Below are 72,089 nucleotides of genomic sequence, written 5' to 3'. Positions count from 1 at the left end.
GCAGACCAATGACGTGCTGCCCACTCTTTCATATGCTAAGTGTGGTGTTGACCATCTAATCAAGGACTGCCCACATCACGCCAATGTCAATGCCTCTACATTTAACCATGCCACCATCAGGACTATAAGTGTGCAGCACGAAAATATTGCATACCAATAAATGTCGTGATATGCGCACAAGTGAAACAGGTTAGACAAAGCAAAAAACCTAGGAGGTATTATAACCTCTAATACTGGGAGAAGAAGAAAGTGAAAAAGGTGGGCAAGGATAACACCTTGGTCGTAATTTAGGATGGATCCGAGGAAGATACCATTGACATCGGTTCCATCCGATCAAAGGAAGGAGATAATCAAGTGCCAAGGCCAAATGAGTAGGAAAAAGAGAGACCAGCAACCCCCAAGGGTGTTGGAGAATATCCAAATGACGAGAAGGACATAAAAAAGCTTGAGGAAGCTAAGGCCCTTGTAGAGGAGTGTTAGCACAACCATGAAGACAAATTGAGAGCTAACAAGGCTAGGGATACAGTGTATCCACGAAATAAGCTATTAAAAGGAAATAAAATTGGATGTGCCTACTCCAATTCCAGAAGAGTTAGAGGAAGGGACTCATAGAGTGATTTGATTGCAAGAATGTTTGTAGAGGCAGATCATGAATTGTCAGGCAGTCTCTTAGTAATACTGTCTACAACTATCAAAATGTTGCTTTCTACCATTGCTATGCAACACACTAGCAGTGTGGGCAGATGTCAAGGATTGGGTAGAAGGGAGAATAAACCCAATGGCCATGACGGAGGAGAGCCAGACACCTCTGGCAGGGAAAAACCAAGAACCTAAGGAAAGGAGAGCACCCAGATTCAACCAAATACATGTCAACCAATTGGGGAGGTATTATGAGAGTGATGATACAAACCCCACAATTACAATCCACCATAATGGGTACCAAGCACTTGCTATCCTAGACGGTGGTGCAAGTGTGAGCATTATCACCAAGCGATGTTGGGAAAACTAGGGAAAACCAGAGTTAGAAAGAGTGGACCTAATCGTTAAAATGGTAGATGGAACATCCTCAAGACCAATGGGGTCCGTCACCATCATACATTTGTTGAAATGGACTTTCTATGTCAGCCAGATTCATATGATATTATCTTCGGCAGACCTTGATGAGGGAAGCCAAGGTGGTGCATGATTGGGCATTAGACCATGTGTACATTATCCGAAAGGATTCACAAATTTTGAAGATCGATCTCCATACATGGAAGGCACACCCCATGGAAGGGCAGTTGCTTGGGAATGATTTGGTCATAACTAAACGAACCACATCCTCACAAGTATGCCAACCAATTGAAGAACTTTCATGGGAAGAGGAAGAGAACGAGATGTACACATCACTTCCACCTCCGGACTTTAGTGAAAATTAGATGCATGTACTTGCCCCCACCATAGATGTGTTGCCCTTAGAGGAACAAAGTATGTTGAATTGAGAACAATTACCACCACCTTAGTTCATGTAGTAGTAGAAGGTAATTCATCCATGTCATCGTCTTCTAACTCTAGCATGAGAGCTAGTGGCACCACCCCCAATGAACTACTCACACATAGTGCCACCATCGCGACCTTCTCCAGTGCCCATCTTTCCATTCCAACCGTTGCCTCTCCAGGCAAAACCCATTGCTCATGGAAAGATTCAAAATAGTTCCATTGCTAAACCTCGAGAGCCCCTATGCTCCGCCATCCATGAGGCACCCATACCACATCATCTCCCTTTTCTAGTGCTTGCCATGGACCCTCACCCAATTGTGCACACTATAGATGCACCCGCAGGGAAACCACCTCTTGTGTGTTTCCTCTACCAACAAGGACCTATAGACACTCCTCATCAATGCAACTTGGTTGGCCTCTCAGCCTTCCTTTCCTCCCAAATCCAAATGCTCATTGGAACCTTGTTAAAAGGAAATCTAAATTTATGGAATGACCTTCGAGATTGGATGGAACAAAAACTACATGCTTCTGCGGAGAAGGGAGCTAACTCAGATTCCTTTGATGAATCGGAGCCCCATCATCATGAACTACTCCATCACCACAACCCACAACCCAAAGGCGCACCAACAATTCGAGTAAATGCGTTGGGCCACTACTTTGAAGGTGATGACACAAACGTAGCCCTGCCCATTTCCTATAATGGACATGTGATCAAAGGCATCCTGGCAGTGCTGGCATAAGCATCCTCATAAGAACATGCTAGGAAAACTGGTGCCAACCACGCCTTGTCATACCACATTGGTGATAAAGCTCGTAGACGAGAAATCTACATGACCTCAAGGTCAAAGTCTACGACATGACCTTCAACCTCACATTTTTGGTGGTCACGGACTTTCATAACACCGCATATGACAACATCCTGGGAAGACCTTCATGTGACAACCACAACTGATCCATGACTAGGACACACATCATGTCTACCTCCGCAAAGGGTCTTAAACACTCAAAGTCAAAGATTTTAAGGAGCAGTTGGTCAATGTTGATGAAATATATCCTAACAGTTCATTGGTGCCTACTATCTTAAGTACATTGCAAGACTCATATCAAGGTTTTGCTTCTACCATCAGACTCATGAGATGAAAGGCAATCCAAATACCTTGAAGTTTGAGGAGTTGGTTTATGTGCTCTTACAGAAGAGCAATCCAAGTAAAACAGATCTATCATGTGTATAGGAGATCGGGCTTTTGCTCTAGTCAACAAAGAGACAAAGGTAAACCCTTTCCTCAGGGTAGTTACAAGCCAAAATCAGAGTCATCAGGCAAGCTTGCAGATAAGGAAGGCGGCAAGCCAAAGAAAAAGGACAAATGCAACTATTGTAGGAAACCTAGCCATCACATTCATAAGTAGAAAATGATGATTGAAGGAGAAAAAGAAAGACTCAGGTATGTCTATAGCTAATGCATCAACATCCAATGCAAAAAACAAAGAATTTGCACATAATGATTGGGCTTTCATTGTGCAATGCAGTTATGACCCTTTGCATAAGGATGTATGCATGGTTGATGTACATGTCTGGTATTTTGATAGTGGTGCTAGTAAGCACATTACTTCTCATCGCAATTTGATCTCATCACTTGAATCTACTCCAAAGGGAAACACTGTAACATATGTAAACACCTCCTCATATCTTGTAAAAGGAGTTGTTAAAATTGTTCTCACTGTTAGCAAATGGTGTAACGATCATGCTTTCAAATGTATTATATGTACCAGGGATCAAGAAGAACTTATTACCTATCTATGTCCATTACTAAGGTTGGCTTGGTGATTTAGTTTGAGGATGACATATGTACTGTTCATGATCTCAGTGATGACAAGACCATTATTGCTTCTAGTACTTTGTCTTGTGGCCTTTCTAGGCTAGATGCATATAATTTCGACAAAGGCACGTGTACAGTTTCTGCCCCACAAAGGCAATGGGTGATGTTAAGTTGTAGCATGCATACTTTGGTCACTTGAACTTTGGCAATTTGCTGCATTTGCATAAACATGACATGGTGTCTAAGCTGCCACATCTTGAAGCCCCTATCAAACATGTTTGCGATTGTTGTATTCTTAAAAAAATGCAGCAGACATTATTTCCCAAAGATAGTTCAATTAGAGCTGTCCAAAAACTATAGCTTATACACAGTGATGTATGTGGTCCCATGAGGACACCATCTATTGCAGCGCCTACCTCTATTTTGTCACATTCATTGATGATTATTCCTCGCATACCTGGGTATATCCATTGAAATAAAATCAAAGGTTTTTTTGTGCTTTAGACACTTTGCTGCTATGGTTCATAATTCTTCTACATGTAAGATTGGTACCCTACATACTGATTGAGGGGGGGAGTGTATGTCTAAGGAGTTTCATGCAGACATGGCTGATAATGGGATAAAACACCAATGTATTGTGCCCTATACACCTCAGCAAAAATCGTTTAGCTGTCTGTTGAATGTAAAAATAGGTCTTTCATGAAGAGGCACGTTGTATGGTCAAAAGTCAAGAGTCCCCTCATGGTTTCTAAGCAGTCATGTGTGCAACATATGTTTTGAACAAGTGTCCTACAAAGAATTTGCATACAATTGTGCATTTTAAAGCTTGGAATGGCTGAAAGCCCTCTATGGCTCACTTATGCATTTTTGGTTGTCTTGCTTATGCACTTATGCTTGAGCAACTTCGCAGAGCAAGTTTGATAATAAGGCTGTTAAATGTATTTTTGTGGGATACGACTCAGAAAGTAAGGGTTACCATCTTTATCATCCTGCAATAGCGAGCGCTTTTTTCTCTCTCTACTCTCACTCCCTCACTCTCACACTTTCTCCCTAGGACCCTCTCTCGATCTCACTCTTACATCCATGATATCCCTCTCTCTTTAAACCCCCTTGTCTTATTTTCTCTCTCTTTACACCCCTATGCTAACTCCTTATCTCTTGATGCAACTCAAAATTACTATACAAGGTACAAGACACACCCCTCCTCTCTCTCTCTCTCTCTCTCTCTCTCTCTCTCTCCATGCATGAAACAATTACAATAGATTATGTCATGCAAATTACAATTGATGATTCAAAATATCAATTTAATCCCTCGATATAAAACAATTACAATAGACAATGTCATGCAAACTACAATTGATGATTCAAAATATCAATTTAATCCCTCGATATAAAACAATTACAATAGACAATGTCATGCAAACTACAATTGATGATTCAAAATATCAATATAAACCCTCCATTACAAGAGTCTCATTCATACAATGTCAAAAGAATATGCCATGAGAATCGTAGTTCAAAATTAGATGCCATGAGAATATAGTTCAAAATAACAAAATAAAACCTCCATTCCTAGAGTCATTCATAAATAACAAAAGAAGATGTCATGAGAATTGTTGTGCAAAATAAATCCTCCATTCCTAGAGTCATTCAAGTATGTGGAGGCATACTGGAGCTCTTGATTCTGTTACGTGGCCCTTGAGAAGGAAGGGGCTGTGATGGTGCTATCCAATTTGGAGGATATGTCGGGATTGGCATAAAAGGTGGAGGAACATGGTAAGGAAATGGTGCATTAGATGGCAGTGGATAAAATGGATGTGGCATAGATGGGGAGGGATGTGCATATGGCCTAAGACCTTGATTCCATGGTGGCAAAGGTCGCGGAGTTGCCATCATAGATTCCACTTGTGCCCTTTGCAATGCCCGTGTCTCCTTGCCAATGACTTTATTATCATTGAGGTCTTCAGGCATGTCTTCAAGCCCTCCCAACTCAATTTCATAGCATATCAAATCATCCTCAATGCTCATACAATGTCAGAGCATCTACTTGTATGCCTTTGCCATGCTACATGTCCCTGCAAAGAAATCAAGAACTAGGTCCCCCTCCATGGTGAATTTATTGTCACCGAGGTCTTCAGGCATGTCTTCAAGCCCTCCCAACTCAATTTCATGGCATAGCAAATCATCCTCGAAGCATCTGCTTGCATGCCTTTGGCATGCTACCTATCCCTACAAAAGCAATCAAGAACTAGGTCCCCCTCCATGGTGAAAGTTCCAAGCAACCACCTACAAAGTTCCAAGCAACCACCTACAAAGTGTAAAAAATTAGATACATTCCCTACCATCTTGAACATGATTTCACAAATTTAAATTATAAAAAAGCTCTTTCTTGTTTCATACCTTGTAGCAGAGTAACCACTGGTCTCTCAGCTAGACCTTGTAGAGGCTTACGGTCCCTACCCGTTATCAGATTGGGTTCTTTCCTGTGCAGTATTTACACTCTGAAATAGCATTGGAATGTGTCCCAAAACCTTTCCCAACCACATCATTTTCATTTTCTCGGATAAATGTTGGGCTATATCTACTTGGTGGATTGCGTACAAACACTCCAGTAAGTATAATCAGCACCACCTACCCCACAATTACAAGTTAGACATTTTTGTTCAAACCATTGATAAAACTATTATATACTTATATGTAAACATAGTTTGTGTAGGTCACCTCCTCAATTCCATCATCATCAATTTGATGGTAAGCTCCTTGCATCTCTAGATATAGTGTCCATCGAAGAGAGAGATTGTGAGATTTCGTGAACCTCCACAATGGTTGGAAGATGATTAGAATTGCTTGCTGTGATAAATAACCCGTTATCTTTTAAAAACTCATTGGCTAACACATGTTGCAACCACAAGCTCCTTCGTCCAAGCATTCCATTTAGGCACAACAGGATAATCTGGATCCACAATCAATTATGTTGGGAAATCTGCCCACACTAAAGAGCATCCCTAAACTGCCAAGGCTGAATGAACAATACTCCCATACTTGTTGTTGTTGAGACCCCCAATAAACCTTGCCATGTGTGTGGCCCTCCTACAAACAATCATGAAATGTCAAGGTCAAATGTTATCAGTTTTAGAAGACACAAAGCAATGATCTATTTGTTTGAATAATTGATACACTCACAATAAACTAGATTCTCCAAGAATTGTGTCGGCCACATAAACTATGCTTTCTTCCATCACCATATGTCGTGGATGAATATCTTGAGATGCTATTTTAAATCAAAATAGAATATTAAAAACCCGAGAAAAGAGTGTTGCATGAAACTTACAATGATTAAAATATTCTTAGAAAGAGAATGACTTACTAGGTGGAGGACCAGCAAAACTAGTTGTATCCCTACTAGAGTGCGATCTCGAGAACTCGACTATCTTGTTGTCAAATGCCTAGATTCGGAGTGCACTTCATCTCCCTTCTCTAATAGGCCAAATTCTGATGGAGACTCATCTCTCTTCTTCACTACTTCACTCCCCTTATTGGCCTTTCCCCTTCTTCTTTTGAGTTTTTGCCTTTTTTGTTGGAGGTCTCTTACCCTTTTGGATCTTTTCTGGTGCTTGCTCTTTGCCTTTTCCTTGTGGTACACGTGCTTTTGCTTTATCTTTGGAGCTTTTACTTCCATGAAGCCCTACGCCACTTCATAATAGAATGCCATGATCCAAACGCATATGCAAAATGCTTATTTTTGCACTCCTTGAGGTAAGTCAATAATGGTTTAGCTCTAAGATCCACTGCATCCTCATGAGCCTTTTGAACCTCTGTAGACTCATACTCAATACCAAGCAATATCTCCAATGTTTTTTGTTTCAAACAATACCAATAAACAAATTTACACAAGAAATATCGGAATGTATGGTCACTATGACCATAACCTGCATCTATCATTGCTTGTTTTCCACCTGCAATTACTTGTATAATCTTTGCCTTCCTGATGAAATTAAAATAAAGTTATAAGGGTTGTGTGCAAGAGAGATATATGCATGTTCTGTCAACCTTATGTATTGGACACTGACTTTCTCTCAAGCAAGATTGAGTGCCCCAAAAGTTGTAACTTGTCCCCATGGTCATTTGTTGGCCTTTCACGTTCCAATCTTGGTATTGAAAATTACATCGAAGAATCCCTTTCCATTGGCAGGATTGGAAATGGCCACCAAGAGATACCCCCTTTTGGTGAAGACCTTTTCTATATCCTTCAAATGCGTTTGGTATGCCTTCTCCTCTTCTTTTATGCGATCACCTACACTAGGCAATTGATGTGTCCTCACATTTAATGTTGTTTTGAACTCCTCCTATTTCACTCAAGCATGAAAGCTTCATATATTAAAATGTGAAGTTTCAAAAGTAAAGCAATTGCTATAAATAGGCAAGAAATAATAGCATACATGGAGTACAAATTAGCACAACAAGGTCATGGGCACCTTGCACCATCTTGACCTTGGATTGTGCTTATCATGTGCCATAATGAGTTCAGCCCATTTTCACTCCTCATCTGTGAGCTTATCGAGTAAGGTGGTTAGGTTGGCAAGCCCAAACCTTTGTATTAAAAATACATCATGGGCCATTGTTTGAGACACATGCACACGTGTCACTCTACTTAAAGTACCTCATACAAGGTCAAAGACATGCTACACTATAAAATATATGCAATAAATTTAGGTCAATTCACGAAGCCACCTGTTTAGGTTCGCCAACTACATTAATAGCTCAGCCTCCTCTTCCTTGGTGAAGGCGATGACACGACAACGAACTAACGGATATCTTTCGGGGAATTTAACCCACTCTACAATCAAAGGCAAGATCAAACCAGCATAGGCAATGGAAATAAAAAAGTATAGCATTGAGATAAGTTGTACTTACTTTTAAATATTGCACTCTACAATCAAAGGCAAGATCAAACCAGCATATGCAATGGAAATAAAAGAGTATAGCATTGAGATAAGTTGTACTTACTTTCGGGAAATTTATCCCACTCTACAATCAAAGGCAAGATCAAACCAGCATAGGCAATGGAAATAAAAGAGTATAGCATTGAGATAAGTTGTACTTACTTTTAAATATTGCATTAGTCCATGCAACCACCCTATGGTTTCCATCCCATACAATAAGTATCTTGTTTATGAAGGTGTTTCCACCTCTATGAATCCATTGTCTGCAAATTACAGAAACACATAACACAATCGTCATGTGTAAAAACCACAAAATAAAATAGCATTAATAAAATAAAGATAAGGAGATATGCATACCGCCACATTGAAATGATGGGACCCATTAGCCCATTTTGCTTCTTGAGGGTTAAATTCCACTGGTTGTTCTCCTGGAAAACTCTCTAACACAATAAATTCTCCCTATGTAGGCACATACCCATGTTGATCAAAACTCTCTCTGATCATCCGTGGTCCTTATGGTGGCTGGGTTCACCAAAAGCCTGCACAATGGTACCCCTAGAAGCCTTTCTTCCTTGTCCACAAAATGCTTGGACAACCAATCTTGCAATAGTTGTGTAGTCACCAATCGGCCAAACTCATCTAGCAAAGAAGGCATATCTTCTATCGAACTAGCCTTTTCCTAGAGCTTTGCGGGGTCATTGAGCCACCAACATGACTATCCACTGTGGGTGTGACTAGTGCAGAGGCTTCCTCACTCACACGAGGCACTTCGGTGCTTTTGGATCCTTCGAGTTGAGAGACATCCACCACATCATGTTGTGTATGAGCCTTCTTAGAACGAGTTTTAGGAGCCATCTTCTACCCTCATGTAAAGGCCAATCTGAAGGCACGACACACACAACAAGACTCGTTAGGCTCTTAAAAGACAAAACACCATGATGATCAAAAAAATAAATACGAAGGAATCCCCAGAGAATCTTAATCCTTCTTCCATAGATTCTTCACTACTAGTTTCTACAGTGGTTAGATTTGTCTAAGCTACAACACTCAATTGAGTGCTCGCTAAGCAACCTGAACCAACACTTCTCTAGTAGGAGGAACCTGGGTGATTAGATGCATTTTCGTCAGGGGGTAAGGTCGTCTCTTATAAGTTTCCTTGACCTCAAGTACATGAGAATATGATTCAATAGGCTAACTCACTACTCTAGGTGTTAAGCTCAGATTTCTATTGGACCGATGTTTCACATCGTGAAATAGCAAACTACATTTCACGTCGTGAAATGTCAAACTGTGTTTCACGTCGTGAAATGTATTTTATATTTCACTTCGTGAACAACTTGTGTTTCAAGCTTTGAATTTTTTGTTTAGAATTGCATTTATCCGAGTCAAGGAGACTCCTATAGGAAATCACAACCATTTGCAAGCTCCTCCTCTCCTCATCACTTATTGATTTACCATTGCATTTAGCTTGTAGTATGGTTTACTTGAGCCATTTATTAGAAGGAAAGTCTAGAAGAAATGCAAGTTCTCTTGGGTACGGTAGTGTGCAGGTTGTTCTCCTTCTAAAACTCAAACGAGCTTGGTCCCTTTCAGCCTTCACCAAGTTATATCTCTCGATCCATTTCTCCATAGCATGTGAGTTTAAGATGCAAAATTTATTAAACATCTCACGCAATGCTACATCCATTGTTCTCACACAAGGCCTTTCCCTTGTGGCTCTTTCCCAACTAGTCGATCATCTTCTTCTTGTGTCCATAATCTTGGCATATTGCGAGATCAGACGTACTGAGAAATTCAGTTATATATACAAGTGATTCTTGAACAAGCCATCTTGCTGCCATACTACCTTCAGGAAAAACTCTTTGACGAACAAATCCTTTAAGTATCTTCATAAATCTCTCCAAGAAAAACATCCATCGGCTATGGACAACCCCAGCCACAGCAACTTTATCAACCACATGAACTAGCAAGTGTTGAAAAATACAAGTGAATAGGGTGTGTGTGGGAACAAGCCCTGATACCATGTTGAAATTTGAGCATAATGATGAGCTATGGTGGATCAAACACTAGAATCAACATCATTAACAAAGTGATTAGCAAATGATTAAGACATAATTAGTGAATAATTAGCAAATAGATTAATGTAGGCATGGATACTCAAAAACCAGCAAATTCTCATTAGGGCTATGCCTCAATTTATAGAGTTTACATCAAGCATCAAATCCCATTGATTTCTCCATGATTCACTCCCAGAATATCTCCACCTTTTGCCTGATTCTCTCCACCTCTTCTCTTTTCCTTGATTCTCCCAGAATATCTCCACACTCCTAAATTCTCTCATGCTACCCTTTATTCTCTCCCAGTAGATTAGAGAGACCCCACAACCCAATGTGACGTGCCCCAATAAAGTAAAACCACCTCTGAGCCACCGATGATGTAGGCCACGTGGTAGATGTATGTGTGAGCACTTTAGTCAAGGTCGCAGGCAACTATAGTAAGCCTTGGACACATAGAGAGAGAGCGTGTCAAGGACTATGAGTTTAGGGACTCGAGGCGCTGGTCGTCGCAGGCTATCAAGTAAGAGGCAAACTTGATACAGGGTCCAGGTGTGCTAGGATTATTCACTTGAGGGGAGGTGTTGAAAATACAAGTGAATAGGGTGTGTGTGGGAACAAGCTCTTGGATAGAGGCTGTAAAAGAGAAGATGTAATTGTGAATGAACCTGTGAAAAGGTGAGAAGAATCTACTGGGAGAGAATAAAGGGTAGCATGAGAGAATTTAGGAGTGTGGAGATATTCTGGGAGATAATCAGGGAAAAGAGAAGAGGTGGAGAGAATCAGGCAAAAGGTGGAGATATTTTGGGAGTGAATCATGGAGAAATCAATGGGATTTGATGCTTGATGTAAACTCTATAAATTGAGGCATAGCCCTAATGAGAATTTGCTGGTTTTTGAGTATCCATGCCTAGAATCAACCAGGTTTATGACCCCATTAGTTGATTAATCAGGATTAGTAGGTAATTAGCAAAAAAATCAAGTTTTTAGTGAGTTTTTCATCTTCCCCTTCACCCCCAGCCAGTGGAGGACTCCATTCTTCTTGCACAGTCAACATTAGGTCTTGAGATTTTAACACAAGCTAGCTAACACTCTTAGTTTCATGCTCAGCAAGACGGCGCATCAAACCGCGTAGAAACGAAGGAGAAATCACGAAAATTGCTGGCGCCTATTTTTCTAAGTGAATTGGACATTGCAACTTCCACAGATCAAAGCTCTCTAATTCCTCTTAGCCCAAGGGGTAATCAAGCATGCTCTACAAGCTGGTGAAGACAGAAATCAATTTCATCAAGTCTACAGTGAGATCCAAGCTCTTCATCAAATCTGCAGGTGACTTTGGTAAAACAGAGATTAAGCTTTCATTATTTGGTCAAATCTTGTGTTTCTTGGCTTAATCCTCTACTAGACTCATTGCTATTCATGCCTTTGAAAGCATTTGAGCTCATTTGAAGTGGAAGGCACCAGATCTGGACTCCCCGCATACTCTATTTTCTACACACAAAACAGAGCATTAATTTGCTAATCAGTGATTAATCAGTGCTAATCACTATATTTTGGTGCAATTGAGGGTTCAAATTAACCATTAGGTATCTGATACATATCCCTATAACTTCAGATTTCAAATCGGAGTTGGTTTGATACTCCAACCATCCCGTACAAATTGGTTACCCTTGATTTAATGTGATTTCTGGGAAAATTGTGCTGATAAAATTGTGAAAATCATCATTTTGCATTTAACCCTTGGTTAATGCCTGTAAATCTCACTCAAATTCAAGATTATTCACAGCCAGAGTTGCATTTGGAATGTGCATGAGAATGAATGCTATACGCATTATGTATTGGGCACATTTTATCAGTGTAAAAATGGGAACAGACACTGCCCTTGTCCAGATTAAGGCAAGAGGTAAGACCTCCCTCATAAATTTGGGTTTGCATTGCATAATGATAAAAGATGAACATCAAAAGACGACATCGGCAAACTTCATGGAGGCTCCAAGGGAAGTGGAGTCGGATCATCTTTTCTGAGAGAGAGAGAGAGAGAGAGACCCCACAACCCAATGTAACCTGCCCCAATAAAGTAAAACCACCTCTGAGCCACCGATGATGTAGGCCACGTGGTAGATGTATGTGTGAGCACTTTAGTCAAGGTCGCAGGCAACTATAGTAAGCCTTGGACACATAGAGAGAGAGAGTGTCAAGGACTATGAGTTTAGGGACTCGAGGCACTGTGGTCGCAGGCTATCAAGTAAGAGGGAAACTTGATACAGGGTCCAGGTGTGCTAGGATTATTCACTTGAGGGGAGGTGTTGAAAATACAAGTGAATAGGGTGTGTGTGGGAACAAGCTCTTGGATAGAGGCTATAAAAGAGAGATGTAATTGTGAAAGAACCTGTGAAAAGGTGAGAAGAATCTACTGGGAGAGAATAAAGGGTAGCATGAGAGAATTTAGGAGTGTGGAGATATTCTGGGAGATAATCAGGGAAAAGAGAAGAGGTGGAGAGAATCAGGCAAAAGGTGGAGATATTCTGGGAGTGAATCATGGAGAAATCAATGGGATTTGATGCTTGATGTAAACTCTATAAATTGAGGCATAGCCCTAATGAGAATTTGCTGGTTTTTGAGTATCCATGCCTACATTAATCTATTTGCTAATTATTCACTAATTATGTCTTAATCATTTGCTAATCACTTTGTTAATGATGTTGATTCTAGTGTTTGATCCACCATAGCTCATCATTATGCTCAAATTTCAACAGCAAGTGCCATTGAATGGTTAAAATACTTGTTGGAAAGTATTTCTCAGCCATTGTAAGCCTTGATGGAGTTTAATCATGCTGCTTTCAATGTGTCTCTACTAATCTCTTTCCTTGATATCCAACGCACCACTACACCAATTTTGTAAATTGTTGCTCTAATGTCATCGTTGAGGCAATCCTTGATGGTTATAGGAAGCACGAATTGCAAGAATTTGTTCCAATCATGACTCTTCAAGTCACTTAGCTCATCGTCCTTTGTAAATGCTCCCTTCAAGCAATGCATGCATCCTGTAGGGGTATGAAACTCACTAATGCACTTCTTTACATGCCGTTGCTCTTCCTTTGTCATGACCCAAGGTTCTTTTGGTAGCTTCACATTTCCATCTGCTCTATTTTGGGCCCATAAGTGGTACATGCATTGAACCTCTTGTAAATCATCTTGTTGTGCCTTGCTCTCCTTTGCTCCTGTGATGGTTTTCCAAAGCACCTCGGCTATATTCTTGAAAATGTGCATTGGGTCAAGAGAGATGGTTCACTAGAAGGTCATTCCAGTATGGAAGTTGATGGAAAATGGCCCAGACGCTTCATTCCTAGAGGTGTATAGGTTGGATCTAGCTCCCATAAGGTCCTCCAATCACTACTCTTCCATATGCAAGGAGACCTCCCTAAAAATTGCTCACGCAAAGGATGGTCCATTGGGAGATTGTGGCCCTCGTATACTATCTTTTTCATAGACTTTAAGTATCGAGCCTCAAGTTGCGGCCCACATAATGGACATCCATTATACCGTGACATTGCAAACCCTGTAAAACATCAAAAAAGATTGTAGCAGGTAAGTTTGGATAGCAATCATGACTTAACATAATATGTTAACAAGCTACAGTATTACCTGAGCACTCTCCATAGCCAGGCCAATCATGCATACTCCACATAAGTATTCCTCTCAATGTTAGCGCACGTTGTCCAAACCTCTTAGAAACATCATGAACTTCAATGCCCTCCCATAGAACACGAAGCTCCTTAACTAAAGGGGCTAAATACACATCCATGTTCTTCACCTTGTACTTTCCAGGAACTATCAAAGACAATAAAAGGTGCCCTTTTTTTATTGCTAGCCATGGTGGAAGATTATAGTTAACTAGGCAAATAGGCCATGTACTCCATGATGCACTTCGTAGGCCAAATGGATTCACTCCATCCATCGCTAGTCCGAGTCGAATATGGCGAGCCTCCTCCTGAAAGGCTACCCACTTCTCTTCAATGTGCTTCCATGCAAGGGAATATGTGGGCACACGCATAACACCATCTGTGGACCTAGTGTTATGGTGCCAAGTCATCAATCCTGCAATGGATTTGCACTTGAACATTGTTTTAATCTGAGGGATGATGGGAAAGTGTTGTAAAACTTTTGTTGGTACCCTTTCTCCTTGCACATCTTGTCTATATCTTGATGTACCACAATGCGGACATTGTAGTGCGTTGTTATATTCTTGTCCATCGATAAAGAATACAATCATTCTTGTGCGTTGTTATATTCTTGTCCGTCGATAAAGAATACAATCATTTGGACAAGCATGGTGTGTTTTGTAGTCCATGCCAATCGAGTGCAACATTGTTTTTGCTCAACTACGGTCCACTGGCATCTCATTATCTTCTGGCATCTCATTATCTTCTGGCAATATTTGATGTTTCAATAAGCTGTTACACAAAATAGTCAGGCTAAGAAAATACATATAAAGGTATATAACTCACTAATTACATATGATTTCATCACTTATGCAAAAAGTTTTGATACACTCGTATCAGATCATCCAAAGATTGCAAGTTCAATATGGATAGGCAAGCGCGTAAAACAGACACATGTGCTCCACGATATAGTGGAAGACGAGCAAGCCTGCGCGTAGCTCTTTCTCTTCTTTTTTTGGGAAGCGTATTCCACACATCGCGTGCTTTCTTCTACCCCTTTGTGTTCCAAACCTCGATCTTCTGTTCCATCGTGTAAGGCATTTATCATGTCATTCATGTCATGTTCTAGTATTTGTTCCAAATCCGCCTCAAGTTCCTCGGGTTGTTGGATCATCTCGTTTGTGGCTACTCTTGTTGGTCTCCATCATTTAGGCCGGATATCCATTGATTCGTCATTGTTGAAGCACACATTGTCACTAATTAGATGTTCCAATCGCTCCACTGGAAATATTCTCCATATTGTTATAGTTCATTAAATTGTAGCGTATTAGACTTTGAAAAACATGTGCACCATATACGATGTCGCATAGCTAGTCTAGTTGCAAACACCCTTGGTTTGGATGCGTAGTCATCCATTTGGTCATAATGAACTTCATGCTCACTTGATGGTATGGGACGTCAAGTGCTCATAAAGGTCATTGTGGTCTTTGTGGTATGGGACACCAAGGCTTGTATATAGAGGTTGACCTTTGATTGGTTATACGCTTGTTCCATAGTGATCAAGTGTTGGTATACATGTTCCATAGTGTGATCAAGTGTTTGGACAAGATTGAGAATTGAAACTCACTTGATAGCCTTTGTTGGAAAGAAATCCAATGATAGAGTTCGGAGAAGCTCTAGGTAGCATAGGCATGATCAAATACTAGTGCTGATAGAGTGGTTTCTAGTCTGAGAATGCTATAGAACCATTGGTGAGCAAGGAGACTAGTATAGTTGGATGGTTGTGATATGTGGGGGATGCCCTAAAACATTCAGGGAGTGTAATCTCGTCTATATCCAACACTGGTGTTCATTTTTTAGCACATGTTTGGCTGCTACCATAGAAATAATGGAAGTATGGAATGACTTTCATAAATTAAAAAAGTAAATTCTAATTTTACTTGGGCTATTTAGGTTGCAAAGTTCATGTCCTTGTAGAGCCTACCAGTTTGCAAGTGGATCATTACCAGTATGTGATAGGACTAATACCTGGTTAAAGTGAGAAGTACTTCACTCCATACAAGCATGGTTATTTACTGTCATTGGATCCAACATAGTTTTATAAACCATGACTGTGTTTGTTAGAAAGAATTCTAAGCCAGAGAGCTTAGTAGATTATTCTAACATGTCTGGCGAGTTTAGGACTGAACATGGAGGTTCAGAAGTAAACTCAAGGTTTGAAGCTAATCTAGAGATATTAGAGGCAAACCACACTAGATTTACCGTTAATCTGGAGTGATTACACAAATCTGGAGCTTGATGCTAGTACAGAATGCCTAGCAGTAATCTTGATCATTTTTTATAATTTAGCATGGTATTGTTGTATGTGCGTGCACTTTCCAATAGTCATCACCTTCCTAGTTAGAAAGGTGTACTAATTCAGAGTGATTAGTTGTGGTTTCTATGAGAAGAAGAGTGAGCATTGATTCGGAGCGATCAGACGAATCCCTTGGGTTATGTACTGAGATGGAGCGCTCAGGGTCCACATGCTCGCTTGATCTTGTGTCAAATGGGGGTGCTAAATTTATCAGAAGGAAGTGATAGATTCATTTAACCAATATAGATGTTGACTTCCAACGAGCTCAAATTTTATGGAAAGTCATAAACCTAGGTTCTTGTTATTCTAGATAAAGCTCTAACCTTGTCAATTTGGTGTGAAACCAAATTGGTAAGAGTGTTCAGTGTGTATTTATGCGTGAAATTGTTTTCACGCTCTGCTCAAGCATGGTAGATGGCCATGAGGTGGTACCACAAAGTTTTGAGCAACTTCTTTAGGGACTTTGTTGTTTATATTCACACTGAAAGTTGAAGTCTAAGGCTTCTATCATGACCTAGTAGGACTCATGGTTAGATGCTAACCATGAGTTTAGAGATTGACATAGTTGTTGAGTGCCAAATGTCTTTGAATCAACAACAATTAGATGCTAAAATGCCCCATACATTGTGCCATAGTACCAAAGGCTTTGAGTCAATCTAGATGAACACTTTGTAGCAAGTGGCTCAAGCATCTTGTTAAAGATGGCTCTGTAAATACCCCGTCTTGATAAGGGTATATTCGTGGGTATAGAGTTATTGTTAGAGGAGTATACATAGTTACTCAACCAAATCGAGGAAAAGATTTGGTGTTTTGATAGACAGGGTAAAGTGGATGTTGTTCCTCTTTACTTCGCACTAGGAAAAAGGATAATCATACACATTTATGTTTTGTAATATGTTTATGAAGTGTGTACATTGACCTGTTATTTTTGTTGTCATTGGTTATAGTTGGGTAGTATATTTTCACCTATACGGGTAGGTACCCCATGACGACTGTCATGGGGAGGCAACAAAGATTTGTTATATGCCTAAATTCATATTGGTATTGAACACAAATTGGATGTTGTGTTATTCATGTCAAAGCAGTCTCAAAGCACAAAGATTGATTTTGTTTGTCTATCAGTGTAAGGTGTGTTGGAGACATACCTAATCCACATATCATAGCATATGTATATACAGACTCGGTAAAGCGATAAAGAGTTTTTCGTTTATTGCTTTATAGTAAATCATTTCCCATAATTGAAATGATTTACGATATTGTTTCACATTAGTAGAGGCGTCCAGTGAGACCACACTTGTAGAGGTGTGTTTGGATGGTGCTATTATTTTTTGGATGTGACCATAGATAGCCCATAAACATGTCCATAGAGACATGGTTGGCCGTAGAAACATAGATATGTATTGCCAAGAAACTAAAGTGGCTGCAAGAGTAGACATGTGGATAGGCATGTATTTACTCATGGGCTAGGAGTGATACTCTTATTGGTTCTTGTTACTCTTGATTTTGTAGTAGTGCGTAGACACTGTGTAGACACTACTACAAAATTATATATCACATAGATGCTATGTGGAAATCATCTTTGTTGCAAGATGTGTAAACGGTTCTTGGAAAAATGCAAGAACTTTTGGAGAGAGGAAAGTGTAGCTGTCCTTAAACTCTGTGGTCAATTATACTTTACCACATTATAGAGCAATTTGTAAAAGACTTGTAAAATAGTTGAACAAATTTGTGGAATTAAATTTCTTGTGGTTCCTAACCACAAGAGGAAAACATCTTTGATGTCGTAGAACATGCAAGCGAATTCTTTGAATGTCAGAGCACATTCATTCCTTTGTGAGACAATGAATGCCAGCTTGATTCTTTTGGAGCCAATCCATTCCAAGCATTCCATCATATATTCCCAGGGGTAGGACTCTGAACTGGCACTCTGTTACGTTCCCATCTAGGCTAAACTGAATAAGGTAAGTCTCACGGTGAGTGAAAAGAATCTTCCCACTGGCTAATTCCCCTTGCATAGGTTTCCCTGATTTTTGATTTAGGACTAATTTACGCAGACATCCTGGGGAAATAAAATAAATGAGTACTGCCTGAATCAATCAAAAGCTTGAATTGCTTACCCTCGTACTCTGCTAGAGTCTGGAGGACTGAGAATTGACGGTTATTCCCCTGATACTCTATTGCTGCATAGATCTGTCCTTTCTCTTCCTCTACTGCCTTAGCTATGGTGACTGCTCTGGCTGCTGCAGTGTGAGGTGGAACTCTCTCTCTTTGGTTATTCCAATTCTGGGAGGGAGTTCAGAAACTGCTTTGCATGGAGGCTGGTTGAGCTGGCACTCTTCTTGGGTTACCCTGATTCTGGCGCGGGGGATTCGGATTGGGGACTGATAAGAAGGAGTCGGTCTCTAAACTCTGGGACCTTGGCTTCCTTGGCCCACTGAAGGAGATGGGCAATCCTTGAGCTGGTGCCCAAATCCCTGACATCTGAAGCATTTGTTCTCACTTCGAAGCTCTTTCCTTTGTATTCTGGAGAGAGCCGGAGTTCCTGAGAATGTACTTCGGGGGAAAGGTCTTCCTTCATTTATGAAGCTTCCCGTCCCACATTCTGGTTAGGACCTTGGTGTCTCTTTGGAGGTGGAAAGTTGGAAGAGCTTCCCAGTGTTTGAAATCTTTTAAAGGATGAGGGAGCTGGCTTTGGCAGGACTTTCATGATGAAGGCTTTGGCAAAGTCCTTCGCCATTCTGATAGCTTCAGCCATGGACACTGGCTTGGCATTCTTGACCAGTGTGTCCAAGGGTTTGTTCATTCCTCGAATGAACCTGGCCATGAGTTGCTCTTCATTTAGAGGTGGTGAATATTTGAGTAGAAGAGCGAAGGCCTAGTGATATTCCTCGATGGTTTTGCTTCCCTGCTTTAGCTCTAAGAATTCGTTCATTTTGGTTTCTAAAAACCGAGGGGGACAAAACCTCGTCCTCAAATAGGTTTTAAGGTCGTTCCAAGACTGAGTATTCCTGTCCAGACAATTGGTGTCATAATGGTTTTTCCATGCCACCCTAGGTGTTTCCACTATTTTCAGCCTAGCAAGAGCCATTTTGCTCCGCTCATTGTAGCCTGTGACGTCAAAATATTCTTTCATAGCTTTCACCCATTTCTCCACAGCCTCGCCTAGGTTCTCCCCTTCTCCTTTGAAGGGTCCTGTGGCTGAGTTCTATGAAGAGCCTTGCGAACGTCGGGGTCAAGCTCATCATCTTTAGAGAGAGGGTTTGGCTGTGTGACGACCACGGTTTCCTCGTGTCATGATTTTGCCAAAAATGATATATTATTAAATTTTTATTTTGATATCATCCACGAGATCCTAAGACTTAAGGGATTTGGAAAACAATTTCTTAAACAAGATAAATGATCTTATTGGAGATCTATGACATATGTTCGATAACAGATTTTTATTTATCAGTTCGTCCATAAACAATCACTTGTGCAACAGGGAATTTTTCTCCAGAAAACATTTCTTTATTTATATAAAAGTTACAATATGTACATAGAGCAGCTCAGCTCCAGAAATCAGAATCTCCTCGGGAGATGTATAAGACGGCAGTACTGGGCCATAGCCATGGGCCATAGCCATGCCCTGATACAAACGTTCACTTACTACCAAGGGAGCTATTATCTTCTCCTTATAGGAATAAAGTGACTAAGGAGTCTATAGATTTGGCATGAAAGTCTGAAATTCCGAGGCGTTGAATGATATAAAATGACGCCATGTACCACTTTCAGCTTCATCAAAATCATGGCTAGTGAGAGGTTCTATCTCAGCATTGCACGCTGGTCGCAAAAGGCGTGGACATACTGCCCTGCAAACCACTTATGCTGTCGTCTCTTCGCTGGGTCAGGAAAATATAAATCCTCGAAATGGCGTGCGAGTCTAACTCGGCTTGTTTGAGTTGTAGCGGAAGAGATGAGATGCTCGAAGGCAAACACAGTCATGTCTTGTGATGAGACTGGGTGCGGTTGGGAACACCAGCAGATAAGTATGGAACTTCCATCTAAACAAAATAATTTCTTTGATTAAAAATTCTTTATTAATGAGACTTACGGAATGAAAATACATTATGAAAAATGCTTTTTTTGAGTTTTTTTTTAAATTAACAATTTCTGATAAGAGTTCGTTTATCCTTATTAGCTTTCAACAAAGCTCTGATACCAGCTGTAAGGTCCTCGCTCCCTCCACGATGCACCTGCCCCGGCGGTGGAAGTGGCGCTAGCCTCCGGCGCGGGGTGGGGGTCCACACTCGGGGCCTTGCGGATGTCCGAGAGGACAAGAGGCTAGCTCGGGTGGTCCCTCCGAGATCGGGCCCGGAAGACTCCCCTCGCACGGAAGGCACGGGCGATTCCGCTAGGAAAAAAAAACTTCTAACGGGGAATTACTCTAACGAGTCAAAGTCTTAACTAGTTAAACTGATCTGACCGAACCTGAAGTCACATAGTCAGATCAAGAAGAGACTTGCACTTGGTCCATGGAATCACCGCTTTTTTCCTCATTTATGAGACACAGTCGCCGCCGATCCCCTCCCACAGAACAAGGTCTTCACAGGATTTAAACTAATTAATGTAACTAATCGTATTCATAGACTATTTTTACACCAGGTTCTATCAGTGTAGAATTTGGTTTACAACTTTCCATATTGAACCCCTTAAGTAATGCCTTGATGTACTTGGACTGCTTCATATGGCTAAAATGCATAACAATCACAAGGAGGAAGAGGTCAAACCCACAAGGCTTTACCTAGACTTCCTGTGAATAATCAACCATAGCCAAACTTGCTTTATTGGATATAGGAGCAGGAAGAAAATGTCATATGAGACTTGGGTCTCATTAGGTAAGCATGCCCTCGATTTGACAAAAGCTTTAGTACAAATGGTCTTAGGGCTTTTTAATGAATGCGAAGTTAAAGCTATAGTTCCACATCAATTCTTACCCCATGGAAAGTAGTTTTTGTGTTATGACTACATGCACAATGCTAGAAGAGAGATCATCCCTAGAAGGGGATGGATTGCCAAACATGACTCCATCATACATTTAACCATGTATGACTCCATCATACATTTAACCATCCTCCAATCCACCCCATCCGGCCCATGGATTACCCAACCACCCGACCACTGTATTGGTGGGATTCATTTATAAAGTTTTGGTTGTGTTTTTGCCCGAGTACTGAGGAAAAGAGTTCCCAGGCTCCCTAGCTGTGATTCATGCAAAAATTAAGGTAGGCATACCACGTACACACCCAATATGAAATTACCATTTATAACAGATTCGACTGGCTTTAAAACAATCCTTCAATAGAAATTATAATATTTCTGATTATCATTTTTCAAAATTCTGAGTCCATTGTATTACAATAATATTTTTTGGACTCTCTGTTGAAGACCAACTGGCCAACTAACTCTTGAAGACCAACTGGCCAACCAACGAGATCTGGTATCAAAATTTGGTTCCCAAAAATCTTTCCTTTTAGTCCATCCGAAATCTTCCTCGATGTACGCATGGGTGTCCTAGCAACCGCGAGCCTGTGCATCGCCTGGACAGAACCCTCTAGGATCCTCCTTAGGTGTCTAAGCACTTCACTCAGGGACTCCTTCGTCGGTCCTCGCCCATTGTACCAGAAGCACACCATTTTAACCGTACCGAGGCTGGTCAAGACCTCGGTAGGCTTTGTCGCGAGCGACGTCCCTTGACAACTCCCCACCAGCTATTCCAACAAACACCCTCTTAGAAAAACATAAGCCAAATGCTTCCTCCAGCATTTTTCCGCAAAACAATCCTTTGAATTAAAAAAAACTGAGGTTCCAATGCAAGTAAAATTCCAGTTTGAGAGTGGTTCCAAAAACCCTTTTTCCATAATTCCCAGTTTCATAATGATGATCCTTGATCTCTCAACAGGGTAATCTACCCATCATTCAGTCTAATTGTTCAACTAGGTTCTCCGTGAGTTCGGTGAGGAAAAACTAGTTTAGTTCCGGTAGTCTATTCTTTGTGATTAGAACTGGAATTGGTCATAAAGTTTTTACTTGATTCAGATCGAGAGATGGACAAGTAGGTTTACTGTCCATCCCTCTCGTAGTCTAACCAAATTCATTCGGTTTAGTTCTACAAGGATTCCCTTCACATAAACTTGTAGTTTTTGGGTAAATATCCTTTTAGTGATTTTACCAATTAAAATATCCAAAGATATTCCTTTTATCATTTCTTAACCTCAATTCATTAGGTAGAATTATGGTGGAAATTCATCTTTTGACACTAAGATTTAATTCAAATTCCTCTTTTCTTAAATATCATAAAAATTCTTCTTTTAACTAAATACCAATACCTATTTTTTTAAATAAACTTAAAATCTCTCTTTTTCTCATTTAATGAGTGCAATCCAACTATGATGGGAATTCATCTTTTATCCCATAAATTAAATCTATCTAAAATTCTTCTTAAAAATTACATAAAAATATCCATTAATTTTATTAAGCTAAAAATTTCACTTTTCTCATTTAAACATTTGAATTCCAATAACCTGTTTGAATTCCTCTTTCATCATTTTAACTTATCTATGCAAAAAGTTAAATTTAACTAAATTTTCTCTTAAAAATTTAAATAAAAATCTCCATTAATTCCTTTACACTAAGAATTACACTTTTCTCATTTAAATATTTGAATTCCAATATGGTGAGAATTTCTCTTTTATCATTTAAATTTATCTATACAAAAAGATAAATTTAACTAAAATTATTCTTTATATTTTAAATAAAATATACATTATTTTAGCATCATAATTTTTCTCTTACTTTATTGGAATACATGGATTTCCATTGTTAGGGGATTACTCTTTTAACATAAAAAATGAATTACTAAAAATTTCTCTTTTTCCTAATTAACTATTTATGCATAAACATAAAATCAAATTTTTCATGATTATAATGAGAATCATTCAATTAATCTAGGATGACTAATCCTAGAATATGGTAGAAAGTCCTCTTTTCATATTATGAATGAAAATGATTTATGTGTTAATTTTACAAAAATTTTACCATAGCTTCGCTGCTATTTACTGATAATTCTCAATAATTTGAAAGCATAAAGTTTAGTAATATCCCTATGATTAGAATAACCATTAATTGGATCAATATCCAATTATGGACTTGATTCTTAATTTTTTCAGAAATTAAATAACATAAAAGCATTAAAAAGTCACTTATTTGGTCTCTAATTTGACAAGCATAGAAATTACTTTTAGATTAGAGAATTGCTTCATGAGAAGCTTCATTTGAATATAGAATAGGTCATAGGAATGACCATTCTTTGGGGGAGAGAGAGAAATGCTTAAAAACATTATAATTATAGCATAAATAGAAATTTATGTGTTTTATCGTTATTACAATTTCACTAAAGAACTTCAATTGTATTTAGAAGCCATTCAATTGAATGCTTCTCAAGCTTGAGAGGGGTTAAGAAGAGAGAAACATTTGGAGGTTAAAGAAAACAGACCATAAACCACATTTTACCTTATAGATTGCTTGATTCTTTGATCAAAGTAGAGACCCCCAACCAATCAATTGGTTGGGTATGTTGATGAAGTCCCCAAGGAAGATTGAAGAGAGAGAGAAGTTTCAATCTCTTCAATTTGTAGAGGTTTTTTAGAGGATAATAGAAAATAAGCTTATCTTACAGTAATACCGGCATAGTTTAGTTCACAGATGAGAATACAAAAGAATGAGGGTCTATTTATAGGTGAGGGAGGCCACTAACTGAGTCCAACTGAGCTCTAGAATTTTCCAGCTTCAGTTTGGCTGAATTTGGACAAGTTTTGGACCAGTTTGGCTCCCTTTTTGATTTGGTTTGATCTAGGAGAGAGGAGAGATAAAAATATCATATTATTTTTGAATTTGGACAAGTTTTGGACCAGTTTGGCTCCCTTTTTGATTTGGTTTGATCTAGGAGAGAGGAGAGATAAAAATATCCTATTATTTTTGAGTTTAAAACTCATTCACACATGTGAAATAGGCGCCTCCTTGAAGGGCCCCCTTCTCCTTATGTGTCAAAAATGAATGATTACTCCAAAATATCTCATTGTTTTATTAATACTTCATAGTTTTTGACTAATAAATCTAGTACTTAGTCAACTCTTCATCTTATGTGGGCATTTACTTATTTTTGGGTATTTTCTTTTATTCTTTAGATTTATCTTATCCCAACACTTGGATTAATCTTATTGGTCCATAGGAACCTTAATCCAAAATTTTCAAAAAATCTTGACCCTTAGGATGATAAGGTCTTCTAAATCATTTTTAATTAATTCCATTTGCACCTTGAAAAATTTATTTTGATTTTTTGTTTTAGGAAAATATTTTTTTGATATTTATAGAATTTATTTATCCAAAAATATCCTAATATTGATTGACCACTCTCTATAAATTTTTATCTCACTAAACCAAACAAAAAAATAATAATATTTTTTTGTATTAAAAAACATACAATGATTACAAGAGATTGAAGTAGAAGCTTAATTGTTATTCAAGCTGAGGAAGCCAAATGTGTATATATATATATATATATATGTATATATGTATATACATATATACATATACACATATAATATATGTATATATATATACATATGTATATATATGTATATGTATGTATATGTATGTATATGTATATGTATGTATATATGTATATGTATGTATATGTATATGTATATATATATGTCTATAGATGTATATATATATAGATATACATATACATATACATATATATATATATAGAGAGAGAGAGAGAATATATATATATATATATAGAGAGAGAGAGAAAGAGAGAGAAAATATCATATGATTGACGGTTTCTATTTGTGTTAAACTGTTTCTTTGTATGAGAGAGTAAGGAAATCACGTGACTATGATAGAGTCCCTCCAGTCGTTCTAGCATACAAAAGCAATTTGATTCAGTTCTAGCATACAAAAAGCAGAGACTTGCGTACGATGCGAAAAAATGCAATTAATCTAAAACATTTCAGCCCTTTCAATCTACCAGCGCATCGTGACGCCATTTGGCCTCCTCATGGATTGCTCGTCGCCTGGTCTCTACACGGCCCGCCTCCATCGGGATCTCCTATGGTCGCACCTACACCAACACCTACACCAACCCACTGCTACCCACCCCAAGGCTCCGTCCATTTTTCTTCTCTTCGTCCATTACCAGGAGCATCGAGAAGAGTAGCATGATGAAGGCCACCCAACCCACTGCTACCCACCCCAAGGCTGGGTAATTAATGTGAAGCACAATTTTTTAAGAGCAGTGGTTAGGGGTAGATTATGTTCTCTAATGCCCCTAAAACGGCTACGATTTAAGTGAATAGCAGTTCGACATTCTTTTTTCTGTGTTTTGGGGGGGGGGGGGCAAAAAAAATGGATGGATGATATTGTTGTTAACAACGATGGTGTAGACTTTTTACCAGTAATGCCACGGTTAGGGCAATGCCTGTAGACAACCAGACAACATATACAAGTACCTCTCTCTTATTTATTTAATCGACACTTATCACAATACTTTGAAGACTTTGTGACAAAATCCAATGGTGGGTTTTGTATACAGTCCACCCAGTAGCTACGATCCGCTTGAGATCTGCTTTGGTGGTGAAGCAGCGCTTGTGGAGCAGTAGTTCTGGAGCCCTGTAGAAAGTGGTGCCAATTTTGTATTCGGTCGAAAGTTCTCATGCTTCGGAAGCAAAAGAAGCAGCCCCAGGCACAACGCCTAGCCCGAAGTGAGCCAACTTGGCTCTCACGTAATCAAGGCTGAGTGCCCCCGCAGGCACGTTCGGATCAGGCAAGTGATGGATGAGCATATTTCTGGTCTTCAAGTCCCTGTGCACCCGCATTGGAACTGTGCAGAAACCACTTGTAGCAGAATGTCGATTATCAGCAGATCACCAACTAGAGGCCTATAAGGAGCTTGATCATCCTCCTCCTGCAGTAGTTCCCATCCTGTGTACGTAGACACTGGTTGGTCCATGCTTCGTGCATTTTTCTTCTCTCCATCCATTGCCTGGAGCCGGACGTAATTGCCTCGAGAAGGGTGCTTGTACCTTTTCACCTTTTTGAATATCAAGAACTATATACATCTTACAAATTCTATTCTTTCAACACTTGTCCACGTATAGACTCGCTCGTTTATATAATATAATATAGAAGATATACTTGGCTAACGTGAACATCTTCGTAGTTATGGATACAAGGTAATTTTGTCAACGTGTTTTTCACTAAAAAAAAGTAATTGTGTCAACGTGGACGAGCTAGACACGTGGGTTCTGAATAGGGTCCCAGGTGTCGAGACAACACTTGGTGCTTGTGGCGTGAGGTTTTTTGTGCAGCAGTGAGCGTAGAACAAGGGGGAAGCAAATAAACGGATAAGCAGAATTAAGCGAAAGAGAAAGGATTAGGGTTTTTCTCAGGGATGGCTTCAAACCTCATCTCCCACCAGTCCATACTGCCCGACCTTTTTCCCCGTCATGGAGATCGCCCCAGAATGTCGAAAACCTTGGTCCCTTGCGGCCTCCTGAATTCTAAAGACGCCCAGTCCTTGTCGTCGCAGAGGTTTCGCAGCAGGAGAATGTTGCAGTGCGCAGCAGTCACTGGTGGCTCCAAAAGGGACATGGAGAAGCTCGTTGCCAGGACTCAGCACCGTCGGCCTAGTAAGTTCCTCGATTTGTGTTTCTTGCTCTGTTTTTTGGATTTCCAGTTTGGAACAGTGGCCTTCAATAAAAATTAGTATGATCTCCTGGTACGTGTTTGTCACTTTGAAAAACCCTACAACGGCTGCATGGTAGGTTATATGGAACCGACAGTGATTTCATTGTGTGAATGTTTTGTTGGTCATGTCCACTCCCTGCGCCTGCTAGTTCAGGTGTGAACCCAGCTTACTCACGGGCACTTTTTCCTTGTGACTGGACACAAGTTTTTTCCCGTGTGAACACACTTATGTGTGTTGGGCATTTTGCCCAAGGCCTTTTAGTACTCACTTGTACTTTCATTTCATATCATTATTGAGTACATCTTTTCCAGTACTCTCACGTTTCTTTGTGCTTGAGGTTGTGTGTGTGCGCGCGCGCAGGCTAGCTTCCCTCCTACCCAACATTGGTATGAGAGCCTTGTCAAGGTTAGGGTTAGCATTAGGGTTTGCCCCATGCTGCCCTTCATAGCTTGAGCTTTAGCCTATTGCATTAGGGTTTGTAGCATTAAGGTTTTTGCTGTTTAGGGTTAGGGTTTTGTCCTCAGCCGCCCTGCCGCCCTCAGCCGCCTTTGCACGCCGCCGCCGCTCTGTCCATACAACGTTTTATAACGGCGCCGCCGCCCACAGTCGTTGTTGCTGCTGTACTATATTGCCGTCGCGTCCTCAGCTGCACGACGCCGCCGCCCCTATGCTCCGTCGCCCCTGCGTGCGCCGCCGTCGACTGTAGCGATCAGATTTGCGCCGCCCATTGCCAGATCTGCGCTGCCTCGATGCCATCGCCGCCGCCTGCGCCTTCCGCCTTGTGCGCCACCGTCTCTGTCGTCGCCCTCACAGGTAGCTGCGGCCTGTGCCACCATACGACGCCCTCCATCGCCGCCCTGTACCGTGCCCCGTATAGCCGCCCTGTACCGCCATACGACCGTACATGCACCGGTACCATACGATTGTACCTGTGTACTTGCTCTGCACTGCCTAAAGCAACTTCAGATTCACCTTTAGATCTATCCAAAATTGGCAAGGTTTGAGGGATTTGTACTTTTCTGACCTGAAATTGCACATTTTGCTTGTTAAAAATTGGGGCTTTTCACCATTGAGCCTCCAATTGCAACATTGGCACACATTGGCATTGATTTCAGCAGATTTGGTGCATAATTGCACTAGAAATTTGGGGATTTTGCAGAAATTGACTCGATTTTGCAAAAATTGACACTATTTGCAAGCAATTTTTGGGAATTACAAGCACATTTGGTTGACATTGGGACATTTTTCCCAAATTTTTGGGTATTACAGGCACATTTGGTTGGCATTGGGACATTTCTCCCAAATTTTTGGGTATTACAAGCACATTTGGTTGGCATTGGGGCATTTCTCTCAATTTTTTGGGTATTACAGGCACATTTGGTTGGCATTGGGGCATTTTCCCCAATTTTTGGGCATTGCAGCACTTGGTACATGTGACAATCACATTAGCAAATTTACAGGTGCCGATCCAGTTCAGATTTGGTCTAATTGGTTGCCTAAAAATTAGGGCTTTTCTACATTGAGCCCATTTTTGGAGCATTCGATCAATTTACATTTGATCTGCGAGGATTTGAGCACTTGCAGCTCTTACAGGTGTCAGTTGATTGTGTTTTTCATGGCACATGTATACATTTGTGGTTTGTTGCAGTATATGTATGCCATTGTGGATACTTTGACAGATTTGCATCATTGTGTAGTACACTTGCAGATTTGGGACATGCATATGTATTTCTCGTGGTGAAGGAGTTCTCTTTCAGTCCATTGGTTATACTGCCATTTATCTCCTGCATTCTTACGGTTTTGTTGGGCATTGCCTGATCTTGGTGACTTGTGACAGATTTGCTATGCTAACATGGCCAACAGTAATAATGACCTCTTTGGAATGCTATCTCAAGAGGACAAGCTCAATGGGGACAACTACCCTATGTGGGCTTATATGATGCGTCATGTTTTGGTTGCCAAAAATGTATGGTTGTATGTGGATGGCACTGAGGAGCGTCCTCTTGCACCTGCTCCAGCGGAAGGTGAAGTGATTCCCGCTCATCCTCCTGGAGGTCCACCTCCTCGTCTTACTTGGGATGCCAGGGATGCTCAGGCCCATGCATTGATTGCTCTCTCGTGCTGTAGGCATATCATTCCGCACATTCGTTCTTGCACCACTGCAAAGGGTGCTTGGGATACCTTGGCGGCGTTGTATTTAGGTCACAATGAGGCTTGTGTAGCTTACCTTTGGGGCAAGCTTGAGACTGACCGCATGCTTGAAGGTGACTTTATTGATCAGTACCTTACGCATGTGAAGGACCTACGAGAGCAGCTCATTAACATTGATGAGGTCCTGACAGATAGCTATCTTGTTCAGACAGTTTTGCGCAACTTGCCTGACTCTTATCAGATATTTGGCACCACTTTGCGGTTGTTGGCTGGCAATGCACCTAATGCGGTCAGTCACTTTTGACAACCTTGTGACTTTCTTGCTCAGTGAAGAGCAATCTCGTTTCAACAGGAACAACATGATGTCTGTTGAGTCAGCAATGGTTGCTCCTTTTCTTCGTGGGAATAGATCTGGGCCTAAACCTAGCCCATTGAATCCTCCCAAGACAGAGGACAAGCCTGAAAAGAAAAAGCACTGTAACTATTGCAGGAAAACATGGCACACCATAGAGGAATGTAGGAAGCGTATTGAGAGTGAAAAAAAGAAGAAGCTGACATCTTCTTCCACAGGTGCAGTGCAGATCAGGCCAATTTGGCTACACGTGTCAGCCTTGACACTTACATCTTCATTGCCTGCAGAGATGTCTTCGGATGCCATTGTTTTGATAACTATGATTTATAGTCTGTACTCCATGGTATGCATTGTCTGGCAGATGCATTTCAGGGGGGGATTTTACTTGCCCACATGCAGTTGGTGATGCCTCATGGTCACTTATGCTTGTTGACCCTTATGCTGGTCTATGCTAGACGCTTTCTCTCATGTGATGTCTACTGGAGATGCCTTTTATGCTGTTTTCCCTTGCAGCGGGATTGTTTCTACTGTGTTGACATTGTCACTTTCTCACATGTGATGTATACTGGGAGTGCCTTTTACACACTTGGCCAGTGTTGGCTTGCTCTCATGGTTTTGACATGCCACATGTATATTATTCATTGTGGGATTATACATCTTTACACTTGCCATACATGCCACTGATCATGGCATCGCTGAGAGTTTACCTATCCTCTCATAGCATTGGCTGATGCCCGCCTCGAGCTCCCACTTTTTCTCCCCATTTTCAGCTTTTCCCATTGCTGATTTTTCCTCATCGGATCCTCCATCGATGAGTTTCACTTTTGCAGCTTACATTGCATGTCTCACAGGCATGACTTCTGGATCCTGTTGCCTTTACACATGCGTATGCTACCTCTTCTTATGCTTATCACTGGTGCAGTTACAGAGCATTGATGTGGATTACATGCAGTTCAGCTTGGCATTTGGTACTTGCCTTCAGGGGGGTATTATGCGATGCCTCTTGATTTGATGCAGTTGATGTCCACATGATCTTTGCCACGCATTTCTAGTGATGCATTTATGTACTACTGTGCTCTAGCATTAGCACTATGACATTGGGGATTCTCCTTTTTCCTGTCATATAGTGCTTGCTTTTTCCACTGGCACTGGAGTTCACTCTTACTGTGGAGCATAGTGCAGGGCAACATTCACAGCTTTATCACCCTGATGCTACCCGTTCACACCATTCACTTGAGGGGGTTTTCTGGTGATGCATTTATGTACTACTGTGCTCTAGCATTAGCACTATGACATTGGGGATTCTCCTTTTTCTTGTCATATAGTGCTTGCTTTTTCCATTGGCACTGGAGTTCACTCTTACTGTGGAGCATATTGCAGGGCAACATTCACCCTGCTGCTACCCATTCACACCATTCACTTGAGGGGGTTTTGTTGGTCATGTCCACTCCCGGCTAGTTCAGGTGTGAACCCAGCTTACTCACGTGCACTTTTTCCCTGTGACTGGACACAGGTTTTTTCCCCCGTGTGAACACACTTATGTGTGTTGGGCACTTTGCCCTAGGCCTTTTAGTACTCACTTGTACTTTCATTTCATATCATTATTGAGTACATCTTTTCCAGCACTCTCATGTTTCTCTATGCTTGAGATTGTGTGTGTGTGTGCAGACTAGCTTCCCTCCTACCCAACATGTTTGGCACTGTGATGAATTGATCCAGCCTTAGAATGGTTGCTGGTTGAGTGCCTGGGACTTGTCAGCATTCCGATGAAAGCTTTAGAACAGTTGCATGGTATATATGTTGTGGCTTGATTACAATCCCATGAAATCCTACAATAATCTCATGGTTAGTGTTTAGGATTTGATGGCATTCCAATGAAGCCCTTGTCTCCATTGCACGTGTTTAGGGCTTGATGGCATCTTGAGGATAGTCTCGAACACTTAGATATTATAATGCCATGAAGATTTTTACACACGTTTGGGCTTTGATGAAACTCTAACATGGTTGTTAAGGTATATGTGTTCTATTCAGGTTTCACGGATGATGAAGAAAATTGATGATGAAAATTTAGGAATTAAGCTCCCAATAAAAGCATAGTTTCATTTTAGTGAATGATTGCAGGGCATCGGAAGGGAGTGACCCCTTCGAAATCCGAGTTGTTGGAAGAGTTAGAGGAAGAAGAAGAAACAGAGGAGGACGTTGAAAGGCTTGCTCAACTGGCCAGTGAAGACAGCACTTTACCTCCTCATGAGATCATCTCTAAGGATCCAAGCGAAAATCAATGGGTGAAAGGTGAGGAAATGGGTGTACCCTTGCCTAAGAAGGCACCCCAAGACAATAATGAGGACGTTTTAAAGGACACTAATGGTTTCTCAGACGCCATTGGTGGGAATGCTACTAATGGTCTCTCAGATTTGAGTGCTAAGAGTGCCATAAATGGTGGCACTAAGGGTGCTGAAAAGGTGTTAGAGGTTGCCGAAGATACTGTTGTAGATACAGTTGGTAAAGCTGCCGAAACCCAGGAGGAAGTGGTTAGTAATGCTATGAAGGGAGGGGGAAGTTTAGTTGAGGATTTAAGCAGTTCCTTAGACAAACAATCTACCAGCTCTCTCTCTGAGGCAGAAGGACGTCTTGATGAAGTTGGAGTTTCACTGAACACAATTGCAGATGTTGTCATGGACATGGCATCAGACACAGGTGACAAGATTAGTGAAACTGGGCGACAGGTAAGGCAGGATATTACTGAAACGGCATCAGATTTAGGAGGTTCTGTAGACAAGCAAACTACCAGTGTTTTCACTGAATTGAAAGGACAGGCTGGTGAGGTTGGGGCTTCAATGAATGCACTTGCAGATGTGGCCATGGATACAACAATGGACATGGGTGACAAAATCAGGGAAACTGGGCAGCAGATAGGGAAGGATTTTGTCGAAGTGGCATCAATAGGTCAAAGTCTTCTAAAGGATGCCAGCATAGTTATGAGTGGACAAGCTGAAGAATCTCGATCACAAGCAGAGAAGCATTTGGAAGGAGGAGGAGGACTACTTGAGCAGAGACTTGAAAGAATTAGAAGTGAAGCAAGTAACTCATTAGATCGGGTGCAAGATTCTGTACAAAAATCTGTGCAGGAATCTGGAAGAGCTGCGGAAAGCATTGGAAGGGAGGCTCTTGAAATGGGCGAGCTTCTTGTGGGCACAGCCAGAGAAACCATAAACTCTAGCACAGCTACACGTGAGAACAAAAGAAGTGGAAATGGAGTGAAGTCTAAAGGAAGAGAGAATGGCCCTTTGATGTCAAATAGTAAATCCCAAGATTTGCAAGAGGAGGAAAAGAGCCGGTTTACTGGTTTTAAGGTGTTGGTAGCTGGTGCCTCTGGACGAACTGGACGGTCTTATCCCTCAACCCAAAAGTTCCACTTTCTGTTTAATTTCTGTCTGCACCCATGAATGCTTTCTCACTATATGGTGCTCATGTGATTTCATTTATTTAAAGCACTGTTTACTTTTTTTTCAGCCCCGTTTGATCTTGATTTAACATTTGTTGTTGAGGAAGAATTCTTGGTTTTAAAGGTGCTTTTGCTTTGCCCATGATGATAATTCTGATGGCAGATAAGTTGATTTAAGTGCGCGCGCTTGCGTGCATGTGTGTGTGTGTGAGAGAGAGAGAGAGAGAGAGAGAGAGAGGTCAAATGCTGTAAACATCTAATAGAATACCTTAAGGGTCCATGAGACTATGGTAGTCCATCAATGTATATCCATCATGCATAGTGGCATGTGTTAAAAAAAAAGACACCAAAATTAACATCAACACACGAGATAGAAGAATAGATAGATAGATATTTTTTCACCTTCTGAGGTCCAATCATGCAAGTGCAAATAAAAAATACCAGTGGCAAACTGTGTGTGGATGTCTGATCCATTGAATATTTCTCAGTGATGCCACACCTCTTTGGATGAAGACTGTGATGGAAGTAGTTTCCCTTTTACCAAAGAAAAGTATAGATGTAGAAGACACCACAACCCCCCCCCCCCCCCCCCCCCCCCCCCCCCCCCAAAAAAAAAAAAGGAAAAAAAAAGAAAAAGAAAAAGAAAAAGAAATAATAATAAAAATAAAATGATGTGAGAAATTTATTGTAATTGTGCAAAAGCTGGTCTCCAGCATGCCCTGTGTGTTCTCTCGACTAAGGTCACCATGTCTAGCAGTGACTGTGTGGATTGAACATCCTGGCAATAATTTTGCCAATTATCAAATAGTAGGGCACCCCACAACCCTTCTCCACAAAACACCTTGGTAACTCTGCACTAGAGTGTAGTGGTTGTAGATGCCAAGCAGCTACTTTAAACCTATAGAACTTAGGACTTTACTCTAGATATTTTTGGAGATTTGATCCAGCTTGTGGCTTGATGTAGGTGTGTTTGGTTTGGCGTGGATTCCTTCGTGCTCAAAGTCACGAGGAACTGTTCTCTCAGTAAGCTAGACTAGTAGATATCTTATGAATGGTTATATGAGTCAATGTCAAATGCACAGTAACCAAAGCATTTTTTTTTCAGAAAAGAAAGACCACTAGTATGCATAAAACAAGAGATCAGGAAGAAAAGAACAGAGATAATGGCAAAAGACTTGCTTTCTTAACCTAAAGTACTAAATATATTAACTGATTGATTGAGAATAAATATTCACAATGATATTTGCAAGATCTGGACTCCTTATGTGCATTTAACCTCTACTGCCTATCTAGACTAAATTATGCTACTTTCTTGAGTGGATCTTCTCTCTCTTAGCTGCATTTGAAAGTCTTGTAGAAGACATGGAGAGTCCAGTCAGCCAACCTTTTGAAAACCCAGAAATCATGTCATTAAATTCACTAAACTTGTTCATACTGGGCTAAAAAGGTGCCCAATCCTTGGCCCCTTGCCCAAATCAGTTTACACATGCTTGGCGGCCAAAAACTAGTTCAAAACTGTCTCAAACCTGCATAATTCTACATCATGCTGATTTACTACTGATTCTTCGCTAACGCTAACTTTAATTGGATAGATGCATTAATGCTCTTCTGCACACACTAACTATCCTGGATAAGTTTCCTCACGTTTGAGGATGGATGCATGTGACATCCCTCCTGCTTATCTTGAAACAAAGGGTAAATTACCATTCTAGAGCTCCACGTTGGCCATCCACAACAGATCGCGTTCATCTTCAAGTTTTCTGTTTTGGTTCTGAAATGGATCTCAAAAATCTTTACGGAATCTTTTGGACAAAGATTAATGTTACCCTCATCCCCTGCCAGTCGAACAGGTACAATCAGATTTTTGCTTAATAAATCCCATAATTGTGAAAATTCATTGTCTTGTGCTAGCTCGTCCGTTGGCTACAATTTGAGAGCCCTAAGCTCCCATGTCCTCACTAATGGTCCACCATCAAGCAAATCCACAGGCTCGATCTTCGGATCCCTTGCATGTTTACATACCCCAACATGACCCAAATATTCTTTCTCAAATAGCATGATTGTTGATCTGTTGGAGCTTCTGAATTGATACTCTCCTCATCCAGCATGTAGTGAACTAGAAGTCTGTTGTTGGTGTTGCCATCAACACTGGGTACTGAACTGGCTGTGCCCTGATGGGGTTGAGCACAATCTTGTCACACATTTAAACTATTAATATCCATAAACAAGATGAAATGGCTCAACACCAAACAAGATAGCAATGCTGGAATTTAGATGACACAAGCAATACCGCCGGAAAGGGCTGACTCAATATTGTTGTATTATCAAGATACAATTTTCATGGGTATCACATGCTGGATTTCCAATGACATTCATGCAATGAAAACAGATTGCAAGCATGATTGGTTGAAGCCTGAGTCGATTTTGAAGCGTTTGTCAAAGAACCTCATTCCCCAATCCCTAGTGTCTTGCCATAGGGAGCTATGCTCCATTGGCATCCTCCGAGACATAGGAGACCTTGATGGTCACACACGCAGATGTAGGGTAGGTTTAACTGCAAAGGAAAAGCTCCTACCAGTGAGTTTGTTGAAGTTTGTAGGCAAAAATCAGCATTAGGTCGAATTGTTAGGAGAGAGAGAGAAAGAAAGATATATTAACGTCTGCAAAAGGCCAAAGTGGCCTATGAGACCAAAACATAGTACACAGCTGATGGTGTCTCATCAAAAGTAAGAGAGAGAGAGAAAGAAAGAAAGAAAGTTGTATTAACATCTTCAAAAGGCTAAAATGACCTATGAGACCAAAAGGTTACATCATATCCATGAGGCACATAATCCTGGGTACAAAATAGTAATAAAGAAAGATAACAAAAATCTAGAACTCTAAAATCTGATCTAGGTACATGAGCAGAGAGCTCTCATATCACCCTAATACATCCCTCATGGGCCGTTGTGACATGGTGCTCAAGGTGGTAAAACTGAGCTGGCGCGAGAAGGTCCTGCGATGAGAGAGAGAGAGAGAGAGAGAGAGAGAGAGAGAGAGCCTTTCCTTATATGAAAAAGGTGGCCATTGGACCACCTCATAAGAGGCCACACCTCTCCCATAGGTTTCCAGTATGATGTCCATAACAATTTAATAAAGGGGGAGGCCTGTTTTATGAGAGCTTGGTCTCGGCGGCCATCTAATTAAACTCACTTATAGCCTATTTGCCCACACTTCATTAAAGTGTGGATGCCCAAACTCATTTATACCTTGTTCGGTTGTACTTTACTGAAGTATGGACTTGCAAAACAGAAAAGTGAGCAATAACTCTAACAAGATTAAACAAAGAGTTTAGAGTCACACCTACCAGCAACCCATGAATATAGCTATTCACGCGCATGGTTCATGGCATGGTTCGTGTCCCTTTACTGTAAACTACACGTGCAACAAAACAATTGAGGTGAAAACAGTTCTAGGCATGCATGTATGCCATGCAATGCGCAAAGTAATGTATTGGGCAATCTCCCTTTCATTCTAGTGGTCATTCCGGGCGTAGACATTATGACCCTAGGCCAACCGGAATACCGTACTCTGAATCTGAGTGTGGACCAAGGTCACATAAGTCCCCTACCATGAGGTGCCAGTTTACATAATCCTTGGCATAGATGTAAGTTCCTTGCCATGAGGGGTTGTCACATGCACCCTGCATTGGAGTGCTATGTGACACACTGGCTCTACATCAGTGCAACATTCATAAGTAGGATTTTACCTTTTTAGGAATATTTGCCGTATGCCGTGGCCCCAGTCTAGGACATGTCAGGCACGAGCTACATAGGTCAGACTCCACAGCCATAGAGAGTCTGCATGTGTTAGTCCTCTTACCCACTTGGAGAATGCATCAGTTAGAGCATGTAGAAGTCAGATCCCTAGCATAGCTCTTGCAGTAATTGAATATAAGTCTGCTTCAACCACCTCCTGTACCTGCATATGCCAATTTGGGGCTTCTTCAAAATCACGATAAATTCATCTGATTAAACCTGCAGATTCAAAAAATTTAGGGTTTTCCAGATTTTGGCCTTTTTCAAATCAAGGTGACAATCCTCTAATTAAAGACTCCAAACATTCGATTAATTTGGGGGTTTCAACAAAATTGATCCTACCATCAATTGAAGCCTTTGCAAACCCTAAAAATTGGGCCTTTTTTGATTTTTTTTTTTGGACAAAATTAACTACTTTAAAGCACATACGATACATTGAGTCTTCCAAGTTCTGTGCCCTAGCCCCCGGGCCTAGCTTGGTGTTGGTGCCGCAAACGGCATCTGTTTGAGGGGGGATCTAATCTCCCATCAATATTTATGTTTTTATGTATGAGAGTCGTATGGGTTCTGTGCCGAGGTCACCTCCCAAAAAAGATTTGTAATAAGTGTTCGTCATGTATATTAGTTTTTATGTGTTTGTACTGCCTTGTGTTATAAACGGCTGTAGTACTTCAATTTATCCTTGTTTAGGTCCTAGGGGGGTTGATTTTCTGAGAGACTGATGTAAGTGAAAGTCATGAGTGGTCAAGATCTTTTGGCACCTATTTCCTAGACCTTTGAGTCTCTGCGCGTCCATGCTTGTTAAGGCTCTGAGCCATGCTTATTGAGACTCTGATCCTTTTGTGCCAATCTCAATGGTCTTTGAATCATGCTTACTAGCCTTTGAGTTTGTAGGAGGTGTTGGAGAATGCACAGGCGGAAGCATAAACAAGACGAGAGAGAGTAGAGAGAGCTTGTGGACAAGATCACCTTTTATATTAGCTTGAAGCTTTACAATGGCAATTGGCTAGCAAGAGAATGTTGAACTTGTGCAAGGGATTGGATGAAATAGTGAATAATGGGGCAACTCCTTATATAGTGCATGAGTGAGCTGGCCAACTGCCTCTAGGTGTGGCCGATTGCTCACAAGACAAATAAATAGGAGAAAATACATAAAATATCCAATAATAGGTATAGCCCCAAAACACTGAGATGCATAAATTCTAACACCCCCTCTGCAGCTCATAGTGTGCAAGAGTCGGAAGAAGATAAGTCGATGAAGATGCAACCATGGACCCTCTAGCACTGCGAATACTGGAATCACCTCGGAGAGAGCACCCACCAACCTATTTCCTCAAAACAAAATGCCACCACGAACAACAAGGAACTTTACTTGGCCACAAATTCCCACACAAGTGTGCAGTGAACTCCAAGAATAAATGATGAGCTACTGGAGACACCGCGCCCATAATTCTCAACAGTGGACGGAACGCATCACGTCCCAAAAGCCTCGAACAATGAACTCGGAATAGATCCAGTTCATAATCTCTGCTACACAAAAGATAACCATGTTCTGCCAGATGCCTAATGCTCGGAACTCCGAATCACGGTTCCCATGCACCAGTAAGTGCTGCTATAATCAGGCCCCTCTCCCGCCCACAAGTCTCCTCTGGCTGGAAGCACATGGGGGAAAACTGAATGTGTACTAGAGTACACCATCTGGGTTCTCCTGAGCCAGAAGCGCCCTGGGAGCCCTAGAAGTGGTACTAGAATCTGTATCACTATCTTGTGTCATGTCTTTGCCTTTTCTCTGAGATGAAGCCTTGCCCTTGGACTTGTCCTCCTTCTTGGACAAACAATCCTTGGACAGATGTCCTCTTTTCTCGCAAGAGAAACAGTGACTCTAACCTTTCTTCTGAATTGAGAAAAGTGTCTGGTTAGAACTGTTGACTGACACCTTCAACTTACCCTGTGAAGCGAGAACGGACTCCTCCAAAAGTAGGGAGCTAAGGTCATCAAAATCCAACTGAGTGGATGTGACTTGGCACCGCAAAGATCGAGAAATCACATCATAGTCCGGGGGAAGCGTGGTGAGGATAAGTGCAGCCAGCTGAGAAGAGGACAAAGAAGCACCCATAGCTAGTAACTGGTCATGGATAACCTTGGCCTTCATGAGGAATGACTACTGCATGGAACTGCCTTTAGGAAACAACAAACCGTAGAGCTGCCCTTGCAAGGTAACTGCCCTCATCGACGAATCTCAAGCAAAGAGATCCTCCAATTTAGACCATACCTGATGAGCACTGGTGAGAGTTTGCATTGTCGGTGAGACCTCCTTTGTGATGGTCCGCACAAGCACAGAATGCGCCTTTAACTCTTGATTCTCCCAGTCTTGTAATTCCGCAGCAAATTCATCCTCTTGATCCTGTGTCCACCTCTTGGAGTTTTGAGGATGCTCGGGCGTCCTCTCAGTGCCCTGAACAGTATCCCACAAACCCTTGTGGATGAACCAGATCCGCATCTGAAGCTTCCAATGGGCATAGTTCGGTCCTTTCAACTTGTCATCCTTGTTCATACAGGGAGGAGCCATATCCACAACAACAAGAAACACAGATCTCAGCTCTCAAAGACTTCTCTCAAGTGCTTTCCAACGAAGCGAGGCTCCAGAACCAATCAACCCCCTCTCAAATGTAACTTGGTTGAACACAATGCTAATCAATACACTTAAGTACACTAAGATTTGATGGACACTTGTTCAAATACAAGAAGTAAATTGCTGCATTGACAAGAGACACACAATGAGCTGGAACGGCCGACCCCTTCCTCAAATAAAGTTTATTGATCTTGAGAGAATCAAGTACATAGTGTCATGTGGGCATTTCTGACCAGATTTCCATACCAATGCATATGAATGCAGTATTGCAAACAAGTGGTTGTCGATGTAGACTTGCAACCCACACTACCCTCTCAAGTGCCCATGTTCCCTACCATCTGCTCTCTATTGTTCCACCAACACATGGTAGCAACAATCTGTAAGAGAGCATGTAGGACAAGAGAACACTACATAGGGTATGTGATCTTGTAATCTGGTTCCTCCCTCCTGCTACTTGCTCCCATATTTAAGCATAAAAGCTTACCAATAGCAAGTAGAGTCGATGACAGTGGAAGTCTTTGCGATGGAAGTCTTTGGAGTGTTGAGATCTTTGATTTGTCGCCTTTCTTCGCGACAAAAGTCTTCAAGAGGATGAAGGGAACCTTGGGAAAGCTTCCCCTATGGTTCAACTTGAGAAAGGAAGGCTGAAATTAGGGTTTTCAGCAAAGAGATCAGAAATTACAGCAAAAATGAGAGTTGTTTTGCTGAATTTCAATCATTGGGAGTGAGTAGGAGAGAGATTAGCACTTGGAAACACTCTTGGAAGCTTGGAAAACACCCTAGCAAGTTGGGTATGGCTATGGAGAGCTTGGAAATGGAGAGAAATGGTGGAAAAACAGAGTTTTTAGTCTCCAAAAATCTTCATGAAGAGAAAACACGAATTTTCTCTTAATAAGTAAGTGAATTGGGGTCCAATCAGGTGAAGGGACATGGGGAGATGCCCATTTATGAGTAAAAGGGGAGGATCAGGTCCTGGACATTGAGTCTTGTCCGTCTCGGGACTTCAGTGAGTGTGAACTTGGAAGCGGTCATAAATTATAAGTGACTTTTGGGCGCCCAAACTTTAATGAAGTGGGAACGCACTCACTTATAAATATTGGCCAAGTCCTAAGGGCTATTTGAGCCTAGATTGGGTAATACTTACCACCTGTTCACATGCCACACAACCATGTCAGCAGACAATTTCACACGCACGGTTCACGGGTGGGCGTCCCCTTACCCGGAACTACACATTGGTCAAGCAAGCATGAAAACAGCATGCAATTTCAATTGCAAGCAAGCACATAAAGATGCTATGCAATGCAGCATTGGTATGGATAACCCCCGTTCATGAGACTATACCAAAATAGACGTGCTCCAGGCAAGTACACGAGGTACCAGACCCAATGGAACACCAATCCACCAAGCATTTCTGAGCATGTACATGGAGGCACAAGTCCCAACGGAAAGCCAAGTCTACAGTATCACATGAGTGGCATCAATCCACGGCATAAACAACTGCCATGGACACCAGTCCAATGTACATACATGACAAGAAAGCACGGGTGGACCAATTGGGTGGCCAAATGGTGACATCCCCCCCGGCTTCTAAACAGTTGTCCGCAACTGAAAAGCATCCAAATATGTCTGAAGCACATGCGGGCAATCTTTGAAGAACTCTTCATCTACCCATTCAGCATCAATGGGAAGATAGATCCTAAACTTCACAAGGTAACGCCTCACAACTTTGCCTGCAACAAGCTTGCGTTCCTTGTGATACACAATCTGCTCTGGCTGCTGCAAGATCTCCTCGAGCTCATCCACTTCTGGTGGATCCGCAATGACTATTTCACTGGGCTCCGGCCCTACATACTTGCGAAGGAGTCTCACATGAAAAGCATTGTGTATGTGCCAATGACTAGGTAATGCCAATCTGAAAGCCACTTCATTGATCTTCTCGATCACTCGAAAAGGCCCATAGTACCTAGTTGCAAGCTTAGGATATGCACCCTCTTTGCCAGGCCTCTTTGCAAGTCTTGCTTTCTTATATTTCAGCAATACCCAATCATTCTCTTTAACATCCAATTGCCTTCTATGCTTATCGGCAGCCTTTTTATGCTTGTCTTGTGACCTTGCAGTGGCTGTCTGCACCTGAGCAAAAGCAATGTCCAAGTCTCTTACATACTCATCAGCTGCAAATATCTTATCCTTTGTGCGAAGGATGGGTGACAAACCACCTTACCATAAACAATCTCAAACGGGGCCTTTCCCGTAGATGCATGCACCGTGTTGTTGTATGCAAATTCCACAAGTGGTAAGTACTTCTCCCAAGAAGACTTCTGATCCGCCACATAACATTTCAAGAGATCCAACACAGCTGAATTTGCAGCCTCACTTTGCCCATCCGTTTGAGGGTGATAAGCTGATGAGAAGTCCAATTTGGTGCCCATATTATCAAATAAGGCCCGCCAAAAGAGACTTGTAGTCCTGGGATCTATATCCCCCACAATGGACTTCGGCATTCCATGATGTTTGAACACTTGTGCAAGATATATTTAAACCATATGCTCAGCTTTGATGGTCTTTTTGACCGGCAAGAAATGAGTTTGTTGCTAAACCTGTCCACAATTGTCCAAATTGTATCATTACCCTGTTGGCTACGTGGCAAGTCCATAATGAAATCCATTGTAATACTTTCCCATGGCTGCGTGGGAACAGGCAATGGCTGAAGCAAACCTGGTGCCTTTTGCCTATCAAATTTGACTTTTTGATAGGTGATACATCCACGTACATGTGTCTCTATGCCCTTCCGCATACCTGGCCAAAAGAAATACCGCTCAATCATGTGTGTAGTAGGCATTATGTCTCTATGACCAGCATATGGAGGAGCATGGCACTCATCCAAAACCTTTTGCCTCATGTCACACCCCACACAAAGGCAATTATCTTTCATGAGATAACCCTCTTTGATCACATATGAGGCATGTGCATGACCAGCCATCAAATCAGCCCAAATAGTGGCAAAATCAGCATCCGTATGATACAAATCACGCATGGTAGACAAGTCCCCATGAGAGGCAACCGAGATAGCTGCTACATACAGCTTTCGTGATGACAATGCATCAGCCACTACATTCTTCTTTCCCGGGGTGTGCAAGATCTGAAAATGAAACATAGAGAGGAAATTGGCCATCCTCATATGCTTCTCTGACAACTTAGTTTGAGTAAGAAAATACCGCAAACTCTGGTGGTCTGTCTTCACAGTGAAATCAGTCCCAAGAAGGTAATGTTTCCATATAGTAAGTGCATGAATTACAGCCAAGAGCTCTTTCTCATAAATGCCAGGAGATAGCTTTGCATCATGCAATCTACGACTCTCATAAGCCACGGCATGTCCCTCTTGATTAAGGACAGCTCCTATGCAATTTCCAGATGCATCACATTCCACACAAAAAGGCTTTTGCAAATCTGGAATGATCAACACTGGACCATGAGTAGTTGCATCTTTCAATTTGAGGAATGCATCTCTCTCTACATTAGTCCATTTGAACACGGCCTTCTTCTTTGTCAAATCATGTAAAGGAGAAGCAATCCATGCAAAGTGCCGAATGAACCTGCGTTAGTAAGAGCATAATCCAAGAAAACTACGGATCTCATGCACCGAACTCAATTCAGGCCAATTCCAAATTGCATCAATCTTTGCAGGATCCATCCGCACCCCATCTTTGGACACAATATGCCCAAGATAATGTATCTCTGACAAGAAGAACTCACTCTTCTTTGCATTTATGAAGAGTTTATGCTTATGGAGCTCTTCAAAAACAATAGCCAAATGAGCTTTATGCTCTTCTTCGGTCTTCGAGAAGACTAGGATGTCATCAAAGAAGACACCTGTAAATTTCCTGTACCCACGGAATATGCGATCCATCATTCTATTGAATGTAGCCGGGGCATTTGTAAGACCAAAAGGCATAACAAGATACTCATAAAGCCCAAATGCTGTCCTGAAAGCAGTTTTGTGTACATCCTGAGGCACTACACGCACTTGATGATATCCACTCTTGAGATCAATTCGGCTAAAGCATGCCGATCCATCCAACTTGTCAAGGATGTTGTCTATGCGTGGAATCAGAAACCGATTCTTGATGGTAAGCTTATTCAAAGCTCTATAATCCACACACATACGAAAGGATCCATCTTTCTTTTGAACCAAGAGGACGGGTGAACAATATGGGGAAGAGCTTGGCTGAACCAAACCCTTCTCAAGAAGCTCATTCACTTGCTTCATGATCTCCTCTTTTTGGGATGCACTTACACGATAGGCTGGCCTATTAGGTGGTGAGCTACCCGGCACAAGATCAATGCGATGATCTTCCAGTCGTACAGGTGGTAACTCATTTGGTAACTCATCAGCAAAACAATCATTGTGCTCTTGCAAAAATTTCAGCCTATCATTACATGTACATTATTTTCCTCAACATGATCTCGTACAAAAATCAAGTACGCAAAAACACTCTTTTTCATTACTTTCTTAATTTGTACATGAGATACAAGGGGAGTGGTATCACCCTCTTCACCAGCATCAATTACATGTTCTCGGCCTTTATGCATGAAGGTGATCCTGTTGGTCTTGTAAGCCTTTTGCACGGATCAATACGTGTATGCCAAGGCTTTCCAAGCAATACATCACAACCATTCAAAGGCGCCACAAGAAAATCCTCATGATCCACATAGCCTTGAGTGTGTATGCGCAACTTGCCAAAAATAGGCATGACCTGCACTTCTCTACCAACAAAGGCAGCCCCTGCTTCAATTTGAGGACCCATGTCCTCCACTTCAATACCCAAAGCAGCTGCCATCTGTGTGGATATGAAATTTTCAGATGCACAATCATCAAACATGAACAAAGCGGGCTGATCTTTGAGCTGTCTCCAAGCTTTACATACAACCCTATCTTTGCTATCATGTGAAGTGTTGCCCTGCACATCCGGAACCATATGCACATTAGGCTTTGATGCATTTGCATTATCATGCTTCTTCTTGTTTGGGCATGCCTTTGCAATATGCTCGGTGCTACCACAAGTAAAGCATTTCCCCTCACTTATATATTACTTTTTCTGTTCCGGAGTAAGACCATAGTCTCTCAGTTTAAAGGGACGCTTCTTGGTAGTGTTATTTTGAGCCTTTGTACCATTTTTACCTTGGTTTTGGTCCTTTTTAGGTGGCTGTCCATCATTTTGCAGGTTTTGGACAGCCCTCTCTTTGCCTTGAAATGAGGGTTTAGCCTTATTGGATCGACTCAATTTGAGTTCCAATTGCTTGGTGGCGGTGGCGGCTGCGATTAATTGGTGTAAGGTATGACCAGGATACATTTGTAGTCTCGCTTTGTACACGGGTTGCAATCTCGATTGAAACCTTTTCTTCCTTTCCGCTTCGGTGACATGCATAAATGGAGACACCTCCAAAAGCCCTTTCCAAAACTTTTGTATTTTGCTTTACCCAATCCCACTTCATTGTTATCTCATTCAATGCATTGGGAGGCAAGAATTGAGCATAGAACCTCTCCTTGAACTCTTCCCATGATCTAACAGGCTTCGGTGAGAGCTTCTCCGTGAGCCACCAATGGGCAGTAGTGCCTTTCATGAACATGCTTACATGCCGGATCATGGATTTCTGAGTGAAATCCTCATCACTGAAAGCAATATCAAACTGGGCAATAAAAGCAAGTGCCTTTGATGCATCATATTCCCCATGATATGTGTCAAACTTCACAGATTTGTCTCCGGCTTTGAAGTCACGAGACTTTGATGCATGTGTGTGCATCTCAATATGTTTTCCCCCATGTTTGTCCATTGGGATAGCCCCTGTGACTAGCATCATTTTTGGACCAAAAGGTGATGCATAAGGCATAGATACATGTGCCCTGTAAGCATGAGGCATGGCTGGCCCCTCAACATGCATTGATACATTTTCAGCCATAACTTCTCTCTCACGAGCACACTCGAAAGCATGAGTGGCATGAGAGATACGCGGAATACCTGCACCAACAGAAAATTGCAGCCCATGATGCACGTGCTGTGCATGCACATTTTCAGCTGGCAATGGCATTTGACATACATTTTGACCACTGCCATAAACATTGTATCCTTCACCACGGGCTACATAAGGTATTCCTGCATGGCGTGAAGTCACGATTGTTCCTCTCCCATAGCATGTAGATTCATCCTTTTAGACATAAGTTCTTGTTCGGGCACTTGTGGGGATTCCAAGACATGTGGGATGGTTGTCTTTTCTGCATAGGCATCCTCGGTACGAGCCAAGTATGCACGTGCTGCATCCCTCGGTTGCATGTGCAACTCTTGAGCAATCATTGCCATTGCATGATCCATATAAGATTCAGCTTTTTTGGCCTTCAAACGGTCATGTATCAATGGATCCTCGCGGGGGTAGAGATTCAATTCTTCTTGTTGTGCATGGAGAAGAGCCTGCATACGAGTAAGTTCAGTCCTCAAGACTATGGACTCTTCTTCTTAAATCTTCTCTTTGCCACGGGACGACTGTCCCACATATTCATGTTCCCTATTGTGCACCACATGAGTTTGCTCATCCTGTAAAGCACCCGGAACTACACATTGGTCAAGCAAGCAAGCAAGGACATAAAGATGCTATGCAATGCAGCATTGGTATGGATAACCCCCGTTCATGAGACTATACCAAAATAGACGTGCTCCAGGCAAGTACACGAGGTACCAGACCCAATGGAACACCAATCCACCAAGCATTTCCGGGCATGTACACAGAGGCACAAGTCCCAACGGAAAGCCAAGTCTACAGTATCACATGAGTGGCATCAATCCGCGGCATAAACAACTGCCATGGACACCAGTCCAATGTACATACATGATAAGAAAGCACGGGTGGACCAATTGGGTGGCCAACTGGTGACACAAACTTGAGAGAGGAGGCTGGATAGCAGCAAAATAGTCCAAGAAACCTCCGGGAACCTCCTACCGGAAGGGTAGTGACTCGTGGAGGAAGAAGAAGATGTACAGCCACGTGTCTAGCAACTCCACATGCAAGAGAACTCGGCAACAACTGATGCCACAGCAGAGTTTGCAGCCAAAATTCCAACGCTTGCCTCTATAGAAGAAAACGCAGCCAAGTACTTGGCCGGCTGGCCTCTGTAGGAGAAAAACACAGCCACCAAACTGGCCGGCAGCAAGGGAAGGGCTAGCTGGACCAGAAAACACAGCAGTGTTTGAAAGTGCAGCCATTGTTTGGGACTGATCTTCAGCCAGGAGGTGCTAGGGCAGAAAACACAAGGTACAGATGAGAAGGCGGGCAGATTTGCAGAATATGGAGCAGCCTCTGTAGGAGAAAAACGCAGCCACCAAGGCAGCAAGGGAAGGGCTGGCTGGACCAAAAAACACAGCAGTGTTTGAAAACGCAGCCACTGTTCGGGACTGATCTTCAGCCAGGAGGAGCTAGGGCAAAAAACGCAAGGTACAGATGAGAAGGCGGGAAGATCTGTAGAAGATGGAGCAGCCTGAACCTAAGCGAGTGATATTGAAACTCGCGGCGGGTGCCCGGGGGACTAGGGCCTTTGACACACTTGTTGATACCATCAATGCATATTAAAACATTTAAACATGGCCACAGCCTTAACACATATCCATCATCACTTTGCATAAAACATAAAGCTGGACAAAACATCCACAAATGCTGAAAATGGAGCTTGCACGTGTGACACCGCATAGAGGCCGGAATGGGCCGACCCCCCCTTGGAGTATTTTATTACCCAAGGAGAATAATATCATGTACAAGCTTTGAGGGCCTTACTCTCCCCACGGGAGATGCCGGATTATCCATATACAAATGCCATAACACAGCCCAACATGAGGCAACCAAGCCGGAACATAGGCTGTAGAAATGCCGAGCCAACAATATAATCCATATACCTCCGTGTGGGTACTGATTCTTCCCCAAAAACCACGGGTCTTCATGCAATAGAAAGGCTACAGCAAGTACAACTCTCCATTCAACCGGTACAGCAGGTACAATGGTTGGTACAGCCAGTACAGTGGCTGGTACAGGTGGTACGGTGGCTGGTACAGTAGGTACAGCAAGTACAGAAGCTGTTACAGCCGGTACAATGGGTGGTACAACAAGTACAGAAGCTAGTACAGTCCGTACAAGGGCTGGTACAGCAAGTACAGCAAGTATAAATGCTAGTACAACAAGTACAATGGCTAGAAATCATAATAAATGATTAAATACCCTTGCCTTCAGTATTTCTTCGCGATGGAAGCCTCCAAAACAGTCCCCAACAGTCGGTATTCTTCATGGGCAGCCTTCAAGAGAGAGAGAAAGAGAGTAGCCATCATTAGGGCAGCCTGTAACGGTGGTAGAGGCTAGTGTGCAGCAAGAGAGCCTCTATTAATGAAGAGAGAGGGCTCCAATTTATAGATTTGGGCCTCCCATGAGCTAAAATGGCAAGAGAAGGCTACAATGACAAGTGGAGAGCCACACAATAGCTGAAGTGACAAGTGTGAGGCCACTTGTCTCACTTTGATCCACTTTCTAACAAGTGTCAGGCCACTTGTCTCACTTTGGTCCACTTTCTTGCCACATGTCCCAATCTAAGAGATGGGTCCTTCCATAAACTTATCTCTAAAAATATCCCAATTGGTAGACATTTTGTCATAGGCACTTTGCCAACTCTTGGTATCTCCTCAATTCCAGATGTAATGACGCGAACAGAATTTCCATCGGAGTCGGGCGAAAAATAGCGACTCTCCTAAATTTTAGGAGTGTGGTCCTTTGTATTCTAGGATAATCTCCCATTCCCAAAGCTTGTACTTTCCAAATATTTAAACATCCTGGAGTCCACCAGACCCCTTTCAGACTGGGAAATGTCCAGGCTGGTGACAGATACCATGTTGGAGAATGCACAGGCGGAAGCATAAACAAGACGAGAGAGAGTAGACTCTAGAGAGAGCTTGTGGACAAGATCACCTTTTATATTGGCTTGAAGCTTTACAATGGCAATTGGCCAGCAAGAGAATGGTGAACTTGTACAATTGAGCTGGCTGACTGCTCACAAGACAAATAAATAGGAGAAAATGCATAAAATACTCAATAATAGGTACAGCCCCAAAACACTGAGATGCATAAATTCTAATATCAGGGAACATGTCTTAGACAGAGCATTAGAGTGCACTGTTGAGCCCAAATCAATGTGGCTATTGATTGCTCCGAAGGGGGGTTTGTTGGGTATTTCAGAGCTTCATGTGTGTGTACCATCCATGTGTGTCCATCTTGTTTGACCCGCGTGTGTGTGTGTGTGAACAGCCCCCTAAAAGGATTTTGTGTGTGTGAGTAATCTTATTCATGCGTATGTGTGTGTGAACACTTGCTTAGGTGTGAACATCCCCTTAAATGTGGATAAGATAAGTTTCCACATGTCATTAGGTTTGTGTGTGTATGACATGTGTCCTATGTATGTGTCAAAAGATAAGGTTACTTTCTGGCCTACAAAAAGCATTCTACTTTGTAAGTTCAGCACAATCAATGGAGCATTACATTGTGTTGTGCAATTACTTGTTTATCTCTTGATGCTGTCGACTCTCTCTCTCTCTCTCACTTTGAGTTATTTTTTTTCAGTTTTATGCCTCTTTGGCATCGATACCCAGAGTGGAATGTAAATGGATGTACCTGATCTGTCCCATAGGTCGGATTCGGCCTCCCGTGGACGTTAATATAACTTTCTTTCTTTCTTTCTTTCTTTCTCTCTCTCTCTCTCACTCCCCCCCCCCCCCCCCTGCATATAGCCATGGGCTTTCCAAAACCCTAGCCTAGGTCTTGTAAGTTGTACCTTCATGAATTCCCCGTTTGCATGGATCATTAAGCACTTAGGTGGTTAGAGACCATGCCTAGTGCGCATTGGAGGCTAGGCTCACTGGAGTTAGATCTTTCAAAACAATTTGGTGGTATGATCGAGTATCTTCCAGGTAAGGCCAATCCAGTGGCCAATGGATTGAGTTGAAGGGAGCTACATCATTTATATCTCACGTGTTCCCCACCTTGCTAGACCTCAAGAGAAATAGTCTTCATGAGATGTCAAGACTTAGGCGAGTTTGGTACTTGGTGGGAAAGCTGTAGAAACCACAGAGGCGTATGATTTCTTGATACATGATGGGTGGCTCTTATATAAGAACCGTATTTGTGTTCTCAAGGTGTACCGGCCACAACTCCATGACATGCATGATGCCGTCACCGGTGGTCATCGGGGAATGACTAGCACCTTGGAGAAACCTGAGCAGGCTGGCCAAAGTTTAAGAGGCATACACCTGCCAAGCTAACAAACAATGTTGAGACGTGTCGTTCAAAGAAGGGGATTGGATATATTTTGAGGTCATGAAACAAAGGTTTAAACAAGTGGGCAAGCGTTGTGCAAAGTCATCTTTTCGTACTTTAGTCCCTTTCCCATTGTTAAAAAGATTAATGACGTCTCCATGAAGCTTCAGCTACTTCACAGTTGGTCTATGCATGATTGTTTCTTATGTTAGTTGGTTAAAGTTGTTTTAGGGTACCCTTTGGAAATCCCAAATGACAAATCACCAGACATCATTGATGAGTTGATGATGTAGAGATCCTAGAGCCAGAATAGGGTGCGTTGCACTGATTCAAGCATGGTATCGGTTGGAAGAAGCGGCAAGTCCTCACCATGTTCAAAGACCAGGGTGCCCAGAGAGCGGTATGGTTGGATGAGGACTTCTTCGAGGAGTATCCGTCGTCGTTGTTGGCAGATTATTTGAAAGCGGTCTAGATCCTACCAACAAGTTAAGCAAGAGGGGATGTCATGTGCACCATTGTCCTAGGGTGCCACGTGGACATTGTGCAGATTCTAGGACAGTCAATCACCTTTTTTGATGGGCGAAGAGCACGTTGTGAGCCCTAGTCCAAGCGACAAGTTGCTAGGTGCCATCTAGATTTAGGGTCAGTGTCCATTTTGCCTATGGCACAAATCTATGTAACCCTCTTTGCAAGTGGTATAATGTTGTACTGGCCAACCGGGCACTTGCAAGACTATTTGGTTGGGGGGCCAGCCCATGGGCACCCTTAGTGTGGACCAAAAAGGGGCAAAGGTGGACCAATTATTGGGCTGATGGAGGGAGCCTATGTAAAGAGACTTTAAGGGCACATATTTTGAGAGCAATCTTAGGGCCAACCCTAGCTCTTGATGCCTATGTAAGAGCAACCAACCAAGGGCATAAATTATTTTGCAACCTGTGAGCTCAAGGGTCAGCCCAAGCAGGAAGAGGCAATTGACCCTTGAATGCTTGCATAAGGGAGCATAGAGATAAATCATATCTTTATCATCTGAAGGAGAGCATAGAAGGCTGTTTAGCCACCTGTATCCCTAAAACGAAGCTCATCAAGAAGGCCATCTCAGGGGAAAAATACGCACATCATCTAGACAACCAGCTGTGAAGCAAAACGCACTACACAAAAGTGGCCTCCAGCAGCAAGAAAAATGCAGCATGCAGGCCGGCCAGAAAATGCAGCCCTAAATGTTGGGGATTAGGGTTTCATAGAAACAAAGACACACACACACACACAAAGATGGTACACAGCAGCAAGCTCTCAAGAGAGGGAGAGAGATGGTGATTGCTACTCAAAGTAGATAGATACAAGATGTGTGGAGCAAGGGAGTTGACTCCACAATATCATAATACAATAAAATAAGTGTGGTGTCCTTTCACACCTAATATCCAAGGGGAAAAACCCAAAGGGAGAAAAGTGCCCTTGGTTAGCCCATGTTCACATGTGGCACTGCTCATAGCATATGTGTCATAACTCATAGCATATATGCTAATAAACCCCCCTGTGGTGGCAATGTGAACCTGTACAAGGTCGATAGCAAATCACTCTATGTGGGAGAGTAAGCCTAAAGCTTTGCGGAAAGCTTCAAACTTCTCTCGAGGTAACGCCTTCGTGAATAGATCTGCAACATTGTCCTGTGTAGAGCAGTAAGATAATGTGATCTCCCCTGCATGAACCCTAGCAGATACAATACATCTGAAAGACATAAGTCTTCACCATCTGTTGTTATGAGGATCACCTCACCAACATCCTGAACTGGATAAGAAGAATTGTTTGCGCATGTTACCTGCTTGCCTTCTGGGGCAGCTATAAGCTTCTTAAACAAATCCCTACGAGAGGTGATGTGTTTAGCATTTATCATAAATTGGGCAACTACTAGACTTGATTTCTAGAGACAACGCTTTTTTCCTCATCCATGCAAGGCACAACCGCTGACCTAGTCTTCTAGAATAGAGTTGCCCAAGAACCTAATTATCTAGCGTAGGGCTTTCACTTAATCTGTTGGAAAGCTACCCTACTAATCGGGTCCACCCGTCCGTAGGATGGTGCCATCGGGGCATTCCATCCTCCCACTTTCCACCCTACTCACGCATCAATTTGTTTTCTAATTAATCCTACCACACTGTTTGACATAAATAAACATGTTCCTTAATTAAGGCCCTTTTCACAAGGTTTGTTAAAACAGCCTTTTTACACAATACAATCATGCCAAAGATAAGATATATATATAAAAAGTTTATACACGAATCAATTCACTATCAAAATACCATGTGTCGTGTGTTTCATTGACACTGAGAGACATATGCTCCAAAGATACACCATAACTGCAAGTGATGAAAGTCCACTCATCCTGCACAAGATTTACTGATGTATCATCTTTCCTTGTAGGTGATGAAGAAGAATCTACAGCCATGCCGCTTTCCTTTTTTTTCTCCTTTGCAAGCCTCTTTCTACACTCTTTCAAGTAATGACCTGGCTTCTTGCAGTAGTGACATTTGCCCTTCGTTTTGGGTTTGCCTGCATCATTTTTAGCCTTTTTGTGAAGGCTGTCCCGAATCAACCTTTGGCTGAAAACTGTGTTTGGCTTTTCCATTGCCCTTGTCTTGGGCAGAAAAAGCCCCATCCCCACGCATGGTGGAAGATTTGTTCTTCAGATTCTGCTCCTCGTGTAGCAACAAACCAACCAACTCTTCAAACAAGATTGGTTCAGGCGATGTGTGGAAATTCAAGTAGGTTTTTGGCAAAGATGATAGTGTTCTGGAAACCAGCTCCTTTTCGGAAATGACCTCATCAATGTTGAGCAGCTGCTCCCGAAGATCCTGGATCTTCGTAAGAGGATCAACCATACTATCATGTTCATTCATGTCCAAGTTCTCAAGCTCTTTCTTGAGAAATGCAACCTTGGCCTCATTCTTTGCCTGATATATGGTTTCAAGTACATCCCAAGCTCGCCGTGAGGTCGTGCAAGACCAAATATGTGGTATGATTGATCGCTTTACTGACAAAGCAATCAAAGCCATCGCTTGGGCATCTCGAGTATCCTATCTTTTCTGCTCTTGTGAGGGACGAGTCGGTATTGCTGCTTGTTGAGCACCACGGCTAGGCGTGTTAGGTGCTATGTCAACAGGCTGTACATCTTCACCTGACACATAACCCCATAATCCTTTGGCCACAAGTAGATTTCGAACCATGAAACTCCATAGGGAGTAATTTTTGCCATCCAATTTGTCCTGTTGGGACAAAACCCCGAATATGTCGGTCGTATTTCCAGCCATTTGCTCAAATCTCGACACCAAGAGATATGCAAACACGTGCAACCAAATATGCTGTAAAAAGAACTTGCAGGCAAAATACAAATTGCACCGGAGTGCAATGCTAGGCAACCACAATGTCCTGTACAAATGTTTTGCCCCAAATTTCAGGCTGCAATGCTGAAAATCCCCTAATTTCTAAGCACTAATGGGATAAAGCCCCATAAATCTGTGTACCAATGAGCTTCAATTTTGCGATTAAGCAATGATTTCACGAAAGCCCCAATTTTCTCCGTGTCCTGTAAATGCAATTGTGCAATTTTTGAAAATCCCCAAATTCTGAAAAAACCCCAAATTTTTGACAAATCCCCAAATTTTTTCTGAATCCTGCACCCTAATGCTGCCCTTCACTCTTGCCTACACTTGAATCTTGCAATGACGCAATAAATTCATAAAAGCCCCTTCATTTGAACCAAAAAATAGTTACTTGATTTTTGAGAGGAGGTTGCAGGCAAGATGGTGCAGCTGGTTGCTGACGTGACGGGAGTAGCGTTGAAGGGCAGCAGACGGCGAGCTGCATTTTCAGCAGACGGCGAGCTCCTCAGGCGAGAGCTTCTGTGTGCAGACGTGCTCTGTGGACTCTGCAGCTAGCGGGAGCTTCTATACACAGAAGCCTGAGCTGGTTCGCCTGTCTACACACAGAAGGTGCTGGTTTGCTGGCTCAGGCGCTGTTGTTGGAGACAACTAAGGTACAGGTGTTGGCGATGGCGGACTGATGCTGGAGGCGACCAAGACGCAGGCAACGGGAGTGAGATAGGTGCACGGGAAAGCGCCGGACGGAGTTGCTGCAGGCGGCGAGACGGGCATGGCATGGACCAAGTGACGATGGCACGGACTAAGCAATGACGGCACGGACCACCAAGCGACGGAAAAAATGACCTTTTTTTGGGCAAAAAAATGGGCTTTGCCACGTAAGCCCAAAAGAGGGCTGACCTCCGCCGTGGGCTGCCTCTCAGGCTTCGAGCGTTGTCGACACGGGCGGGGCGGTGGTGGAGCCCTCCCCACTAGCTCCGCCCTCTGCGGAGGCTGAAATGGGCGGCAGTGAGACCAGGCAGGCGGGAGCTTGGACGGAGTGCGCAGAAGGTGCCGGACGGCCGGCGGACTGTGAGAGTCGGAAACGCAGCTGCCGACGGACGGACGCAGGAAGCTTGGCGCCGGAAACTCCATGGGCAGGGATATGCAGCCAAGCTCTGATACCACTGTTGGGGTTTACCCATACCTACATTATTTACTTTGGCTGACAAAGGACAGGTGTTTTACACATTGCCACTTGTGTGAAATGAGTATACACTGAAAATCAACCAAATAGCAAATTGAATTGCATTATTTAATTTGAAGGACTCATGGCGTTGTTTTGAAATATCTTGTCCATTGTATTTACAAATGGTCAACACCATGTTTGCACTTTGTTTGCCTGAGTTTTTGTTGTAGATTGAATGCACATGTTTTTGTACATGCAAATCACATTGTTCCATGATCATTGTCCAATAAATGTATCCATCTATAGCAAGGCCTGGAGTGGTAATGTACAGATGGCAAAGAAATTTGACTTTGGACTTTTCGAAGATGCAATCAACAACTTATTGCTTTCACTTATACTTGGGTGCAATTGAAACACATTCTCTTACTCTAATGAAATCAATGTGATACTTTGAGAATTTATGTTTGGTTTTTTTGTTCGTGTTTCAGTTTGTTAATTGAGAATTTAGAATCTAAAGGTGTACCAGTTCGAGCTTTAGTACGAGATGTTTTCAAAGCACGCTCAATCCAACAATTGAAAAATTGTGAGGTAATTATTAAACTTAATTGCATGAGGGTGTGTGCACTTGTTGCTTATGGTTTGTTTATGGCTGTAACATTTTTATCTCCACATGTTTCTATTTATGTAAGAGATTTTTGTCAGAATCAGTTGTGCTGAGAGCTTGTGGTTTCAGGTTATTGAGGCTGATCTGTACAAGTATGAAACAGTCAAGAAAGCAATTGGAGACTGGTATACCTGCCACTTCAGCCCCTTCATTTCTAAAGAGATGTTGAATATAAATGTTGGTCACACAAAGTAGGGATTTAATGGGGAAATGTGTCACTTGAAAATTTGCAGCAATGTAGTTGTTTGTGCTATTGGAGCGAGAGCTTTCCCTTTTGATCCTTTTAGCACCTATCAGGTTGGGATCAATCTTAGAGCACTGTACCAACACATTTGAAAAAGATAAGGCCTGCGCTGTGCATTTTTGTGTTTTGTCATCCTATGGTATCGATTTGCAAAGAGTTGCATGTCTTTTCATGTTATATATAGTGATTTTGATTGCTTTTGTATTTTAATAACCTTTGAAGGATTGGATTACTATGCAGGTGGAGTATGAAGGTGTTTTGAACCTTATATCAGCAGCCAAGAATCATGGGAGTATCAAGAAGGTAATCCTTTTGTTTTTTGAGTCTTCTACTTTTGCATGTCCATTTATTTTCTTGTTCGTTCTTCTTGTCATTAATACGTTTTCCTTGTTTTTCCAGTTTATTCTAATCTCAACTATTGGTGTCACATACCTACAATTGATCCCACTGCTGTTTTGGTAATAAGTCATGTTTTGAGCGGGTGTTTTTCTCTTTATATCTAAGCATTACATCATGATTCAGAATGTGAATGCGTTTATTCAGGAAGAAGCAAGCTGAGCTATACTTACAGAGGTCTGGACTTGATTACACCATTGTGAGACCAGGGGGTCTGAGAGACACAAATGAGGTATCTGACTAAGAAGACAGTTGTTTTTCTATACTTGGTAATATTGCAATTATATAAGTGTGTTGGTATAAATTCTTGGGATTCATGCAAGATTTTGTTTGTGACATTGGTTTTCAGCCTGAAGAAGTCATCATGCAAGGTCCAGATTCTCGGATTTTTGGTGGCATCAGTAGAAGGAAGGTAATTGGTCTTTTATGACGATTTCTGCATTGCTTATTTCTTTGGTTAGTTGGCCTTAGGAATGTTAAGGTGACTGCATTATTTGGTTTTTAGGTTGATTACTAACAGGCATTATAAGATTTCTTCTTCTGTGTGCGTCTGGGTGTGTGTCCATACATCTCTGCCAGTGGTTTTTTTTTTCAAATCTGGGAAAGAGATCCTTCTATTAGTAAAAAACACTAGCCATAGGCTAGGTGTACATGCTCATAAGATGCAAAAGAAAACAGGGAGGGTGGTTCCCTCCATAGCTGGTCACTCTCGGAGGGAAACTACCTCATAGGGGGTGAGTTAAAACCACACTAGCGGCCTGTAATGCCAAATGATCTCGCCAGCCTGCTTAGAGAAAGGGCTCCCCATGCCATGTGCACAAGAAGGCCTCTTGCCGTCTATGCATGCGATCCGATCTGCCTTGAAGCTTCCTCTGTAAGAATACACAATAGCCGAAGCAGAGTCTTCACAACACAAAGCACTATATTACCGAAAGAAGTGGAAAGTAAACAATATTACTGCTTGCAAACTTTGATTACAAACTGATGGCTGTTCGCCCACCTTTGTGCTCGTAATAAGGAGTTTTGATGGCAGGATCTGGATGGAGGATGTCTGGCTTACAAGAGCGCTTGAGCACACTGAACAAAGGCTCCTAAACTAGTCTATATAGTAGGTGTAATTGCCCCAAAAAGGGTTGAGAACAATCTTGACACACACTTAAATTATTAATACTATTAAACAAGATGAAATGGCACAAAACCAAATGCTGAAATTTAAATAACGTTGCAATAGGGCTGGAAAGTGCTGACCCCCCTTGTAATATGATTGTATTATCAAGGATTTTTCAAGATACAAGCTTCATGGGCATCAGATGCCAACTCTCCCCAATCCCTAGTGTCTTGCCACAAGCAGCTATGCTTTAGGAGCATCCATACACAAGCACGTATGTGCTAGGCCGAGTCATAGAAGACCTTAATGGTCAAGCACACGGATGTAGATTAGGTAAAGAGAACTCGAAGAAGGTCTTACCACTGAATTTTCTGATTTCGAAAGAAGAAATCAACTTTTTGGGTTACTATAAAAAAATATTGGAGATTTTCTTCGTCCCTCCCCTCCCTCTCCTCCCGTGTAGGTGGTTGTTTCTAGGCTTCAGGGGTTTCTAATTTATTCGGCAAGCTTCAAATCATTCTGGTCGTCACCCTCAGGAGGACTCCATGGCAGCCACTCCGTCATCCCTGACCGAAGACGCCATTGCTTGCATTTCCTTCTCCAAAGTGGATCTTTAGGTTCTTGCCATGATTCTTGCCTCACTTGAGGCCTCCGCCCTGGTCTGTAAAATTATTGGTAGCCGCCCCGCGCGGACAGCTCAAGGATCCTTTTTAGGCTAGCCTCATTGGCAAACCTACAAAAATCATCGATATTCACCCTTTGGGGCGTGGATACTACCAGATGGAATTTGACTCGCCATCAGCGTCAGACCGAGTCATGCAGCTGAGTCCCCTTGCATTGCATATGGCGTAGGCCTTCTTTGCTCGGTGGCAACACGGCTTCGATTCTGCGTTTGACCCGTTGGCTGGCGTTTCAGGCTTCCCAGGCCTTAGGAAGGAGTACCTTCCTCTTCTCTTGGTGATTGGTGATGCCATCAGGAGAGTGATGGACCCCCCCCCCCCTCGCCCAACCGGTGCCTCGGCTCTCGTGAGTTCAGTTGGGATTCCATCGCTCCGTATGTGTGTGGCCTCGTCGAAGTCAGTAATACATTTTCTATACCTAGCCTCCGTGGAGACCCCATATAGCAGCGCGTGGAGTATTCTGGCCTCCCAGGCTAATGCTTCATTTGTAGACAGATGGGTCACATAGCTAGAGCTTGCCCAGGAGACCGCCTTCGGTGGTTCCTCCCTCCGGTTCTTGTGTTGACTCTCACTAGGGGTAGAGAGAGGAGCATGCCCTCAAGCAGCAGAGCTCCAGGCCTCGACTTTGGGTGACCCAGTAGGCGGTGAGTGGCGGACGGTTGGACTGTGCCTGGGCCACTAGACGACCACTAGAGCCGAGCGCTGCCATCGAGCGCGCCAGGCTGGTAGATCTCAGGAGGATTTGGTTTTGTTAGAGAACCATTTCGAGCATTTATCACAGCACGTTCCCGTTGGCGACACGCCCTCTTTAGTCCCGGAGCAGGCCCCTCCGGCCGCACCAGTTTGGCGATCGACCCCTCGTCGAGATCACCCTCCCCCCCCCCCCCCCGCGGCGACCCTCAATGTTCTAAGAGGCCGGCCGACCTCTTTGAGTCCCCATCGGCCCCCTCCCCCCAGTTTTCCTCTCCGATGGATCCCCTTAGTAGCACCCCTTCCCGGCCTCTCCGCCCTCTCTCGCCACTGCCTCCCCCAGTCTCGTCACCGACTTTACCTGCAGCAGCGCACTCCACCCCACCTTTATCATCCGAGTCTCCCCCCCCCCCCCCCCCCCCCTCTTCTGCCTCTCTAGAGCACTCTCGTCGCCCCCCAGCAGCCCCTGACCTGGTGCAGAGGCAGTCGGTGGGGTCGGTCCGTGGCAGATCTCAGGAGGATTCGGTTCTGTGAGAGAACCGTTTCGAGCATTTATTCCAGCACGTTCCCGTTTTGGTGACGCGCCCTCTTCAGTCTCGGAGCGGGCCCCTCCGGCCCCACCAGTTTGGTGGCCGATTCCTCGTGGACCCCCTAGACCCTTAGTGTTCTGAGAGGCCGGCCGGCCTCTCTGAGCCCCCAGCGGGCCCCTCCCCCAGTTTTCCTCTCCGATGGATCCCCCTCAGTAGCACCCCTTCTCGGCCTCTCCGCCCCTCCGCCCTCTCTCACCACTGCCTCCCCCACCTCCTCCCCCTTCTCCTCCCCCAGTCTCGTCACCGACTTTACCCACAGCAGCGCACTCTGCCCCACCTTTATCATCCGAAGCGCCCCCCCCTCTTCCCCCTTCTGCCTCTCCAGAGCACTCTCGTCGCCCCCCAACAGCCCCTGACCCGGTGCGGAGGCGGCCGGCAAGATCAGTCCGTCGCTTGATTCATCGATTCTCCGATCCGGTAGAGATGACCATCGTTGCCTCCCTAGTGAGAGCTCTCCCGCCAGAGTCCCCAGGTGGGGCCGCTAGGATCGTGGGATAGTCTGGGGACTACATTTTCTTCTAGTGTCTGCTGACGGAAGGGATTGTTTGGGTATGTGTGTTTCACCACTCCAGGCTTTCTACGCCAAATAATGGCGCGATGATCTTCTTTTCCCTTTGGTGTAGCCTTGGGGAGAGAGTGGGATCTTGAGTTAGTGGCAGCTGCCATCCAGGATCATGCAGTCGAGCTCTCCCACCATCTCTACGATCTCCACATCACCGATATTCTCACCCATTTTTGGCCTCTGGCTAGAATGGAGCGTGGAGGTTCATCCCATTGAGGCTAGGACGGAGAGATGGTAGTATCTAGTCTGGAGGTGCCCCTCTTTGTGTTCATGCATACCTCTGCTGCGGTACCTCTTCCCCCCTCTTATAGATACCTATATTGTGATCGATGGAGTCCGGAGCATGCATATGCGCGTGCTCGTACAGAGTGGTGTCACATGGAGGACAAGATTAGTGCCCACCTGGCGTGCCTTCACCCCCGCATGGATTGTGATTATTCCCCGTCTAAACCCTCACCCAAGACTCTTTGAGTGGAGGGCAATTCCGCTAGTGCCGCATCACACCGAGATTGACATGTGGATTGTTTCATGGAACATAGGGTTTAGGGGAGCCTCAGTGCTTTCAGAGACGAGGCGAGCTTCAAAGGGCCATAGGGGGGGGCCCATAGACATTCTTTTCCTCCAGGAGCATCATCTCTCAGAGGGGCGCACCCGCAGATGCGGGAAGATTCTTCTAGGCGGGAGTCATACTTTCTGGTCCCCATCCTTCGGCCCCTCAGGGATGCAGGGAGGGGTGTGTATTTCTATCAGTGAATAGCTGTTGCCGGCTCAAGAGTCATTGTCCCGGGGCGAGCATAGTGGATTACCATTGCTGTTGAAGAGGATAGCGTTGGCTTTCTCAGCATTTATGCTCCGAACGTTGCTGCAAGTAGAGCCGTCTTTTGGAGCTCTGTATGGCAGGTCCTCCCTTAGGTTGACTTTTGGTGCTAGGGTGGTGACTTTAACATGATAGAAGCAACAGAGGACAGGCTTGGAGGTGTCACGGCCATAGTTTCAGGAGCAGAGTAATCAGCCTGGGAGGAGATGATTCTTGCAATCAGGGGGCAGGACCCTTGGCATCTTCCATTGTTTGGGCGTAGCCCAGGGAGCCTTTGATTCTCGAGATTGGATAGGAGGAGCACTAGCCCCAACCTCTCTAGACTTGACAGGTTTTATGTTGATAAGTGGGCTTGCAGCCGAGGGGGTATGATTGGTATTTTGGCAGGTACTTCCTTTTCTGATCACGCCCGGTTATTTTGTCCTTAATAGGACCCTTGGAGGCATGAAAGTCATGTAAGCTTGAGGATTCCGAGCAGCGTCATTCAGGACCCTGAGATATGCAACAAGATAGAGTAGATTTGGGCGAGATTGGATTTTCTTTTAGGCTCTGCTGCGTGCACATTGAATGAGGGCTTAGGGGAGATCAACAGTTTCTTGCAGGAGGCAGCCCTGAGCAGATTAGAGGGTTTCCGGGAGCAAGAGAGAAGTTTGAGGAGTCTTGCCTCTTTACAACGACTTCAGGAGGGGTCCCCGGATAGCTAGTGGATCGAGAGTCAGCTCGCCGCCGCTCGTACGGAGATTAGATTCATAGAGGAGAGGAGGGTGGAGTATAGGTATCATGCTAGGGCTTCTTTCTGGGCACAGGCAGGCGATAGAGTCATATGGGATTTCTTTGAGATAGCTGGACCTCACTGGAGAAGAGATGGTATTCGCAGGTTGCATGGCCAAGATGGAGCTATTGTTTCAGATCCTCCTAGGTGAGCCATGGACTTTTTTCGATCCCTCCTCACTGGTGCCCCCAACATCTTCACAGGTGGTGGACACACGCGAGAGGGTCTGGTGGCATACGAGGGAGGTGGTTCCCCCTTCTCTTCGGTCATTTTTATTGACACCATTTACTGTTGAGGAGTTGGCGAAGGCATTGACGGCACTTCCCAGGGGTGGATGGGCTTCTAGTCTCCTTCTTTTTTCGCCATTGGGACCTCATGGAATGTGGCCTTCGAGCTTCCTTCAATGAGATTATGATTATAGGTGCCATGCCAGAGAGGCTCTCAAAGGGCTTGATTCACTTGATTCCCAAGGAGGGTGGTGACAGTTTGGAGATCCGGTAGTGGAGACCCATCACTCTCGTTGGGACAGCCTATAAGATATTGGCTAAGGCCATCAGCAAGAGACTTCAGCCTTTTCTCCCAGACTTTATCCATGACACTTAGACTGACTTTGTTCAGGATAGGAGCATCTTGGACAACATTTTTACCTTCCGAGAGGCGATAGCTTCAGCTAGGATCAGCAGCAAGACCTCATTGTGCTTCTCCTAGATTTTGAGAAAGCATATGATAGGGTGGATTGGAGCTTTCTGAAGGGCGCGATGAGCCGGATGGGATTCCCTAAGGAGTGGATTTATGGGGTTTTAGGACTCTACTCAACCTCGCATAGCCAGGTCCTCGTTCAGGGGGGCTCGAGGTGAGAAATTTCCCCTTTCTCGCTCCGTTCGGCAGGGCTGTCCATTGGCAACTTACCTCTTTCTTTTTGTCGCCGAGGCCATGAGCAATTTTCTTTGTGCCCAGGAGACCGGGCTCTAGGGATTGCGTCTCCCCGTTCGTACGCAGGAAGAGTTGTTGGATTCAGAGTTTGCAGATGACACAACAGCCTTCCTCTCAGGAGATGTTGGGAATCTCCAGAGATTCGCAGAGGCGATTGAGATTTTGTGCCGTGCATCAGGAGCGCAGATCAACTGGCACAAGTCGTGTGGTTTTTGGGTAGGTTCAGCACCTGCCCCGACTTGGAGACCAGTTGAGGCTTTCTAGTTGATCCCGAGGGGCACTCCAGTTCGCTATCTTAGTTGCCAAGTGGGCATTGATATCTCTCCCGAGTAGCAGCTCGCTCTGCTTCTTCTGAGTATTCGGAAGAAGCTTTTATATTGGAGCTCGTCGAGGCTCTCCCTAGCAGGCAGAGTGGTGGTGGCGAACCAGGTACTTCTAGCCACCATGTGGTACATCACTTCGTGTTGGGCCTTTTCTCGGGCGTGCATTGGCTAGGTACAATGATTGATCGGGAACTTCTTATGGGTCGGAAGTGATGGGAGGCCACTCAGGGCCAAGGTGGCATGGCGAGTGATCATTCAGTCACATAGCAGAGGGGGGCTTGGCCTCATCAATCCTGCTAGACAGAGCCGTGCCCTGCTAGGCAAGTTGATTGTGAGAGGACTCCTTCTCGGTGGTGAGCCTTGGAAGGATTTCTTATTGGCTTGGATCTCGGTCCACACTCCGAGCCTAGGGGGCCCGTGGCCGTAGAGTACCCGATGGATCTTCATAGAGATGCGAGCCCGTGGTTTTAACCTGGCTTTTGAGGACAGATTTGCAGCTAGTTTACTTTGGGCTTGGGATCATCTCAGGCCAGCTCTCAGATAGATAGTATCAATTGCCTCAGAGGAGCGGCTTTGGCAGCCTTTGGTCTTGAACCTCGTGATCGGTTTACCTAGTGGCCACATGTTAGGGGCCCGAGCGCATGTATCTTGGGGAGCCTCGAGTACGGGACTAGCCAGGTCTCTTGGAGATTGGATTGCACACATGCAGTTACCCCTCGAGGAGCAGGAGAGAGGCCTGTCAGGGATCCGGGGTCGAGATAGGCTCAGCATCGACATTGACTTAGCTATCCCTCAAGAGTGGCTGATGCCTATTCCAGACCCGACACCCCCCCCACCCACCCAAGTGTGGCTAGGAGTGTTTACTAGACATGATATCCTCGTGGCAATCCACGGAGCAGATGAGGACAGTGGTCTGCTCACTTTTTGTATTGGTTCCCAGGGCAGACTTGAGAGATTAGAGCTTCCCTTGGAGGATTTCAGAGGCTGATCGGTTTTCGGGCACAAGAATGGCACAGATCCAGCACCGGGCAAGGTGGCCAAGGAGAGACTATGGCGGCTTTGGATTTGGATGCAGCTAGGCCGCAGGATCTAGATGCCTGAGATAGATGGCACACTGGTAGCAGTAGCACATTCGCAGTCACAGGGCCGATCACTGCGCTTCCTTTCAGACTTCAGGAAGAGGCTTTGGGACAGCTTTCGGGCTAGAAAGATCACTCTCTTTCTTTGGTTGATGGCACACAGGAGTTTGACGGTCGGTACTTGGCTGGCAGTTGGAGGTCGGTCAGTGGCTTGTCTGCGGTGCGGCCACCATCAGGAGTCTCAGTGACATTGCCTTTGGGATTGTCCGAAGGCTCAGCAGATTTAGCAGTGGATTCTCCGCATCTTCGCTATCGATAGGGCATCGACCCGGATCATTACTTGGGGCATTGTCGCTTGGGCCATAGAGGCTGGAGCAATCAGGGCTTATGAGGAGGATGGGGGAGGACTAGCCCTTTAGGTCTCTCACCATCGTATTGCAATAGAACCAGTCACAACCCCTCCTACATGTGATTGGCGGGGCCAGGCTCATGCCAGAGATGGGAGATTTGCAGTAGCATCGCAGCTTGGCACATTTGGTGTGCTAGATGCAGCGAGGCCATCGAGGGTACCCACACTCCGCCGGCTGAGACCATCAGGAGCATATGGCTTGATATCATTCACCCCTTTGTGGTCAGTGGGGGAAGTTACAGGGAGGTTGTGAGGACTGCATCCGGAAGCAGCGGGAAGCCTTCTTGAGACTCTGGAGGCCAAGCCCTTTCCTCACAGATAGAGGCGGTGACCCCATTTGGCATTACAGACCACCTATGTGGTTGTTTCCCCCCCCCCCCCTATATGAGATAGTCTTCTCCTCACAGAGCGGCCAGCCGGAGGAGAAGCATCTCTTCCCCTTATGATCACTTGTCTCCCGCCCTCATATGAGGCGAGTTTGTATTTAGCCCTTCGTGGTGTGGCTGTTTTTTCTTTAACTAATTGAAGGATCTTTTTCCCGAGAAAGAAAGAGAAAAAGAAAAAAAGAAATCGACTTTTGATCAAATTGTTAGCGATAGAAATGCTTCAAAGTATTTTCAGCAGGTACATATCCAAGAGATAGTAGCTGAAAAAGACTCCCAAGGGCTGGACAACATTGTAGCACTCATTTTCCGGCTGATGCAAGAGTTGGAGAAGGACGAAACCATCCCAAAAAGCATGTGTGTGGATTGGTTATGCTGAAAATTGTCTTCCTTTTCCTCTTGAAGAAGGTGCCTATTTCCGTACAAGGGAGGGAGCGGATAAGTCTTTCCATTCATATAATGGGTGGCCATTGGGCCACCTCAATAGGAGCCACACTTCTCTCATAAATGGAGAGGGTGCCCAATAAGTTGTCAGTTGTCCATAATCTTTCCATTTATATAATGGGTGGCCATTGGGCCACCTCAACAAGAGCCACACCTCTCCCATAAGTGGAGAGGGTGCCCTCTAAGTTGTCAGTTGTCCACACTCTTTGGCTTGATTATGAGAGTTTAGCCGACCGCTATTCAATAAGCACCCAAACTCACTTATAATCTGTCCGCCTAATCTTTAATGAAGTGTGGATGCCCAAACTCACTTATAAGTTACCGGGCCGTACTTAATGAAGTGTGGACGTGCAATGCAACACAATGAGCTAAAACACAAATAAGCTTAAACAAAGAGTTTCGAGTCACACCTGGGCAAGCAGTGAGCTTGCTTGCTAAACTTGTCCATAATGGTCCATATTGCATCATTGCCATATTGTGTACGAGGCAAATCTATGATAAAATCCATGGCAATGCTTTCCTATGGCTGGTTTGGAATTGGCAAAGAATGAAGAAAACCAGGAGCCTTTTGCCGGGGGACACATGCATGTACATAAGCCTCTTCTCATTCTTGGCCAAAATAAATACCTCTCAATCATTTGAGTGGTAGGCAAAAATCCTCTATGTCCTGCATAAGGTGGAGTGTGGCATTCATCTAAAACTTTTTTGTCTCATGTTTGAAACTACACTTAGGCAGTTATCTTTCATAAGATAGTCATCTTTCACTACATAACGAGGCGTGTGCATGACCATCCATCAAATCAGGCCATATATCTGCAAATTCAGCATCCAAATGATACGTGTCTCGCATCCCAGATAAGTCCTAATGTGAGGCAACTGAAATTGCAGCCACGTATGGTTTTCTTGATAGCGCATCTGCAGCCACATTGTTCTTGCTAGGGTTGTGCAAAATCTGAAATTCAAACATAGAGAGGAAAATGGCCATCCTCATATGCTTCTTGAAAGCTTGGTTTGCGTCAGAAAATACCGCAAACTTTGGTGGTCGGTTTTGACTGTAAATTCAGCTCCTAATAAGTAGTGTTCCCATACTGTAAGAGCATGAAGCACACCCAATAGCTCTTTATCATAGATGCCAAGAGAAATCTTGGCATTATACAATTTTCTGCTTTCATATGCAACGGCATGTCGTCCTTGATTTAGGATAGCTCCTATGTAAGTGCTGCATGCATCACATTCAACATTGAATGTCTTTTGTAAATCAGGATCACCAAAAATGGTCCCGATGTACTGAGCATCAATTTCAGATTTTGACCATTTAAACATAGCCCTTTTCTTGGTAAGTTCACACAATGGTGAGGCAATCATTGCAAAAATGAGATATGAACCTCATGTAATATGAGCCTAAACCAAGGAAACTCAAACTTCATGTATGGATTTAAGTTCCGGCTAGTCCTTAATGGCTTGGATCTTTGTAGGATCCATTCGCACCCATCTTTTGACACATTGTGTCCAAGATAGTGAATCTCTGAAATGAAATGAAATGAAATGTTATATTAACGTCTTCAAAAGGCCAAAGTGACCTATGAGACCAAAGTTACAACCACGTGACATCTGATACACTGTCTGGAAAAGAAAAGAAAGAACTGAAGGTAAGTAGCTAGCCCCACAATACATCAGTAGGGGGCATCCGGAAGCAGCAACTAGGGAGAGTGGGAAGCTAATGCTATTAGTCAAAATGGGGTACATGAGTACATGGATACATGAATACATGAATATGGGGGAGTACAAAAGTGACAGTGAGTACAACACGATATGGCTGGAGTGGTAATCATCCTAGGAGCTCTAGCATGGGTCTCTGCTGGATGGCCTGGATATCTGCCATAGTGAGATGCCTGGTCGGACGAGCCCGATGCCTCGCAATGATGCTTTGAATCCTCCGGTGTAGGCACCGTCTCCGATGTGAGGATCCGCGAACCCTCGGGCGTCTAGATCTGCCCAACTGGATAGCTCTCTCAACTAGAGTCCCACGGGGTGCCCTGCTGGGCTGTCGGCTGTGTGTCCTCTCGGGTAGTCCCTCTAAAGAAGTCAGTAATCTGCTTGTGTGTGGACTCCCTGCCAGTTGGGCGTCTGCTCTTGATAATGGACTCTCTGAGCCTCCATTCTCCAGGAGATAAAAACCCAACCAACGCTGATCACAATAGTCCATGACTCTAGCCAGTGGTCCAAATCCCTCTCTGAAAAGGCAATGGTAGCGCCCTCGAATCTCATAATATGCTGTGCAGCGACAGATGTAGTGCTCCTCCGTCTCTGGCTCTATCCAACAAATTTGACAAATCCTGTCCCCTGGAGGTATGCCTCTAAATTTGCCTATCTCTATCTCTAACTGATGTGAAGAGGTGCGGATCTGCCCAATGGCGCACCTCAATCCATGAGACAGATGGGTATCTATGTAGCTCGGTCTAAGTATAAAGTCATCCTCAGTGATGCGGAGAAGATGGTCTCTATAGAAAGCCATCTTCGTCCCCAACTCCTGTGAGGGCTCTAGCCATGTCCTCCTAGTGTCCAACTGAATGAGGTCCTGTCTGATGACTCTACTAATCTCATAATGTGTCAAGGTGAGAGAGGGTGCCTCCAGAGAGTACTGGAAGGGTGGAAGTCTGTCTAAACTGAACCCGTGGAGCTCAAACCAGGATGCTATCTGCGCATAGCAACATGAAGTGTCTCCCTCCATGGCTAGCTAATGAGAGGACTCTAAAGCAAGTCGTGCATACTAGTGTCAGGGAAGCTCTCAGGTGCTATGAATGAAGGACACTGATCTGGCAAGAGCCTCGACTACGATCGGTGGTGCTCCCATCTCGGCTCTAATAATCTCATGGGATACTGAGGCCTTAGACCGAATCATCCTGGAGATCATGGACACAAGTGGTCTCTCCATCGATCTCCATCCATCGTATGTGCATCCTGATCGACTGTGACGATCTAGGCTAGGCCCTGAGATCTGTACTCCATATAGCATAGCCGATGTGACCAGCGTGTCAAAAAGCCACAGCTTAGTGTGTGGCTCCTGAAACTGTACCTATGAGCACATCCTCTCTAGACCTTCTAGTGCTGCATATCCTCTAGTCAATCTGGCCTCTGCTGCCCCCCTCATGGAAAATGTGGGCCCAGTGAACACCACTCCAAGATATGTGTATGAGTCAACATACTCCACTGTCTCCTGCCCATATGTGAAAATAGGCGTTGATCTCCAAACCCACTGAGCTGTAGTGTTAAACACCATAACCTTGGTCTTACCAAGGTTAACTGAGAGCCCATTGTCCTGTGCATAAGCATGTAAAGTATCCAAGTGCCTCTACATACCCTCTGGTGAGTCTGCTATAAGCACAATATCATCAGTATATAAGAGCAGAGGTATCCAAGTGCCAGCCAACTGGGCTCCTCTGTCCCCTCGTGTCCCAATATAATCAGAGATCTCATCAATGTATAGTCCAAATAGAGTCGGAGAGAGCGGGCAGCCCTGTTTCACCCCTATAGTGGAGAGTACTGGCTGGGAGAGACCCTCTGTAGTCCGCACCTGTCCAACTACTGTCTCATAAAGTGCCATAATACCCCAAATGAGCTCACATGGAACCCCCAAGTCTTGCAGCTTGCGCATCAGTCTAGCTCTGGGCACTGTGTCAAAGGCCTCGCGGAAATCCACAAAGCCACGGTAGATCCTCCTCCCATGTGCTCTGCCCTCCTCAATGATAGCCCTGAGGGTAAAGATATGATCCAAAGTAAAGAACCTCCTCCTAAAACCGGCCTGTCCCTGAGCTCGAAACAATGAGCAAAGAATGCCTTAAATAGGGCTTGGAAATCCTAGTGGACTGGCCGACTTGCTATGTCGGCCAGGTCCTGGACAAGTATTTCTCTTTTTGCTGCAGCCGACAGATCTTTTACCTCTTCTTGCGTTGGCCGACAGCCTCATAAATCCTCCACTAGGCTTTCCTGCCCACACCAGTAGTATATGCTCCAAAATCTGGTCCTAATTTGGTTCTTTATTTTGTTGCCTTTCAAGGATTAGACTTGGGGATTAGCCTGCATACGCCTTGCACATGACATCCCCCTCCGCTAAACTTGATGAAGGGATTCCAAATTCTATTCTTGGATGACTCTCACATCCCATTGTCTATTCATGGAGTCCCAAACATGTCATTCTTCCCTTCCTGACAACTTTTTCATTGAAAACCTTGCCCGGTCTCCAAATCCACTCCAACTCTGATGAAGATCTATGCATCTGTTCCATCATGTCCCCTTTCCCTTCATGCCCTGTCCTTGAACACTTTCTCTGGTCTTCCTTTTCTGTGTATTGAGTTTGGCACTCTCGCGCCACCCCTTGGAGGGTTGTCCGCCCTTGGAACTGTTGCCTGAAAGCCTTTCCTGGTGTGCCCCAAGTGGCACCCAAGTCATAGGACTGCCATTCCCCTTGGGTCTTGTGGAACACCACCAACCAACCTCCTTGGAACTTCTTCCACGCAAGTGGAGGCAGGGGCAAACTAGGAGGCGGCGGCAGGGACGCACAAGAAGACGGAGACGAGGGAAGGGGCAGGGTGCAGGAAGGCCCCCACTATAGAACACGGGGTCTTAAAGACCCTTGTCAGGTGAGGTCCACGTCCACCATGCGCACTGAAGATTGCGCAAATGTTGACCATCCAAGTAAACTCGGCCCAGTAAACTAGGCTGAGTAAACTACGTAGTGCTGGAAAATAGCACGGGATAATGGCTTGAAACCACATGGTTCCATTGCTTGAAGGTATAGTGTAGTGGGAAGATGTTTCCAGTGGTGACCCAAGGTCTCGAGTTCAGATCCTCTTTTTCACATAACATCTTGCTCCAAATTTTTCCAAATCCCAAACCCAAATTCACCCTTGCCCCATGATGTAAACTACGAAGTAAACTATGATTTGCCGAGTAAACTAGGAAGTAAACTATGCCCACTTAGTAAGCTGCAAAGTAAACTAGGAAGTAAACTATGATTGCTTAGTAAACTACAAAGTAAACTAAGATGGAATTTTCCTAGTTTACTTTGTAATTTACTCGGCGTAGTTTACTCGGCCGAGTTTACTTCATCTAACGGCCCAAAAAAGGTGTCACGATTTATATGAATCCATTGATCTCACCTAACAAGGGTCTTTAAGACCCCCCCCATGGTAGATAGTACTGAGGGCGGGAGAGGGCAGGTGTGCAGGGGGGGAGCTCCAAGTCACTGTTCGATATCGAGAGTCTTGTTGGTGCTTGAAGAAACTCCTCCTTCATGTACTTGTGCATACATACATATGTCCATACATGTGGGCATTTTTATGTGCGTGTATTTCCTTAGTTATCTTGCGGTTGGGTGGCTTCCACTTGCCACTCTGTGGGGAGTCTCTTTGGGTCGTTAGGCTTTCTTTCTTGAACTTGGAAGTTCAAAAGTGAAGCCCTCTAGGTTTTGTGCCTAATCATTGCCAAGGTTTCGATTAACCACAGTATAAAATAGTGAATGAAATCAGCTCTACAAAAGGCCAAAGGTTCTGAGACCAAAAGTGGTTACAATGATGAGACAAAGTGACAGAAGCATGTTAAAAACATTATGAAAAACCCAACTAGACCTGAAAGGAAAAACAGCCCTGTAAGTGCCAAGGGAACAATGCTACAATGTACACACACACACACACACACACACACACAGACTCATTAAAGTTGCTGTCACAGGTTGCAGAGGTATGTGTATCCGCTCTTCTCTCTCCAGATGCATCTGACAAAATTGTTGAGGTATGATGCAAAGTCCAGTGCCCACAAATACAAATGCATATGCTTATTTGTGAAACGGTGGCTCTTGAGGAATGTTGAAAGGTGCAGTTACCTAGTGTAGTTCAGAATTGTACTTAAACTTATTCTGCATGTGCAACAGGTAGTTTCTGTTCCTGGTACACAGAGCAGCGGCATTGAAGATCTGTTCAGGTTTACTTAAGGCCAACAAAGTCTCCAGTGCATGGCATTTTGTCTAACCATGTGACATGTATATTGTAATGTGGACCCCCTGTAACTATGTCCTTAGTAGGTAGTAGATAGTAATGGTGCGCTAGTGAGGATTCTTGTGCTAATTCTGCAAAACTAGGTTAGAGGTTTTGTTCCATCGGTGGATGTTTTGCTAGAGGATTAGAAGTCTGTGAAGATCTCTTGGGTTGTGTGGAGCCAGTAACACCTGACTGACTTTCCTTGCGTTTGATGGCTTCCTCCACGTGACTAATTGCATAGTATTGGGGGTGGCCAAGCCATGGGCTAGGTGTTAAGGATCAACACATGAGAGGAACCTCGAAAACCAAAGATTAGAATGTTTCAGTAATTGACGATGATGATGATACAGACTTGGTGTGTGTCCGCTAACTAAACACACCTCTATGTTAAATCTAGTAAATTCGTTGTCCAAGTGCGTGTCTCTCATAATTTTTTGTTTTTGGAGCTGGGGTCAAAAGCGAGCACGCTCGTTTTAAGACTCGAACAGAGAGACTCTCACATAATAAGCATCAAGGATATCTTTTGCATTTACCCTCAAATTTCGATATGGTTGTATGGTGAAACGAAATGACACTTAATCCTTACTCATGCTGTAGTCCCTCTTCTCTTCTCTATCTTAAGTAAGAGTTTCACAAAGTTGTCACGTGGCAAGAATTTGCAGGTTCGGGAAGGGGAGGAGGAGGTTTGGGTAGAATTTGATTTTGGAAGCATCAAAAACGTACAAAGCACGGGTTCCCAACTAGTTGAAGGTTAAAGTGATCAAAGGAGATGATAGCCTATGCATTTGCCTTAATTGTCCTTGTAAAGATACTTGGTTATGTGAGATAAAATATGTCTTGATTAGTGTACCCTTATGGTAAACGCCAAACAAACCAGAACAAGTTGAGTTTATTATTGACGCCCAATGTTTAAAGGACTTATTATAAAATAGGGGGGTTTTAATTGGGGCTAGTGGAGTGTTCATTAATAATTCGGTGGCTTCAAGTGTGTCAAGACCAATGTTCACAGAAAACCTGCAAACCCTTACAACATACATGCAAATTTCATGATCTCACTTGTAAATTTTATTTTTTCAATTTTAAAGACCGACAAAATTTTAAGCATTTTTGTTATATTTTAGTGGAAAAACGTGTAAATATTGAAGAAAAACTTATACATTTTAAAATTGCGAGTTTTAAGATCTAAAAAGAAAAATATTCTCCGTGAACACTGGTCAAGATCTAGGTCCAAATGATTGGATTGCTTTTTGTGCACGAAAGGAAGACGTTATCCTTTTGCACTACCTTAATTTGTGTAGTTGGAAACCTAAGGATTAAGATCTGCAAAACCTTTGAATTAAGGTTGCACAAGTGTCGTGGAAAGGGCAAGGTTTGTGGCCTCTGTGTGTGTGTGTGTGTGTGTGTGTGTGTGTGTGTGTGTGTACAACTTGCAGATGTTCGAGGCTACCTGCACCCTCCATAGCTGTCCACTGAAGCACCTTTGGGTTGCTATTTGCCACCAGTTGTAGCGTTGTGGTGCTATCTATTGTGCTCTCTCTCTCTCTCTCTCTCTCTCTCTCTCTCTCTCATACCCACCTTGTGGAGCCGGCCTTTGTCTGCAACGCCA

The 72,089-nt window shown here is 43.4% G+C and overlaps 1 protein-coding gene across 1 annotated transcript; it reads left to right on the top strand.

The window, feature by feature from the left end:
* Positions 1-26,695: 26,695 nt before the first annotated feature.
* On the top strand, positions 26,696-70,896 carry LOC147617558 (uncharacterized). The gene is made up of 11 exons (XM_086775836.1): positions 26,696-27,041; positions 31,725-32,991; positions 54,843-54,942; positions 55,088-55,143; positions 55,252-55,315; positions 55,503-55,565; positions 55,662-55,720; positions 55,806-55,890; positions 56,008-56,070; positions 70,179-70,238; positions 70,378-70,896. The coding sequence occupies exons 1-11, from the start codon at positions 26,804-26,806 to the stop codon at positions 70,435-70,437; spliced, it is 2,115 nt and encodes a 704-aa protein (XP_086631962.1). The 5' UTR covers positions 26,696-26,803; the 3' UTR covers positions 70,438-70,896.
* Positions 70,897-72,089: the final 1,193 nt, after the last annotated feature.

This window comes from Cibotium barometz, chromosome 36 (genome assembly GCF_041138505.1).
Source record: "Cibotium barometz isolate CiBa-2024 chromosome 36, ASM4113850v1, whole genome shotgun sequence".
Classification (NCBI taxonomy): Eukaryota; Viridiplantae; Streptophyta; class Polypodiopsida; order Cyatheales; family Cibotiaceae; genus Cibotium; species Cibotium barometz.
Note: the sequence above shows the minus strand (reverse complement) of the source record. Positions and strands in the feature narration are given on the sequence as shown.

Excerpts from the sequence above, each read along its gene's own strand:
- LOC147617558 (XM_086775836.1), top strand. The coding sequence starts at position 26,804 with ATGGCTTCAAACCTCATCTCCCACCAGTCCATACTGCCCGACCTTTTT. Across the intron at positions 27,042-31,724 it reads GACTCAGCACCGTCGGCCTA|GGCATCGGAAGGGAGTGACC; the intron begins GTAAGTTCCTCG and ends GAATGATTGCAG. Across the intron at positions 55,144-55,251 it reads AAGAAAGCAATTGGAGACTG|CAATGTAGTTGTTTGTGCTA; the intron begins GTATACCTGCCA and ends GAAAATTTGCAG.